At 33.7% G+C, this 72,089-nt stretch overlaps 6 protein-coding genes and 1 pseudogene across 7 annotated transcripts; 1 reads left to right on the top strand and 6 right to left on the bottom strand.

Annotated features, from left to right (window-relative positions):
• Window positions 1-18,921: 18,921 nt before the first annotated feature.
• LOC146907442 (ATP binding microtubule motor family protein) lies at window positions 18,922-24,129 on the top strand. Of its 2 annotated transcripts, XM_085727288.1 has the most exons (13): window positions 18,922-19,292; window positions 19,409-19,577; window positions 20,488-20,881; window positions 20,963-21,168; window positions 21,579-21,898; window positions 21,992-22,055; window positions 22,249-22,339; window positions 22,680-22,888; window positions 22,973-23,019; window positions 23,118-23,139; window positions 23,554-23,616; window positions 23,707-23,745; window positions 23,849-24,129. In XM_085727288.1, the coding sequence occupies exons 1-13, from the start codon at window positions 19,072-19,074 to the stop codon at window positions 23,918-23,920; spliced, it is 1,917 nt and encodes a 638-aa protein (XP_085583414.1). In that variant the 5' UTR covers window positions 18,922-19,071; the 3' UTR covers window positions 23,921-24,129. The 2 variants fall into 2 exon arrangements, with proteins under 2 accessions (XP_085583414.1, XP_085583413.1); XM_085727287.1 differs by having other exon boundaries at window positions 18,927-19,292; window positions 20,488-21,168.
• Window positions 24,130-27,292: 3,163 nt separating this feature from the next.
• On the bottom strand, window positions 27,293-28,669 carry LOC146907441 (metallothionein-like protein type 2). Its single transcript, XM_085727286.1, has 2 exons — window positions 28,524-28,669; window positions 27,293-27,636 (listed from the first exon to the last, which is right to left on the bottom strand). Exons 1-2 carry the CDS (start codon window positions 28,586-28,588, stop codon window positions 27,465-27,467), a joined length of 237 nt encoding a protein of 78 aa, XP_085583412.1. The 5' UTR covers window positions 28,589-28,669; the 3' UTR covers window positions 27,293-27,464.
• A 9,115-nt stretch (window positions 28,670-37,784) lies between these two features.
• On the bottom strand, window positions 37,785-38,987 carry LOC146907440 (F-box/kelch-repeat protein At3g23880-like; annotated as a pseudogene).
• Window positions 38,988-40,390: 1,403 nt separating this feature from the next.
• LOC146907439 (uncharacterized) lies at window positions 40,391-51,999 on the bottom strand. The gene is made up of 9 exons (XM_085729108.1): window positions 51,951-51,999; window positions 51,747-51,844; window positions 47,676-47,859; window positions 45,869-46,021; window positions 45,656-45,727; window positions 45,108-45,561; window positions 44,078-45,003; window positions 42,505-43,710; window positions 40,391-42,101 (listed from the first exon to the last, which is right to left on the bottom strand). Exons 1-9 carry the CDS (start codon window positions 51,997-51,999, stop codon window positions 40,441-40,443), a joined length of 4,803 nt encoding a protein of 1,600 aa, XP_085585234.1. The 3' UTR covers window positions 40,391-40,440.
• Window positions 52,000-55,139: 3,140 nt separating this feature from the next.
• LOC146907438 (uncharacterized) lies at window positions 55,140-55,670 on the bottom strand. The gene has a single exon (XM_085729106.1). It carries the CDS (start codon window positions 55,668-55,670, stop codon window positions 55,140-55,142), a length of 531 nt encoding a protein of 176 aa, XP_085585232.1.
• A 3,166-nt stretch (window positions 55,671-58,836) lies between these two features.
• LOC146907437 (F-box/kelch-repeat protein At3g23880-like) lies at window positions 58,837-60,063 on the bottom strand. Its single transcript, XM_085727032.1, has one exon. The coding sequence runs from the start codon at window positions 60,028-60,030 to the stop codon at window positions 58,837-58,839; it is 1,194 nt and encodes a 397-aa protein (XP_085583158.1). The 5' UTR covers window positions 60,031-60,063.
• An 8,761-nt stretch (window positions 60,064-68,824) lies between these two features.
• Window positions 68,825-70,863, bottom strand: LOC146907436 (F-box/kelch-repeat protein At3g23880-like). The gene is made up of 2 exons (XM_085729105.1): window positions 70,849-70,863; window positions 68,825-70,024 (listed from the first exon to the last, which is right to left on the bottom strand). Exons 1-2 carry the CDS (start codon window positions 70,861-70,863, stop codon window positions 68,825-68,827), a joined length of 1,215 nt encoding a protein of 404 aa, XP_085585231.1.
• Window positions 70,864-72,089: the final 1,226 nt, after the last annotated feature.

Raw genomic sequence — 72,089 nt, 5'->3', positions numbered from 1 at the left:
TTACAACATAAATACTTCGAATGAATTTATATACAACATAACACGTTCGTATACTATCAATACATCATAACTTGGCTAAATTAACATAAATACATCCTTGAGATCCATAATCTTCATACTTCGGGTACGAACGAGCTCTCGTTGCAAAAATCCATCCGGCTACTACCTTGAAGTCCAACCTGATATCTGAAACAAATAAGGATTGGGATGAGACATAATGTCTCAGTGAGTTCCCCTAAATTCTAGGCTATAGGTAACCTCAAGGGAAACCTACGGTCACCACGTGTCTACATTACAACATGCCGGTTGATTATACGTGTGTGGGGACTTGCTTTCTTAGACGGTGGTGCATACTAGGGCCGTCATAATATTCTTAACTTGTTATAGGCCTCTCATCTCACACGTGTCATGGCGGTTAAGAGGAAACTAAAACCGCAATGCCAAGATACTATCTACGCGTCAAGGCCTTCACTTGCTAAAGTCATGACACAACTCTAAACCGGACGATTAGGGAAAATCTAAGATCGTCGTCGGTATAACTCTATTCACTTGCTTACTTGCTTACTTGAATAAATTGTATCTAACTTAATCTTGCCACAAAAGTGACTCTTTCTAGCTTGCTAGTCCTCGACTATCTTCTTCTTTATTCTTTCTAATTCTTGACAGTCTATGCCAAGGCTCTATGACATGACATATAAATGTATAATAAATATGCAAAGTCAGCTTCATTGATTATGTTAGCGTGTAACAAACAACTTATCTGAGTTCATTTTACGGATTAGTTCCGAGTGGAGTAACCCCGGAAGTTAATCCCTTACTACCGGTGAAAAAGCTTTGCAATAGCGCACCGGACTCCCTTAGTGAACGTGCGGGTCCCTTACGGCTTACCCCATTCCCCTTGGAGAACCTTTTATATCCAACCTTGGAAGGAATATAAAAGACACGACACTTTAACTTAGTGAGATGCGGCTCCCTTTCGGCTTAACCATTACCCTTTGGGAACCCCTTGAACCCAACCTTGGAAGGAATTCAAGAGACATAACACTCTTATTAAAATCTTAGTCTTATGCATGTATGAAGGTTTTACCTAAACATACTAACTCTTTTACCTCGGATCCCTAGACGATCCCACTAGAGGTAACTATATGCTTGCTTAACTTACTTCGTGAATGGATATGAAATCGATTCACGTCTTGCCATACTCGTATGGCTCTTGCTTCTTAATAAGATAATACTTTATCACCTTACATCTAATCAAGCATAATACTAATGTATAGCATTCTAATCTTACTAACTATTCTAGTTCTCGATAACTATACCGAGGCTCTAGTTCTTCCCTTTCTTAAGGATAACTTGCTACCCGATTCATAATATGATCTCTCGTATGCCATGTCTTACTAACTTGCATAATAATTGCCTTTTTATCATAAAAATCTTACTTTCTTTGATCATCATTTAGGACCTTGGTTTGAGGGGTTTAACTTATAAAAAGACTGCTCAAAAGATCCGGAATGGAAAACACCGAACCTGCCAGAACGAGCAAGCAGTACCAGAAAGTACCACTTGCTCGCCATTGCGAGATCCTTTACTCGCCGTTGCAAGTTCACTTACTCGCCGTGGCGAGTTGGTGGCGAGCAGCACTCCAGGTGGAGTGTTTTGCTTGCCATGGCGAGCTGTTTACTCGCCGTGGCGAGTTATGACAGTTCAGACCTGCATAAAATGGTGTTTTTGACCCAAAAACCTCAACCAAGTGTCTCTAATCATGTTATGACCCTTGGAGGTCATAGGAAACATTGTAAAACACTTTCAAGGCAATTATCAGCAATTATAGCAAGCATAGCAAAAAGGGCAACTAAACTTTTACTTGAAAACCCTAGAATTCTCATGTGGTTTATATTAATTTATCATGGCATAAACATACTCCCAAAGGGTGGGAAAACTATCTATGGAACTCACCTAGTCAAGTTCTTGAAGCATCACAAAGTTCCAAGCCCAAAACCCTAACTTTGTTCCATTTGCTTCCTTTGCTTAAACCAATCAACTTGTCATCCTTTCCTTGCAAACCAAGACACCTTACCAAGCTCAAACCATGCTCCAAACATCACCCTCAAACACACAATCAAACCTTAAAATCAAGAGGAATTCTTTGTGAGGAAGGATAAAGATATCAATCCATTTAAGCTTAATATTATTACCTTGATCATGTAGAGACCATTCCTTGTACCAATTTGGAATCCATCTTCACCATACACCAAACCCTAGTCTTTTCCAACACTTCTTCAAGAGAAGAAAATAGAAGAATCAAACATAAAACATACTTCCTTAATCTTGAGTGACCATAAAGGAATAAGTGTGGAAGCTTACCATATGGAGGTGTCATGAAAGATTGGTGAAGAGAGAAAGAGAGAGAGAGTGGCATGAAAGATGAGAGCAAAGGAAAGATTCAACAAACTCCACTTCCATGATCTTGAAGAACCATAAATTAAAGCCTTGCCTTGAGGGAAGAAGATTTGCAAAGGATTGATGGAGGAAAAGAGAGGAAGAGGGCGATGGGTTAGAGAGAAGGGAGAGCAAAATCTTTCTCTCAACCCTAGAGAGAGAAAGTAAATGAGAAATGAATAATTTTGGGACCAAAATCAAATAAATATCTCTTAATCGTGAAATTACCAATTTGCCCTTGCCACATGCGTAATTAAAACGACTTCGATACTTACTCCGTAATAAGCTGATATTACATAATAAATATTCTCCATTAACTTTCTTTCAAAATAAGTTCTCTGGGACGATCGACTGATACAGTTCAGACGCTGACAAGCGGGATGTTACATTCTACCCCCCTTAAAAAATTTTGTCCTCGAAATTTAGAAACCATTTATCCTTCTCTGAAACTGAACTTATCTTCTTCGGGTTTCCAGTTAAACAAAGTCTATTCATACTCACTCCAAGGAGTTCCAAGCATACTTTCCTTATCAAAACGTGTAATTCATTCTTCTTTCTTAATCCACATAAACGAATATGATCTCTTCATTCTTAATATCTTTATCTGCTTAGCATAGCCATTCACGTAAGTAACCTTTCACTAACTAAATCACTCAGGATTTGCCTTTATACTGGGGTCCTACCGAAATCCAGGTTTGCCCTGCAGTGCTTCCTTGTATCTGACACATCTTATCTTGCATACATCTTACTATGCATACATGATCTTTCTTACCGCACTTTGCGAATTATGCCTCTTACATACATTACTCATATAGACGATTCCACGAATCTCTTATCTCTTTTCAGAGCCTTAAGAAGTCTTCCGATTCCATTGCAATCTCATTGCATCTTATCACACCCGAACTAAAGGGTAACTCATATAGCTTAACATAGAAGAGGGAGATCAACTTGCTACTTCGTCTGACAATCTAACGATCACCGCCGTGATCCACATGTTCTTGAAACTTTCTACTAAATCCACTTGCACATACTCTCGAGTGCTATTTCTTATTAAGTGGTAACGATACGTGTTCTAATATCTAACTCAATATAATTTCTTAAACATTGGTATGCGGATTCTTGGAACGAATAAATACTTGACTAAAAAGAATTATCATTTCAAAACTGAATCAGTATTGGTACTACATGCCCACAAGACGAGTCTTTATATTTTTGAAAAGGTTTCAAAGCTCGTCTTATGTGAACTTAATTGCTTGTGACGTACCTCCTCAGTTTTGATAATGAAAAGCTTCTGGTTTAAAATATGCATCGTTCCCAAGTTCCTTGATACCGATCTTAACTTTAAAAGTTGTAAAATCATGATTTAACATGTCTTAACAAGTATCATTTTCACTTAACAAATTTTGCTTATGAGAGTATGCTTCTCCTTTCATGATAACATACTTAACTCCGAAAGTGGATTCTTACCTATTTTCCGCTATCATCTTTCGTGCATTCTAACCAATTCATATTTGGCAACTCTTGTCTTTTCCATCTTACTTAAGTGAATACACATACTTAAAACTTTTACCTTAACCATCAATACTTGAATAAGAATTCATCCTTACTTATCACATAGAGAACTCCTCGCTTGTCTTATGATGCCTTCTTGTTAAACTTGTGTTACCAACCGAACTTTCTTCACGTAGATCCATACATACTAAAATCCCACATTTCATGATTACCATTAACTTCCGTAGCACTACTCTGATTCCCACTGATTGACTTAAACTAATACTCTAATCCGTTAGAGCAATTGAGACTTCAATTCTGACTTATCACTTGATTACTTACTTCTTGAGATCCTCCATGTCGTAACCAACATTATAATCTTATACTCATAATACTTGACTTGGGGGTAAACCTTACGTTATTGCTGGTTGCATTTACCTGCGGAGGTATACATAACATACTTGAACTTGGTTCCGGTCAAACTCGAATTCCTTTAACAAACTCATCTAGCACTTGAACATATCTTTCTTGACATTTGACCTTGGCATTCTCGCATACTATATCTTGCTTAATCATACCAATGCTTGCTCATTAATTCTTCTTTTAAAGAAAACTTTGTAAACTAACGCACGGGTCATTGACGTTGATGATTTTTTTTCTATATAAATACTGAGTTTAATCCCCGGTCGCTAACCTAAAATCATAAAATGAGTTGATAACACATACGTGCCATCAACCTAGACTCCAATAAGTCTAGTCCGCTCTACGATTGTCGTAGCAAGCTGGTTCCTAGAAATCTTTTGAAATTTTCAAAATGTCAACTTCAATCACCCATACGCGCAAAACTTTCTGAAATCTTTTAAACTTGATGATTCAACTTCATGATGAGCCTTAGCAAGTCAATTAAGCAAAACATACGTTCGAGAGTTACGTCATAATTCCACATAATCTGTAAACCTTGTGATTTCCCATAACTTGGCACCGCTTTCGCTTCTTACTTTATACCTTATGCATAAACATCGGTGACTATCCTTCTAGATGCCGGAACTTCTATACTCTTGATCTTGGCCCGTTCTTGACTCTTGACACATTAACTTCAAAGCTACCTTAAACCATATCGATTTCGTTGATTGTTGCCCATGCCTTTTCCATTGGAAATCGTAGGATGTGATATACATTCGTTACTTGATGTCATAAAAGATTTTCGTCACATAAAAGATTATTGTGGAGACATCTCCCCAATAGTCATTGCAAACCATAGGAACGAATTGGTAGAAAATGAAAAGTTTCGTCCCAGGCTTGCTATTGGTGAGCTTCTCCGACTCTATTTTCCAGAAAACATTCTTGGTATAAACTTTTATTCTCAAGTAACCAATGCACATCATTCATTTCCATCATCATAAAATATTCTATAACACATGCATGGCAATCCTCAACCTTTTTCGATACAATTCTTGGCACGTCGGAAATCAATGCCTTAATCCTCATAACATAAAACCTCCTCTTGAATCCTTAACTTTCTCCACTACTAATAACTTACCTTGTTACATTGCTACTTACACAACTTTCCGAACATACATATCCTTAACTTCATTCATATAATACTATTCTTGAGAGCCTGCTGACTCCGCCAACGTACGTCCACTTCTCACTGTCTTGTAACCTTGTTCTGACAACAACTCTTACCGAGTTTTCGGTCCTGGTTAGATACATATATCCAACTTCTACATTTACAGGTTCATGAAGTATCATTAACATCTTACCCGACATTGTCGAAACATTCCTTCTTAACATGACCTTATGTTCCCGAAGGATTCACACTTCTACTTGATTAGTTCACCGGCCACCCTTGGGCACGATTGAACTACTTCATCACATACTTCGTTCCTCCTGGGTCCTATTCAGCTCTCAGGCATCCATTCTAATCGTTGAATGCTAAATTGAGTTGATCAGGCTCAACTAACATCAACAAATAGAATATTTACCCGGAACCCAATGGTCTCACTACCTTAGTTGTAATTTAATGACCCAAGGCACGGCCTGAATCGACCTGCTCTGATACCAAATGTAACACCCATACTAGACGTATCTAGAAAGTCTAGCACGTGCGTTAAGTTTAGTACTGGATACATTAAAATTTTACAACATAAATACTTCGAATGAATTTATATACAACATAACACGTTCGTATACTATCAATACATCATAACTTGGCTAAATTAACATAAATACATCCTTGAGATCCATAATCTTCATACTTCGGGTACGAACGAGCTCTCGTTGCAAAAATCCATCTGGCTACTACCTTGAAGTCCAACCTGATATCTGAAACAAATAAGGATTGGGATGAGACATAATGTCTCAGTGAGTTCCCCTAAATTCTAGGCTATAGGTAACCTCAAGGGAAACCTACGGTCACCACGTGTCTACATTACAACCTGCCGGTTGATTATACGTGTGTGGGGACTTGCTTTCTTAGACGGTGGTGCATACTAGGGCCGTCATAATATTCTTAACTTGTTATAGGCTTCTCATCTCACACGTGTCATGGCGGTTAAGGGGAAACTAAAACCGCAATGCCAAGATACTATCTACGCGTCAAGGCCTTCACTTGCTAAAGTCATGACACAACTCTAAACCGGACGATTAGGGAAAATCTAAGATCGTCGTCGGTATAACTCTATTCACTTGCTTACTTGCTTACTTGAATAAATTGTATCTAACTTAATCTTGCCACAAAAGTGACTCTTTCTAGCTTGCTAGTCCTCGACTATCTTCTTCTTTATTCTTTCTAATTCTTGACAGTCTATGCCAAGGCTCTATGACATGACATATAAATGTATAATAAATATGCAAAGTCAGCTTCATTGATTATGTTAGCGTGTAACAAACAACTTATCTGAGTTCATTTTACGGATTAGTTCCGAGTGGAGTAACCCCGGAAGTTAATCCCTTACTACCGGTGAAAAAGCTTTGCAATAGCGCACCGGACTCCCTTAGTGAACGTGCGGGTCCCTTACGGCTTACCCCATTCCCCTTGGAGAACCTTTTATATCCAACCTTGGAAGGAATATAAAAGACACGACACTTTAACTTAGTGAGATGCGGCTCCCTTTCGGCTTAACCATTCCTCTTTGGGAACCCCTTGAACCCAACCTTGGAAGGAATTCAAGAGACATAACACTCTTATTAAAATCTTAGTCTTATGCATGTATGAAGGTTTTACCTAAACATACTAACTCTTTTACCTCGGATCCCTAGACGATCCCACTAGAGGTAACTATATGCTTGCTTAACTTACTTCGTGAATGGATATGAAATCGATTCACGTCTTGCCATACTCGTATGGCTCTTGCTTCTTAATAAGATAATACTTTATCACCTTACATCTAATCAAGCATAATACTAATGTATAGCATTCTAATCTTACTAACTATTCTAGTTCTCGATAACTATACCGAGGCTCTAGTTCTTCCCTTTCTTAAGGATAACTTGCTACCCGATTCATAATATGATCTCTCGTATGCCATGTCTTACTAACTTGCATAATAATTGCCTTTTTATCATAAAAATCTTACTTTCTTTGATCATCATTTAGGACCTTGGTTTGAGGGGTTTAACTTATAAAAAGACTGCTCAAAAGATCCAGAATGGAAAACACCGAACCTGCCAGAACGAGCAAGCAGTACCAGAAAGTACCACTTGCTCGCCATTGCGAGATCCTTTACTCGCCGTTGCGAGTTCACTTACTCGCCGTGGCGAGTTGGTGGCGAGCAGCACTCCAGGTGGAGTGTTTTGCTTGCCATGGCGAGCTGTTTACTCGCCGTGGCAAGTTATGACAGTTCAGACCTGCATAAAATGGTGTTTTTGACCCAAAAACCTCAACCAAGTGTCTCTAATCATGTTATGACCCTTGGAGGTCATAGGAAACATTGTAAAACACTTTCAAGGCAATTATCAGCAATTATAGCAAGCATAGCAAAAAGGGCAACTAAACTTTTACTTGAAAACCCTAGAATTCTCATGTGGTTTATATTAATTTATCATGGCATAAACATACTCCCAAAGGGTGGGAAAACTATCTATGGAACTCACCTAGTCAAGTTCTTGAAGCATCACAAAGTTCCAAGCCCAAAACCCTAACTTTGTTCCATTTGCTTCCTTTGCTTAAACCAATCAACTTGTCATCCTTTCCTTGCAAACCAAGACACCTTACCAAGCTCAAACCATGCTCCAAACATCACCCTCAAACACACAATCAAACCTTAAAATCAAGAGGAATTCTTTGTGAGGAAGGATAAAGATATCAATCCATTTAAGCTTAATATTATTACCTTGATCATGTAGAGACCATTCCTTGTACCAATTTGGAATCCATCTTCACCATACACCAAACCCTAGTCTTTTCCAACACTTCTTCAAGAGAAGAAAATAGAAGAATCAAACATAAAACATACTTCCTTAATCTTGAGTGACCATAAAGGAATAAGTGTGGAAGCTTACCATATGGAGGTGTCATGAAAGATTGGTGAAGAGAGAAAGAGAGAGAGAGTGGCATGAAAGATGAGAGCAAAGGAAAGATTCAACAAACTCCACTTCCATGATCTTGAAGAACCATAAATTAAAGCCTTGCCTTGAGGGAAGAAGATTTGCAAAGGATTGATGGAGGAAAAGAGAGGAAGAGGGCGATGGGTTAGAGAGAAGGGAGAGCAAAATCTTTCTCTCAACCCTAGAGAGAGAAAGTAAATGAGAAATGAATAATTTTGGGACCAAAATCAAATAAATATCTCTTAATCGTGAAATTACCAATTTGCCCTTGCCACATGCGTAACTAAAACGACTTCGATACTTACTCCGTAATAAGCTGATATTACATAATAAATATTCTCCATTAACTTTCTTTCAAAATAAGTTCTCTGGGACGATCGACTGATACAGTTCAGACGCTGACAAGCGGGATGTTAAACCGTAGGTTTCCCCCGAGGTTACCTGTAGCCTAGGGTTAGGTGGAACTCACTGAGACATTATGTCTCATCCCAATCTTTATTTGTTTCAGATAAAAAGGTTGGATTAGCAAGCTAGTAGCCGAATGGATGTTTCAGCAAGTGTTCGTTCATACCCACTGCAGGATGTTATGGATATGCAAGGACGCAATTGCTATATTTTAGAAAAGTTGAGTTGTATTTTATTGTACGAACGCACATTGTTGTATAAGATATTCATTCAAAGTTTTATTGTTGTAAATTTTAATGTATCCAGTACTAAACTAATGCACAAGCTAAACTTTCTAGATACGTTTAGTGTGGGTATTACATTTGGTATCAGAGCAGGTTAATTCAGATCGTGCCTTGGGTCATTAAGTTACAACTAAGGTAGTGGGACCATTGGGTTCCGGGTAAATGTTCTAGTTGTTGTTGTTAATTGAGCCTGATCAACTCAATTTAGCATTCGACGATTAGAACGGATGCCTGAGAGCTGAATATGAAGTTTCTGATGAAGATGCACTGAAAGGTGTGAACTCAGAAGTAAGAACTCAGAATGAGTATTAGTAAGAGTTTGATCGTGCCAGTAGGTGGCCGGTGAACTAAGTAAGAAGAAGTGTGAATCCTTCGAAAATGTAAGGCAATGTATAGAAAGGAATATCGTTATGTGATTGAAGCTAAGGACTTGTATGTTCAAAGTGGACCAAGTTCTAGTGTGCGGGAAGTTGCGTTAAGCAACAGCGAAATGAGGTAAGCTACTCGTAGTGGAAGAAGTTAAGGAATTAAGTGAAAGTTTTATGTTATCAGGACTACGACGTTAATTTCCGACGTTCCAAGAATTGAATCGAAATAGGTTGATGTTTGCCATGCATATATTACAGAGTATTTTAAGATATTAGGAATAATTGATGTGCATTAGGTTACTTGAGAAATGAGATTTTTACGCAAAGAATGTTTTCCGGAAAATTGAGCTGAAGAAACTCGCCAATAGCGAACCTGGGACGAAATTTTCAGTTTTCTGAAAACTGTCAGTTCGTCTCAAGGGTTTGCATTGACTATTGGGGGGGTTGTCTTCACAATCTTTTATGCGACGAAAACCTTTATAACATCAAGTGACGAATGCATATCACATCCTTAAGTTTCCCAAGGAAAATACATGAGCAACCATTAACGAAATCGATTTGGTTTAAAGTAACTTTGGAAGTTAATGTGTCAAGAGTCAAGATGAGTTTAGACCAAGATTTTAGAGGTTCCGGTTTTCAGAATGGATGTCAGGAATGTGAAGGCATGAAGTAAGAAGTTAAAGCGGTGAAGAATTATGTGAAATCACAAGGTTCTTGGATTTAACGAAGTTATGAGTACCCCCCCGAACCTATGTTTTGCTTGATTGACTTGCTAAGGCTCGTTAGGATGTTGAATCATAAAGTTTACCTGAGTTTAGAAAGATATAGCATATGGGTGATTGAAGTTGACATTTTTGAAACTTAAATGAAATTTTGTAGGTACCGGTCTGTTACGTCTCACATAGAGTGGACTAAACTCACTAGAGCCAAGATTTGATGGCACATATGTGTTGTCGACTCGTTCTATGATTTTAGAATAACGACTAGGGCCTAGGTTCAGTATATTATATATATAGTGGAAAATCATCAACGTCAATGACCTCGTGTGCTAATTTATGAAGTTTACTTTAAAAGAAAAACCAACGAGCAAGCATTAGTATGATTAAGCAAAATATAGTATGCGAGAATGCGAAGGTACAAGGTCAGATGTTTAAGGAAGGTATGTTCAAGTGCAAGATGAGTCTGCCATGGGAATTTAAGATTGCTCGGAAATAAGTTTACGTGTGATATGTATATATCAGGAGGTAAACCCAACCAGCAAGAACGGAAGGTCTATCCCCAAGTAAAGTATTATGAGTATACGATAAGTTTATCATGAATTTTAATCTTGCAAGCATTGGTAAGTGTAAGGTTGCGACGTGGTTGCAACATGGAAGATCTTGAGAATAGTTCAAGAAGATAATAATGTAATGATAGAAGAAGGTTGTAGTTCACTCATCTCATGGAGCATAGAATTAGTTAAGTTATGAACAGTAACCATGGAGCATAGAATTTGGTAGTAAGAATCTTCGTGAAAGATGGTCGAGATAGTAATACAGATTTAGTGAGAAGTACTATGGGGCGAGTGAGGAGTTCTCGATATGATAAGTAAATATTGATGCTTATACAGTCAGTGATGTATAAGGTAAAAGTATAAAGGATGTATCTTCACTTAAGTAAGACGAGAAAGACTAGAGGGACCACATATGAAGTAATCGGGTTGCCTAATTGGTGATGTCGAATGTGTAGAGGAGCTGTTGGTTAGTCAGGAAGAGTATGTGCTATGATAAGGGAATACTGCTCATGAGATATGCACAATGAAGTACATACTCTCTTATACCATACTTGTTAAGTGATAACGATACTTGTTAGAATAATGTTAAACTTTGGGTTTATAACTTTTAAAGTTAAGATCGATGTTAAGGAACTTGGGAACGATGTTGTAAAAAAAACACATGATCTTTTACATTGTTAAAGCTAATGAGGCACATCGTAAGCGAGTAAACTCACTTAAGACGTGCATACTTCAGGACCAGCTTGTTGTAGGCAAGTTCGGGGCGAGTTGTAAAACCTTTTTCAAAATATAGAGACTCGTCCCGTGGTTCTGCGGTACTATTGCAGACTCGGTTTCAAAATGAGATTTTCTTTTTAATCAAGTAATTGTTTGTTCCAAGAACCTATATACCAATGTTTAGAAATTTTTAGAAGCAAAAATGCTAGAAAGAGTATCGTTATTAACTAACAAGAAGCGGTGGACTTAGTAGAAAGTTTTAAGAGCAAGTGAATCATAAAGCTGGTTAACAGATCGTCAGGTGAATCAGCGTAATTGGTTTCGCTTCTCCAAGTCAAGATATGTGAGTTACCCATGATTTCGGGTGCAAGAAGATTATGAAGAGATAGAAAGGCTTCTTAAGACTATGATAAGAGATAAGAGATGTGTAGAATCATCAAGATAAGTAACAAAAGTAAGAAGCATAAGTCGCAAGGTCCAGTAAGAAAGATTATGTATGCATGATAAGATGTATGCATGATAAGATGTTTATACTGCAAGTGAGCACTGCAGGGCAAACCTGGATTCCAGTAGGACCCCAGTTTAAAGGCAAATTCTGAGTGTTTTAGATAATGAAAGGTTACTTATATGAATGGTTCTTGCTAAGCAAAGAAGGAATGGATCCAAGACAATCAATCCATAGGTAGCAAAGGTAAGTTTCAATCACTATGTTCTAAGACAGTTCTGTAATCTTGAGGAAGATATTAAGATTGAAGAGACTATATTCGTTATGCGGATAAAGAAAGAGGATGAGTTATATGTTTTGATAAGGAAATTATGCTTCGAACTCTTTGGAGTGAGTATCATCAGACTTTATTTAACTGAAATCGAAGAAGGAAAGTTTTAGTTGCAGTGATTGGTAGATGATTTCTAAATTTCGAGGACGAAATTTCTTTAAGGGGGGTAGAATGTAATATCCCGCCTGACAGTATCAGAATATTACCAGTCGATCGTGCCAGAGGAGTAAAATTCAAGGAAAGTAAGTATGGAGAATATTTATTACGTAATGTCAGCTTAATACGAGTTAAGTATCAGAGTCGTATTAAACACGCTTGAGGCAAGGGCATTTTGGTAATTGCACGTTTAAAGGATATTTATTTGGGTTTGGACCAAAATATCTCATTTTTCCTTATCTTTTCTCTCACAAGGTTTCGGCAAAAAAATTTCCTTTCCCTTCTCTCTTCTCTCACGCCACTCTCCCTTTTCTTCTCCACCAAATCCTTCCTAAATCTTCATCTTCTCTTGGTAAGTTTTTAGATTATCTTCTCTCATGATCTCTTAAGCATATGGAAGTTTGGTTCCTCTATTTCTCCTCTCAAGAATGGATTCAAGAAGTTAGGGTTTGATTGGTGTTGAGTGAAGGTGATGTTTGAAGGTTGAGGTTGTACATGTTATGGTTTCATCTTGATCAAAGAAGTAACATGAAGTTTGGAATGGATTGATTTCACTAATTTTCCTTGCAAGAGATTTTCTTGAGATTAGGGTTTTGGGTAAGGAAACTTTGAGTTGGAATGGAGATGAGCAAGCAAGGATCAAGGTGTCTTAGTTTGCAAGATAACAAGATTGAATGTTATGATCAAAGAAAGCAAGTGATCAAGAGCTAGGGTTTGGTTTACTTGAGCTAGGAACTTGGAGCTGTCACAAGAATCTTGTTTAGGTGAGTTTCTTAGATAGTTTTCCACCCTTGGGATTATGTGTTTTACTCTTGTAAGATAATATAATTATAGGGTTTTTAAGTATAAGTTTATTTGCCCTTTTCTTGCCATGCTTGCTATGCTTGTGAATACTTGTCTTGAGACTGTTTTACAGGTTTTCCATGACCACTAGAGTCATAATATGCATAGAGACACTTGGTTTTGAGGTTTTTGGGTCAAAAACACCATTTTTACAAGTGCTGGACTGTCACAACTCGCCACAGCGAGCAGATAGCTCCCTTGGCGAGCTAGGCAATAGAACATGGGGTCCTACTCGCCCCCAACTCGCCACAGCGAGCTAGTCTACTCGCCCAGGGAGTGAACAGTGCACAACGCACTGTTTTGCTCACCTCAGGCACCTTTTTGTCATTCTTCGAGCCGGTTTTCTTTAAACAATCTTTTTACACAAGTAACCCCTCAAGACAAGACTCTTAGGCATAAGCTTTTAAATGTTTTCTTGAAAGTAAAGAAAGTATTCATCTTGTATAGTGAAGCATGACATGCGAGACTTATAGCAATTGTTGATCGGGTAGAAGTAATACCTAATGAAAGGGAATGAACTAGAGCCTTGACATAGTTACTCGAGAATTAGAAAGTTAATCATGAATACATATCTATGTTAAGATGCGAAGAACATTTTATACGTTTATGAACAAGAATGAATAAGTTTGTAGTTTACCACTAATCGGATCGATCAAGGATCCGAGGTAAATGAGTTATCTTGTATGGATTAACCTTTCATGAATGCATAAGAACAAGATTATAACAAGGTGTAGGTGTTCGTGTTTCTTGTTATCCACGCCAGGGGGATACGAGCAGTTCTCCAAGGGGAACAATTCAAGTTGTAAGGGACCATGTACCCTAATTAGGTCTCATCGGTCATGTATGGGATTGCACTCGGGGTTACTCCACCCGAGACTAATCTGTAAAACGAACTCAGATAATGTTTGTTTGTTACACGCTAACCTAATAATGAATCTGACTATGCATATTTATTAGACATTTATATGTTATGTCATAGAGCCTTGACGTAGATCGTTAAGAACTAGTAAGATAGAAAGAATCACTATTTGTGATAAGTTATGATATGTTGTTAGATACAACGTATTCATGCAAGTAGAAGCAAGTAAAGAAAGTTATGCCGATGACGACCTTAGGTTTCCCCTAATCGTCCGGTTTAGAATCGTGTCATGATTATGTTATGTTTAGGCCTCGATACGTAGAGCGTATCTTGGCATTGCGGTTTTAGATTCCCCTTGACCGCCATGACACGTATAAGAAGAGAAGCCTATAACAAGGTAAGAAGTACCTATGACGGGTCTAGTATGCACGACCGTCTAGGAAAGCAAGTCCCCACACACGTATAATCAACCGGCAGGTTGTATTGTAGACACGTGGTGACCGTAGGTTTTCCCCGAGGTTACCTATAGCCTAGGATTAGGTGGAAATCACTGAGACATTATGTCTCATCCCAATCCATATTTGTTTCAGATAAACAGGTTGGATTAGCAAGCTAGTAGCCGAATGGATGTTTCAGCAAGTGTTCGTTCGTACCCGCTGCAGGATGTTATGGATATGCAAGGACGCAATTGCTATATTTTAGAAAAGTTGAGTTGTATTTTATTGTACGAACGCACATTGTTGTATAAGATATTCATTCGAAGTTTTATTGTTGTAAATTTTAATGTATCCAGTACTAAACTAATACACACGCTAAACTTTCTAGATACATTTAGTGTGGGTATTACAGTTTTCTATTATATTCTTTTGAGAACGCCATAGTTTTAAACTAGGTTAATTTGTAGCACGTGTTTCTGTAAGATTTAATGGAGTTTAGAAATTAGTTTCTCAAATCAAAGTAGACACCACATAACTGTTGATTTACCGAGTTACTAATGATTTGAATTATACCAGCTTTTCATATGTTCAGTCGTTTTAATCTTTTGCAAACAAGGTTAAAGTTCATAAACTAATTCTTGTGCTTTAACCGAATAGTTATCTATGACTTTTGCTCATGTTTCTTTAATTCATTAGAACCCCCTTGGGTATTAGTGTTAGATATCTCATGAAGTGCAATTCCTTTAGATGACAATTTAGGAGTCACACGAGATGTTGCAGTCGAAGGATATGATCATGGCTTTCATAATTGAGTTATGGAGGTTATGGAGAATCCAACATAATATTCTTTCTATAGTAAACCATTATTTATGTAATTTTTAGTTCTTAATTAATAAGGACTTTGAATTGATCCAACAAAGAATGAAGAGGGGATTCAAGGATTCCCTAATCACCGTTGCACATCTGATAATCATACAAACCTAATCTCGCATTAGGCTGGACAATTAAACCCTGCAAATCTCTTTTACATCTCTTTTCCTTCTAATAAGTTTTGCTAATTAACGAGTTAAACGACAGCCCATGTAGAGAACGATAAATTTACTACTTTACTACTTATTGCGATTTGGTGCACTTGCCAATTTGGTGCACTTGCCAGTAGTTGTGCAAAACTATAGCTTTCTACATTTTTCCTCTGAAAGATGTGAAGCTATACCTTCGATCTCAGAGTTGTAGCTTTCTAATTCTTGCAAACCTCTATCTTTACCGAGTTAATTCCTTAACCAAACATTTTCACTTGAATCTCTAAATATTTTTTACATGCTTTATTTACTTTTGCATTTTACTTTAGTGTATTAGAATCTTAATATATTATCTTTGTTGTTCGTCATTTTGGATTTTAAATTACTAAACTTAGTATTTTGGAAATACTTAGAACCTAACCACTCCAATCATCGTTGAATCAATATTTTACTTACTTTTTATTACTTATTGCGACGGTGTATACTTACACTTAGCATATATTAGAGAATAGACAACAATTTTCTAAACATCATGCCCATAGAACATATTTAAGCAATTCCCTTTTATCTCTTTTTTAATTTTTTTTCTCTTCTAGTAACCTTAATTTTGGATCCTCTCCTTCTCTCTCCTTTTTCATTTAGTGTCTTTCTCTCTCTCTCTCTCTCTCTCTCTAAATTTTAGAGATAAGATCGAGAGAGAGAGAGAGAGAGAGAGAGAGAGAGAGAGAGAGAGAGAGAGAGAGAGAGAGAGAGAGAGAGAGAGAGATAGAGAAATAAGATTAAGAGTGAGAGAATATCAAGAAAGAGAAAACACAAAATGGTGAAGGAGAGAATGAGAAAAGGAGAGGATCCAAGTCATGTGAGAAAGAATCCAAACGTATATAAAACTATCAACTATAGTTGTTTCATGGTACATCTTTTTTTTGAGGGATAAAAAATTCACCCTATGATTTCATCATTTAATTTTAGTATTCTCTCCGTTCCGTTTAAAATGTCTTTTTTGTAGAAAAGTTTTGTTTTTATTTAACTGTGACTTTTTTTTTTGAAAGAAATTTAACTGTGACTTTTAAAATTCGATGTAATATTAAATGTTGTTTTTATCAATATTACTCTTAGTTATTTATTACAGATATAGAAATATAGTATGAAACAAGATATTAAATGAATAAGACAATTATTGGAAAATGATAAATTATTGTATCAAAAATAATACTCTCTCCGTCCCTATATCTAAGCATTAATTTGACTTTATTTTTATCCCTAAATGTAAACCTTTTTTCAAATTACTAGATGTATTTATTATTATTATTCCTAAACATACCCCTAATTAATACTAGGCTAAAGTGCAACTTTGGCCCCCTATCCTTCAAAAAGTTGCGATTTTGGCCCCTTAAGTTTGAAAACTACAATTTTGGTCCTCTATGTTTTAGCCCCTTTGCATATTTGGTCCTTTTTTTCAATTTTGACTGGTCAAAGCCCATGTGGCATGCCACATGGGTAATTATTAAATTAAAAATAAATAAAAAATCATTTTTTAATTAAATAAATGAAAAATATAATTAAAATCATTTAAAAAATCAGGAAAATTAAAAAATTAATAAAAAAATGAAAAAAATTCTGAAAATATTAAAAAAATCTGGAAAAATGAAAAACTAATAAAAAAATTCGGGAAAATTGAAAAATTAATAAAAATGAATAAAATTGAAAAAATACAGGAAAAATTTAAAAATTCTGGAAAAATTAATAAAAATAAAAAATGATTAAAAAAATAAAATAATATAATAAAATGAAAAATTCTAAAAAAATAAAAAAGATTAAAAAATTCTGAAAAAATAAAATTTCGAAATTTTAATTAAAATTTTAATGAAAAAATAAAAATTCTGGAAAATATTTAAAAAAAATTCGAAATTTTCATTAGTATTTTTCGAAATTTTCATTAGTATATATGTCGACCTTAGGTTTTTTCAGTGTATAAATACACAAAAATTCCCGGTTTATAAATACACAAAATTTCCCGGAAAAAATACTAATGAAAATTTTGAAATTTCGAAAAATAAACAAAAAACCTAAGCTCGGTTTATTAGTACACATATTTTTTCCCTTATTCTCGGTTTATAAATACACAAAAATACACTGAAATTTTTTTGGAAATAAATACACAAAAAACCTAAGCTCGGTTTATAAATACACATATTTTTTCCCTTATTCTCGGTTTATAAATACACAAAAATACACTGAAATTTTTTTGGAAATAAATACACTGAAAAAACCTAAGCTCGGTTTATAAATACACATGATTAATCTTTTTAATTTTTTCGAAAATTTTGAAATTTTTTAATATTTTTTTCAATTTTTTTATTAATTTTTCATTTTTCCAGAATTTTTTAATCTTTTTTATTTTTTTCAGAATTTTTCATTATTTTCATTTTATTAGATTATTTTATTTTTTAATCATTTTTTATTTTTATTAATTTTTCGAGAATTTTTAAATTTTTTCCGTATTTTTTCAGATTTTTTTTTATTTTTCTAGAATTTTTAAATTTTTTCCGTATTTTTTCATTTTTACTAATTTTTCAATTTTCCAGAATTTTTTAATATTTTTTTTCAATTTTTTTATTAATTTTTCATTTTTCCAGATTTTTTTAATATTTTCAGAATTTTTTTAATTTTTTTATTAATTTTTCAATTTTCCTAATTTTTTAAATGATTTTAATTATATTTTTCATTTATTTAACTAAAACATAGGGGACCAAAATTGTAGTTTTCAAACTTAAGGGGCGAAAATCGCAACTTTTTGAAAGATAGGGGGCCAAAGTTGCACTTTAGCCTTAATACTACTAACTTGTTTTGAAATATGAAAATTCAAATTCAATACACATACAAACAAATGACAATTTGGTAATATTAACACACAAAATAAACACGTTAATTGCACTAACAACTTTTCTTAAGAAATGTGAAAAATGCAAAAGGTGCTTAAATATAAGAACGAGGGAAGTAACATTTAATGATTGTCTTGATTTGTGTAAAATGTCAATAAATAACGGTTAAAATGGAACATATGAAGTAAAATATAAAGGAAAACAAAAAATTGTTGACCAAATTTATCCAAAAACATAGTTGACCAATGTACTCCCTGCGGTCACTAATATAAGCAAAAATGAACTTTTTAAGTTCATTCATTAAATAATGTATTTAGTTTATATTATTGACCAAATACATTATTTAATGGATGAATCTCAAAAGTTCATTTTTTCGACTAGAGGGAGTATAATTTTATATTGCAAAATATCTTACTTCACATAGACAAATTCAAACCAAAAGTGCGTCAAAATCCAAACCAAAACAAACGGTCACTACTTTCAAAAACCTCTCCCACTCTCACTCCTCAATTTCAACATCAATCTTCAACAATTCTCATCAACCTCTCTCAAAAATCAAATCTTTCTCACATCAATGGCTACTACTCTTAATTACTCATGCACCCCACCAAAAACCTCTAACAATAACAACCCCATTTCAGTTTCCAAGGTAAGGGTCATAGTTAGGGTTAGACCCTTCCTCTCTCACGAAACCACAAGAAATTGTGATGACCCAGTTTCTTGTATCTCACTTTTAGATCAAGATTTTCAATCCCAAAATGATGTAGCAGTTTATCTCAAAGACCCACTTACCAGGTTTCAAAAAAATTCAATTTTTTTTTTAGAAAAAGTTCACTTTTTTATTATTATTGTTACTGTGAATTATGATTAGTTAAGTTATTGAATTTTGGTTTTTGATTTTGGTTTTTTAGTCGGAATGAGTGTTACAAGTTGGATTCTTTCTTTGATCAAGAGGATAACAATGTGGGTCAGATATTTGAGAGAGAAGTTAGTCCGATGATACCGGCTATTTTCGGTGGATGTAATGCTACTGTGTTTGCTTATGGTGCTACTGGTAGTGGAAAGACATATACTATGCAGGTGAGAGTGTGATCTATATGTGTGAATTAGTTTAATTTTGTTGTGAAATGTCAATTTTGTTAATTTGTTTTTGGTATATGCAGGTGAGAGAGTGTGATCTATGTATGTTAATTAGTTTAATTTTGTTGTGAAATGTCAATTTTTTATGTTGACAGTAACAATTATGTGATTATGTGAGGGATCAGAAAGTGAACGAACCCACCTTTGGTAGATTTATTGAATTTTTAGTATTTGGTTGTAAATGTAAGTTTGAGTTCAGAGGGTGGTGAGGAGTAGTACTCTTTTTCTTGTTTAACCATGACATAGGTTATGGTTATACTTTTCTGAATATGGTAAAACGGTCAATTTTTGTAGTTAGTATATGTTATATGTTAGTGAATTATGTCATCATTCATAAATTGAGCCTTATCTAGTGCAATAATGTATGGATCCTTTGGCTATGCACAATTTGGCTCAGCTCAGATGGTTATAGCCATAGGTTGTACAAACTCTAATGGTATTAATGCCGGTGGTAAATGAAGAGAGCATTTCTAGCAATTTTGGTGGAAGGAGGAGTAATTTATCTAGTATATTTCTTATTTTCTATTGCAATGATTTTATCTCAAGGTGCTGGAACAGCTTCATAAGATGTAGCTTTTGGAGTTTGGACTGAACCCTAATCGTATATTAGGGATGTAGTAGCTGTGGTGTAATTGGTGTTTCGTCTTCTCCCTAGAGTTTTTCTCACTTCTACTGAGACTTTGTATTCTTTTTCCTATACTACCAAAAATGAGGATTGAAAATAACTGATCCACTTTTGAATTCTTGATATTGGTAGTGCCTGGTTGTTTTTATGTGCCTGTTTAATTTTTTAGCAGTTTCTTACTTTTTTGTGTTGTGTAGTTGAAATAAACGATGCTTGGTGTTTCAGGGAACTGAAGAACAACCTGGCTTGATGCCGTTGGCAATGTCCACTATCCTGTCTATTTGTCAAAACACTGGTAGCACAGCTCAAATTTCATACTATGAGGTCTACATGGACCGATGTTACGACCTCTTAGAGTTAAAAGCAAGTGAGATTTCAGTTTTGGATGACAAAGATGGCCATATTCACCTCAGGGGACTATCTCAAGTTCCTGTAAATACAATGTCCGAATTTCAAGAGGTCTTCTCCAGTGGTATTCAGAGGCGCAAAACTGCACACACAGGCCTCAATGACGTATCCAGCAGGAGTCATGGAGTGCTTGTGATATCTGTACTATCGACTCCTCCTGATGGGAATGGAAGTCTTGTATGTGGAAAACTGAACCTCATAGACTTGGCAGGTTACCGTCCACTCAATTGGGGTAATGGGTTTGATGTATTCCAAGCAACGGAAGGACATAATGCGTTTAAAGTTGATGCAGGTAATGAAGACAATAGAAGGAGCTGCAATGAAGGGATTCGTCTTCAAGAGAGTGCTAAGATAAATCAGTCCTTGTTTGCACTGTCAAATGTGATATATGCGTTGAACAACAACAAACCAAGAACACCCTATAGGGACAGCAAATTGACCCGTATATTGCAGGACTCTCTAGGGGGATCTAGTCGTGCCCTCATGGTTGCCTGCCTGGTAAAGCTATAAGTTTTATAGTTTTTTTCCTCTCATTTAATATTGGTTCATTGGATTTGATATGCATGACAAGAAAGAGCTTGAGGGGGTGATATATAAGTTGTAGGTTACTTGTTCAACCATTAGAATGACCAAGAGAATTGCATCTTAGCTTAATTCCCCTATTAATTCTGATTAGTTTCGAGATTTCTGTTATTCCACCCGCATTAGACTAGACATTGGAAACGTCAACAACTGTGGATAGAAAAACAAATATCTAGGTTTGATACCAGATCTAATATATACTCTGATTTTTTAAAAGGCAAGAACTGCTTAAACTATATAACCATTACTCGTGTCATAACTAGTCGGTATGCAACTCTAAATTAGATATTCAGTGTTTAATTATAGCCCTTTATGTGTGATTTCAGAATCCAGGAGAATATCAGGAATCTGTTCATACTGTTAGTTTGGCTGCTCGATCAAGGCACGTCTCTAATTTTGTACCTTCAGCTCATAAACTAGAGACACCAAAAGGTAACGTTGACATGGAAGCCAAATTGAAAGCTTGGCTAGAATCAAGAGGTAAGATAAAGAGCTCACAACAAAGACTTGGAGCATTTAATTCTCCAGTTGTGCAAAAAACTCCTGGTTCCACCATTACCTCTGCTAGGAGATCAGTTACTTTCAATAGCTCAGTGAAGGGTGGCAGAACTTTCGTCAACCAAAAAGCTCAACATACTACTGAGAGGTAACTATGGTCTGATCATTGAAAATAAAATTATGGAGTATGATTTTCTCATTGATTTTCTGTTAGTGATATTTTCTCTTACTGTGTAAGCAGGGCCTTTGGTGTCTCTTTTAGAAATTTACTAGATGGTGAAGTTGCTTTTGATTCTTGCAAAAAGGTGAGTGAGTGTCACAAGTGAAGGACACGTACTAAAAAGTTCACTAATTACAAGTACTATGCCACTAATACTGAAAAAGACAGGCATTATCAAAAAGTACAAGGAACTGTTTTTGTCTTGATGAATATTAAATTTTCATGCATTGGAAATATTTGCATTTTTCTTGACTATAATAATATTTAATGCTATGTAGAACATGCATTCTGGTGTTGAGGACAATGATAAGAGAGAGACTGAGCATGAGGCCAATAAGGCAGCATTGGAATCATATAATGATGTACCTGGTATGTCATTACTTGTGTGATCCCTGCACTTTGCATTTATTCGATATTATAAAGAAAATGGACTCTGTACTTGAAATGTCGTAATTGCATTCACCGTAGTTGGCCAACCAGAACAGTTGGATAAATATGAAACGGTTCATATTTCTGGTTTCTTTTAAAACTCGATGTACTGAGCTTAAAATATGAATTGTTTGATCTTCATCCAACAGTTTCGATTTACTGATTGCGATGAATGTGTGGTACTATGATCCGAACTATGGTCACATACATTGATTAATACATGGTAGAGTCTAATATAACTTTGCTTTCTAAAGCTTGAAGCACATGCTTTTGTATGCAGATGAACCCTTAAGCAAAGATGTACCAGCAGTACTACAAAGTCCATTAAGAAAAGCTCTCTCTCCCGTCAACATCAATGGTATTCAAAACCATCTTCAGACTATGTCTTTGACACGGACACCTTTTTCTGCAACCTGCTCCACTAAGAAAGGGTTTCAGGAAAATGGCACTCCACTGGACAAATTCAGTGCAAGAAGTTCTGCTTTGAAGGTACACCTAGTTGTTTTAACTTCACTAACAAAATGGAATTTGTGAATCTCCTTTCTCACATAATCTATTTTTTTTAATGTGTAGAACTGTCTAGTTCAAGAATACGTTGATTTGTTAAATAATGCAAGCAGGTAAATAACATTCTCCCTTGTATTTTGCATAACTTCTAAATTATACTCGGTGAGCCTTCTTTCAAGGTGCCTTAACACTGTTTAATTTTTAAATGCAGAGAGGAGTTACTAGAGTTAAAGGTACATGCACGGTTGCTTGCCACATGAATGTCCAGTTTGAATAGTCTCTTTATCTGACAGTTTTTCATTATTGCACTATTCTTTAGGGTCCATTTTGGTCTGAGAAATCATTCTGTTTTAACTTTTTTGTTTTTTTACTTTTGATTACAAAACAACCATGTGCATGTTTGGATTGACGATGAGATTGGAAGAATCACGGCGATCCACTTTAATTTTGTCAAAAATTACACTTTAAAGCTTCAACGAAATCACAATGTTGCCAAACTCACTGCTCATCCAAACATCCATCACATTATTTTCACTTTGTTTCTTGTTTTCAGATATCTCGTGTACAATATTTGAAAATAAGAAACAAAGTGACATGATTTTTCTTCATTTTCTAATACTTGGGATTCAATCATTGTATTCCTTCAGGGCATAGGAGACAAAATGGCAGATTACATTATAGACCTCAGAGAAGAAAGTCCACTAAAATCGGTTAGTATAAATATAATTCATAACTTACAACACAGATACAATTAATTCATCAAGATGCTTTTAGTGATACATTTTTTTGGCATGTTGCAGTTAAGTGACCTGGAGAAAATTGGTCTGTCTTTGAAGCAGGTATATCACTACATATATATAAGCATAATGAAATTTTAGTTGAAAATCTAGTTTAGTTATAAAAATGTGAACAAAATTCTAACTTGTACTACTTGTTTGGCAGGCTCATAACCTGTTCACTAAAGCTGCAAAAAAACTCTTTGATGATAAAGCAGAAGATTCAATACTCAATTGATTTTTATTCTCAAATAACATTGTGTGTAACTTTCTTAGTCTTTTGGTAAAATGCAAGTGTAGTAGTTCTTTACTCTTTTCAATTAATTTGTAGTATTGTTGCAGCTAGCAGCATATTTCAATTTGTTGTGTATGTGTATTGTAAATTTGTAACAAGACAAAAGCACAGATTATTTTACTTGCATTAACAAAAAGGTGTGATTCTTTTAATGTATGGTGTCAAAACTGTCATTATTTCCACCAGGCAATTTTGTCTCTTGTTAGCATTATTCATGAATCTTGACAAATTCACAATGACTAGTCCAGTAGTAAAGTTAAATGACATGAATATTGAATGCTACATCTCTTAGCCTTCTACATGATTGAAATGAAAACATGGAGTGATGTACTAAGAAAATACATTTCCTGTGATAAATGTCTCTTTAAAATAATCAAACAATTGAACTCAAATGGTTCATGAACTCCACAAAAATTACGATTTGTTCAGAAGAATTTGAGTTTGATCCTTGAATGGAGCAATTTTTTACCAAACTTTACTTATATTTCAGTCGAACTTTAGATTATTAGTGTCCTTCTTTCCTAGAAACTAGAGGGTTAACACAAAAGCATACACAAGTTTTAAGACAATCTTTGAAAAATATAATGAAGGCTCTGTTTACTTTGTAAAGACATTTTTTATTTTAATTTTTTAAAATGTGTTCATTTTAACTTGTTAATATGAAGATAGATTTTTGAACTGAAGTATTATATTGGAGAGGAGATGAAACACTAGTTAGAGATAATATATCTTAAACATAATCAAAACAATTTTTAACATACTCGATGTTTCACAAAACAATTTGATTAAACGATCACTAATATTCCGACTGCGTGACTGTTAAGAATTTCTTATTGTATAGAACCTCTCATTGTTAATTGGATTACTCATCAATCTAAGATAAGAACAAGGCCTATACGATATAATAATCACTATGTATTGATTGTCATGCCAACCAAGTGCATTCAATTCCACCCGTGGAATAAGGGTCAAAGATGTTTCAAGCAAACAATTTTGGTGAATTGAATTTTAAAGATTCAAAAGCACAATTGTCAAGATTAAAGTGTACTTCTTTAAAAAAAAATAAAAAAGATTAAAGTGTACTATCCCTCAAAAAAATAAAAAAGATTAAAGTGTACTAACATAAGTACTAACATAATTCTACCCAAAAAAAAGTGTACTAACATAATTCTACCCAAAAAAGTGTACTAACATAGTTCATTCCCTAAAAAAAAAAAATAATTCATTGCCTATTGACCGCTTACAAGGTTCTAACTTTTAGAACTAAAAGTGAACTTATATATTTGTGAAATATGAATCAACTTCTTATTGATTAGACCAATCTACGTTTTCAAAAAGGTTAATTTCTTTACTCATATACATAAATATTATTTTTCTGTCAAAAAAAAAAAACATAAATATTACTCCCTCCGTTTCAAAATGAGTGTCGCTTTAGCCAAAAAATTTGTTTCAAAATGAATGTCACTTTCAGTTTCCAATGCAATAATAACTTTTTCTTTTCAATTGTACACTCCAATTAATACTTTGCACACTACTTCCAAAGTATTACTTTTAAAACTAATCAATAGTTAATAAGGATAATTTGGTAAAATAATCATTCTCTTTCTTTTTAATCATTGCATTTCTTAATATGTGTGTAAACACTTAAAACGACACTCATTTTAAAACGGAGGGAGTATTTATAATTTTCAAATATTTTTAATGATATTAAGAAATTAAAAAATTCTCTCCAAGCCAATAATTATAAGCCAATAAATCTCATTCGTACAAAGTGGAAGGTAAATGATTCTCCACGTACTTGTTTGTCAACACCTATAGACCATCAAATTGTCATCCGTTTCTTCCTTTTCAAAAGAAGGATGAACCATTGCACCATTCCAATGGGCATTTATTTTCCCTCTTTTTCTGTTGTAGTTGACAAAGAAGTGTCCACTTTTTCATGAAAAAAAGGTAGAAATAATTTGCAAATTGTCATTGTTAAATGTTAAATTTCAACAACCGTAACATTATCCCTTGCTAGTTGCTCCCAATTACTACCATATAATAATGCTCACTTTTTCCACATAAAAAATACTCCATCCGTCCTTATATATAAGTACTCTTTTATTAGATGCAAAGGGTGTTTGCACATAGGAACGGAGGGAGTATTTAATGCTATAGTTTATTATAAAAGCTTATTACTAGTTTTACTACTAATAAAATAAATTTCTTCAAGTCGTTGTTTTTGGGGTTGTGCTGTTTTCTGTTTGTGAGTAGCAGCAGTGCTGTTCGGTTAGGCCAGCAGATGTGCGGTCTGCGTGTTAGCAGGTTCGGCTGGCATAGGTGTTGACGTGGGGGTATGCTTGTGGTTTGTCATTTGTACATGTCGGCGTCATTACTCTTTTGGTTGTTCCTTTGTTAGGGGTGGTTTTTAAGGGGTTTTTGTTTGAGCCGGTGTTTGTAAGGCAACCGATTTCCCCTTGTTTGTTTTTTTCCACCCAAGCTTATTAGTGCTTCTTGCACGGGCTTGTTGGTTAATAATATTTTACCGATTCAAAAAAAAAAAAGTAAATTTCTTCAAGCGAAAACCAATGATTCAAGAAGCATCTACATTTTTTTTCAAGGAAAAATGAGGGTGATGTGTTACATAATAATAACAATATATGATAACGACGTTGAATCAGAAGCCAATATCTTGTTTTCTTTAATGGGAAAAATCCATTATGCATGTGTTTGTACTTCATCTTTATCCATCACAAACTAATATGTCATTGTCAGTTTTATAACACTCACATGGAAGAGTTAGTGTGCTTTCCTAATACCAGAAATATCTCAGTTATAGATAATTTTTCTTTTGTCATATTGTGTAAGATCATTTTCTCCATGTTTTTAAATATTTTAAATTTAAATGAATTTATTAAATTAACATAATCACCATAGTGTGTGTTTGCATACGCGTTTGTCAATCCAATACCTTGTCCCAATGCATGGTTGTCGTGAAAATTTTGAAGCTAATACTCCCTTCGTCCCTATATGTAAGCACCCTTTTATTAGAGGTAAAGAGTGCTTACATATAGATATAGGGACGGAGGAAGTATATCAAGCTTCTGCGTTGCTGTGGTTTTTAACACGATTTTGTCCAAAATCAAACGCCATTCCAAACATACTTATAGTTTTGTTAGAAATTAACTTTCAAAAATTCACAAAATTATATGTAATATTTTGTCTAACCAAATTTTTTCACTATCATTTTGGATTGCTGAATAAAAGCACTTTTGTGTCCTTATTTTTACAACCATAGTTAAAGCACACTTATCACAAAAATTGCTCAAAGGGTTTAAACACACAGAAGCTTTATTATATTACACTCTAAAATAGTGTTTGGAGTTTAAACCAAACACTAGAGTTCACATAAAACATACATAATATTAAACTAGTTATTATCATTAAGTTATTATCACCACTAAGGGGTAAGACCCATCTCTGCTTCAAACTCTCATTTTCAGGTTCATTTGCAAGTGCATGGGTTGCAGTTGCAGTTTGGACCACACTTGCAGCCATCATTCTCAGCACCCATTTCAGCAGCACCCTCAAATTGGGGTTTGGCAGATGCAACTCCCATCACAAGGGTCTCAGTGGTTGTTGATTCTGTGTAGCTCAAATCAGGGTACATCTTGCAGCTGCATCAAATTCAAAAAAATAAATCAAATGTTTTAGTAAAATTGACAAAACATAAGAGTTTGTGATTTCATGATTCCTAGAAATATTTTGTTAAAAATTTAGAAATTGAAACATAACAATCTTTGAATAATTATAGTCAACTGTTGATTAAGAAGGGTAGCCATAAAAATAAAAGCAAATGAAAAATACATGCAGAAAGCAATGTATTGTAATTTGTAACAAAAACAAAAAAAACTCTTATAAATTAACTAAACTAAAGGGGTACCCTTGAAATCAATCAAAATCAGATTTTTTTCTTCTTGAAATTAAACAAAAAGGGTGCTAAAAAATGAATCAAAAATTAAAAAAATTCTTCAAATTATACTAGAGGCTACCTCAAAAAATAATCAAAAGTCCATGAAACAAAATAAAAAATACAAAAACCTCACAAAACAGAAAATAGGTGATCAGATCACAATTTTCCCAACATAAGAGGAAGGGTTAAAACACAATTTTGTTTCCATGCAATTCATCAAAAAAGGTACCAAAAAAATCAAATCAAGAGAAACAAAAAACTTTCAATGAAAATAAAAAATGAAACTTTCTCTAAAAAGCAAAAAACAAAGGATCAAACACGATCACAACACGAGTGTGATCCTCTGATCCATTGATGTCAATTTATATGAACTAGGTCATTCAAAGCTTTAAATGAGAGCCCAGTTGGTGGACGGTGAAATTGATCTCCTCAGTATTTGATCAGATATCGAGTTTTAAAAAAAAAAAATATATGAGATAACAATCTCCCTCTCACCAACACAAAAAAAAATCAAACACATAAGTTCTACATAAAATTCATCCAAAAGGGTACTAAAAAAACCAAAAAAAGAGACATGAATGAAAATCTTACCCTCCACAGCCAGTGCCGCATTTGCAGGCACTTCCACAGCCACAGTTTCCACCACAGCAAGACATTGTCAGATGATGATACCAAACACGACAAAAGATGAAAGATTTAAGATAACAAACACAACAAAACAAACGCTTCTGAATGATGTAGAAGCATGGGTTGAACCAGCATTTATAGGAAAACTTAGGAGAGAGAATGTGAAATATCTAAGGCCACGTGTCAAGATCTTACGGTGATTTTAATCTTTTTGCGGATCTAACACCACGTCCACGTCGTTTTCGTAAACACGTCTCTCAGTTATTTGTGAATGGGTTTTTGTGTTGTGTTTTATAGGGTGTACTTACGTTTTCATCTTAACTGCCGTTAGATTAGAAGCTATATTAATTAGATTAGATAATGATAGAAATTACCTAGTACCTCCGTCCCTAAATATCTATTTACAGGAATTAAGAAAGTTGGAAATAGTATTAAACATAATATTTTTAACATAATATTTATTGTTGATTGAAGAAAAAGATGCAAAATAAATATGGATATGATGGTAAAGAAATAATTAATGTAATGAGAAATAGCAAAGAGGTCTTATAAAAAAGGACAAAAAAAATTTTCAAAAGGGTCTCATAATTAAGGACGGAGGTTGTATTATATTGTTATTTTATTTTATTAATGATCAATCACCCGATCATTACCCCTCCTCCTAACTTTTTACAAAAATTCTTCTTAAATTTGCATATCACTAGGCAAAAAATTAAGAATTCTGCTCTTCTCCCAACACATTTTGCTCGTGCCCAACTTAAATATTTAAAATACCTTTGAGTAAATTACGTAACGCAAGTGTTAAAATTTGCGCAACATAAATGATGCAGCGTGAGTTAAGTCACGCAGAGTGACTTAAGTCACTTTATTCTAATTTATTTACTTTATTCTAATTTATTTACTTTCTAATTTATTTGTTCACTTTATTCTAATTTATTTACTTTATTCTAATTTATTTATTTTCTAGTTTATTTGTTCACTTTATTCTAATTTATTTACTTTTTTCTAATTTATTTATTTTCTTTATTCTAATTTATTTGTTTACGTTATTCTAATTTATTTATTTTCTAATTTATTTGTTCACTTTATTCTAATTTATTTACTTTATTATAATTTATTTATTTACGTTATTCTAATTTATTTATTCATATAAAATAAATATTTATTCAAATTTATTCATTAAATAAATGCAAATATAAATAAAAAGGAATGAACAAAATTAATATTTATTCGAATTTATTCATTAAATACAAAATCATAAAATAAAAGCAAATATACATAAAAAGAAAAGAACAAAAATAATACATATAACATCTCATTTTATTAATAGAATTCATACAATAATTGATACATTTGATTCAAATTCACTAAATCTACTTATTTTCATTTTACCCTCTTGGGGTAAAAAGTTTTTTTTACCCTATTGGGGTAAAAAGTGGTCAACCTTGGGGTAAGTAGTGAGCAGCCTTCTTGGGGGAAAATACATCATCAACCCTTGGGCTAAATCTAAATCTGGTTCTTTTAATACCCCAAGAAGATTCTTTTTACCCACAGTAAAAAGTTTTTGGGGTAAAAAGAAGCAAATTTAATTTTATCCCAAGGGTTGATCATTTTACCAAGTCGGTTACTCACTACTTATCTCAAAACTAACCACTTTATACCTCAAAAGGGTAAAGAGAGACTAGAGAGAGACTAGAGACTATTGAAAAGAAAAAAAAATAAGGGGAGATAGTGAAGAGGAGAGTGAGATGGTGTGAGGAAATGGAAAAGTTTAAAGGTGTATTTATAGGGGGAGATTGTAACATAGGTTATATCTACCATAAATATAGTAAAAAAGGTGAAAAAACTTAAAAAAATAACGTGTAAAAACCATTAAAATGCATTGACCAAAGTCCAAAAAACGTGTGTTCTTGAGCTCTGACCAACCGGCCAACTTGCGTGAGTTAACTCGCGCACAGACCAAAGGAGCTTGACTTAAGTCACAGAAAGGTGCAAGGTGCGTGAGTTAAGTCACGTTGCGTGACTTAACTCACGCAGGGGTATAATTCGCAAATCAGCTGGGCGCGAGCAAAATGTGTTGGGAGTAGAGCAGAATTCAAAAATCAATGTGAGATGTCTCTTATATTTATCTTTTTATTAAGTGGTTCCGTTAAAACTAACGATATGTCTGTTTAGTGTTGCTTTGTCAATGTTTGTTGGGATATCACTAATGCCACATCATTGAGGGGATAAAAGACCGAATAAAAAGAGTTAATGATTATTATTAACAAAAACACGAAAACACGAAACATGAAACAATGATGAAATCAAACAAACTAATTGACATTCATCATAGATTCATTGGGGACTAGACAAGGCTAGAATGACCACATGAAATCAATTGGGTATAGTGTAATGGTTGAGAATTGAATTTTTGTTGTAAGGAGGAGAAAAATAAAAACGAGTGTCAAATGCAGTCCATAAAGATAGTTAAGACTTCAACAAATTCTACAATAGCTAATGAAGCTCTCAATTTTGTAAGATGATATATTCAACGGAAATTGTAGACCATATTGTAGGAAAATAATGATCAAAGGTAATTAACTCTTTAAGGAGCTGCAACTGAATCTTGCAAGGCCAAAAGTATATAAACATGTTAATTAAAGAAAATAATTGAAGCGTAAAAACAGTGTTGACATTTTTCCTACCTCAGTGCCTCAAACCCTTTCCCTTTCAAAACTCTAAACAAAGTAATAACCATCACACCAAACACCAAATTAGATTTGATTAAACAAAACAACCTAATGCAAAGAAGCATACAACAAACATGACATGTTGCCAAGCCACACAAACACCACTAAAACACAATTGTTAAAGCGCATGGAAGAAGATAGAAGAACATGAATCACACCACACATGAACTCTTAAGAACTATGAACCACACCACACATGAATCAAAAGAGTTTTGCCAATAGAAGAGACCACAACAACCTAAAGAAATATTAAGACCACATACTTATCTCTCTATTCGTGAAACAATAATGCCACTATCAATTTGATATCAAATCAACTCATGCACAACCTATATATGAGGGACCAAAAGAAAACCTATCAATATATATATATATGAAGCAAAGCATGCCAACACAATTAATGACATGATAGGACAATGAAACACAACTTCATTTTCAATAGGAAACAAAACCACAATCAACTACATCCACAAAGTTTTACTCCCTCTGAAGCAATTGACGACAAATATAAAACACAATGTAAACAAGTAGAACACGACAACCTAAACAAAAGTAACAACAATAATAATCATGTTAATATATTACAAAAATATATGAGCATCATCGAACAGAGTAGAAAATAAACTAAATAATAAAAGGCTATTATTCTTGACGGTTGACAACATATTTATCATCCTTGAATACAAAATAATGATTACTCATGTGGCAAACCGATAGAAGGCATCCTTTAATACAACATCATCCAATAATAATGAATGAATGTCGATTATTATTATGTATGTCTACCCAAAAAATAATCAAGTATATAGAATGCATCTCCAGTTTTACAGTTTTGATGTTTCAATCGTTTGAGATTAACATAATGATTATTCTTTTGAGTCAATCCTATGAAAAGAAAGCATTTGCATCAGGAAAGCATTCTCGATTTAATAAACCTCAGCGATTTGACCAACTTCGGAAACCAAATTTCAAAACACAAAAAATCCTAATGAAAACCCCCAAACAAAGAAATTGAACAACTAATTTGTGATAGATCTCACATTCAACCGAGAATTAGAAATAAATACATTCCAACGAATGAGAGAGTGAGTTTTTGATGAGAGTGAGACAACGCGACGAAGACTTCGAGCGTGAACTACCGAGAAAACAGAGAGAATGAGGAGATCGACCATGAGACTGGAGACAGATCGAGCGGTTGCCGCCAACGATTGTGGGTTTTCGTTGTCAAGGTTGAAGGAAAGAGAGGAAACACGAGTTAGCTAAAAAATGAAAGGATAGTGAGGGAAGATATTTTTTTTAGTTGGCATAAATTAATTAATTTTAAATTTTAATGGTGGGGTGTACATCAACGGGTTGCCACATATGATGTATTGGTTTTGAAACTGAAAAAGAACAAAAAAACAAAAGCTTGTACTTATCTTCATTAGCACCTGGATTCTTTGGAATCTATGAAAATCTAGACGGGTGGATAAAAGCTCAGCTAAACATATTTTTTTTTTTATCAAATGGAAATAAAATAAACAAACTAAACAACCACGCAACAACACTTCTTACATCATCCATCAAACTTTCATTAAGAGAAGAGCAAAATTTTTTCCTTAAAAAAAACAAAAAAATTCTAAGAAAATTATTGTAAAAGTTTGAAAATATAATTTAAGAGATGAAATTCAAATCTCAACTGAGACTGTTGTAAAATGTCCTTCACAAAAAATGGAAGACACTATCAGTGGAGCCAAAATGAATTAGTAGATAGTTGAGTTGAACATATATATATTCGCAACGTTTTTTATGACTCAAATTACATATTCATATGTTCCTAAAAAAAGAAAAAGATACATATTCATACACAATACTGGACTAGATATCCAATTATTTCCCAACTCCTTTTTATTTATAACTCTATATAGTTATATCCTTTAAAAAAACTCTATATAGTTATATAAAAAATATATTTTAAAATAAGAATTTCATCAAAATTAGAACAAAAAATGTATAATATAACTGTTTTTGAAATAAATTTATAATTTTATCTATAACGATCAATCAAAAGACAAAAGGCCCTCGTGAGCTTAGCTCAGATAGTTGGGACAATGCATAAAATATGCAAGGTCCGGGGTTCAAACTCCGGCCACTACCAAAAAAATCAAAAGACAAAAAAGACAAAAGGGAAAGAAAAATTATTAATTAATAACTATGTCATTAATAAAAGGGTTAATTATGTTTTTGGTCCCTACAAAATGACGACCTTGTAAGTTTAGTCCTTACTTAATTTTAATAGCATTTTTAATCCCTACAAAAAATTTCTGCACTCAATATTAGTCCTTACTCAATCCAAATTTATTTAATTTATGCTTAAACTCTTAAGTTTTTCAACAATTTTTTACAGGCGTGTTAAGAACGTTATTAAAAGGTCCTCCAAAAAAAATATCGCAAAAATTTGATTTCTACGTCCATATTTTTGTTACTTATATCTTAAACTTTTGTCGTTTTAAAAAATTCATATTTAATTTATTTCATGTTAAAAAATTATAGTTTTTAGTAAATGAACCGTTCATAGTGTTCTAAACTTGTATAAAAAGAATCGTTAAAAAATTTAAGAGTTTAAGGATAATTAAACAAAATTTATTTTAGCAGGGACTAAAATTATAAGTAAATTTTTTTTGTAGGGATTAAAAATGCTATTAAAATTAAGTAAGGACTAAACTTACAAGGTTGCAATTTTGTAGGGACAAGAAACATAATTAACCCTTAATAAAACATTTTATCGAATGAGATTTGTATCATGTCCTTAAAGTTGCAAAATCAAACACCTATCATTGAAATGGGGATTTTTTGACTCATTAAAAAACTATAAAATCTAAGTTCCCTATAAAATATACATGCATTTTTCAATATTAGGCTAGAGAACACTTATAGAAGCATACTCTCAAACCAATACTACCAAACCAACCCAAAGTGGATAGCTATTCTTTATTTTTTCGACCCATTTAATAGGGTTTGCGTTATTCAGTAGTGGAAGAACATTATGTAAAAAAAAAAAAGTGGTGGAACAACATCCTACAATTTTCTACCTTTCTTTCACAAGCCAAAATTAGTTTTTTTTTATTTTTTTTTTTGACATTCTCCAAAATTAGTTCATATATACACACATATTTATATTATTAAATAATTTATTCTGAAATAACAAATATGCCTAAGTTGGATAAAAGACGATCAAGCTATTGCATTGTCATAATGGTGGGCCCTGCATGAAATGTGACCGTCCTATATGGGCATGGAATTTATCCATATTGATTGTGGACCAATAAATCTTTTTTTATCAATGTTTCTTGTTTCTTTCAATCCTATCTGAAGATAAAGTCGGACCTTATATCATTGCCAAATTCTCTTTTCTATCAACAAAATAAATAAAATAGTTACCTAAAGACGAAACTTGATGCCACAGTATCTATGGCATGAAGAAAAGTTGCTACATGCTTGCTTGCTTTAATTTTATTCATTTGGTAAACTAGTTCACATGCTGAGGAGTTAAAGGAAATGACAAAGACAATGATTATGATGTGTTAATTAAGTTCTTAGTCGATTAATATAAGTGAGTATGGGTGGGGAATGGGGATAGATGTGAGAATAGACTAGCTCAAAGCAGTCAGAGCAGTTGCAGAAAAAAGTGAGGGAATATGCCAGGGGTTAAGACAGGGAAAAAGCCAGGACATATGTTAGGGGTTTAGCCCCTCGTTTTTTTTCCAAGGGTGTAACCCCTCACAAATGTTAGTGACGAGCTGTTTTTCCAGGGTTTCCGCCTCTGGAAAATTCCCTCACAAACGTCCATTTTCCTAGGAATATTGTCCTTTTCTCAAGGATTTTGCCCCTGACAAAATGCAATATTTCTTGTAGTGTAGCTCGAACTATTTATATGTCTATGTATTTCTTAAGTGGAGCCACATCAACTAAAGAGAGAATTTCTTAGTCAATCTACTTATTTCGTTTCCACCATTAGTGATGATGATTTTGTCAATCAGTTAATCCTTAGTGGTACTAGGAAGACTCTTGATTGCATCTATTTGAGTTTTTTTTAATACGTGTAATATTGTAAGTGTTAAAGAAATTAAATGTAGCAATTTTCTATTAAAAACAACAAATTATTAAAAATTTATATATTTAACATGCAATACGTAAATTCTAATACGAATTTATTATTTTGAACTTCTTAAGACGTCCAAATTTGTACATGATAGAAAAATCTATTTAATACGGTAGAAAAATGCTAAATCATTGTGGAAAAAGCTCGAGCAGCTGCATGAGAATAGTATATTAACTAAAAAAATGTGCTTGATGAAGATGTTAACCTTGATACATCAAGAAGGAACTTCGTTGGCAAATCATTTGATTATTTTCTAAGGAATTATAAATCAACTCTCTGCTATGGCTATAAAATGTTCAACTCTTTCTTTTCTTTTATTTGATAAAAAACTGCTCTACCTTTATGTGACACAAAGAAAAATAATTAACCATGAATTTACAACAATTTGAAAAGTGTTTTGTCAAAAGGTGTAGGAGAGATAGAAATCAAAGGAATGCAGCAAGGATAGATGTAAATCAAGGCAAACACAATGAACACAAAGCCACTTGTCTTATCCGAAACACTACCAAATTAGTCAAACTATGAAAAGGATTCTTCTGTAATGAAAACCATGCTCAATACTTCTTAAAACACATGTGAAAAGGATATCAAACTATATGATATAAGTGTATAGTACATGAAATAAAAGATTTTGAAATAGATTCATAAATGTAACTATGAGATAACTGTATAATATAAAAGCTGTAGCTGAAATTGTATCATGATCCATAGGGTTTCGAAAAATACACCTAAATCCCTTAAATTTCCTCATATATTTAAGGCATATTGTTATTTGCTCACTATTAATATTATTGTAAGAATAACATAACCTAATATATAACACAGACACATAGTAAATACTTGTTATTTTGAACTGACATTCTATTGTGAAAAATTGGAAGGTGAACAGTTGCATTGTAGATGGTTAAAAATGTTACATTTATTTGTCAGGAAAACCAAATAAAAGGTAAAAAAAGGATAAATGAACATCCACCACGGATTATTGTTTATTATTACTAAGTGGTTGTTGTTTAACTACAACAAAATTCTTATCATACCTGAATGGTCCTATAAAAATGCACTTAAATTGCATATAAAACAGTAGACTTGAAACTAAAAGGAACCAAAAAGATAAACATAATTTGAAGTAAAATGCCTCTTTCTTCTTTTCTTTTTTCCTATCATTTCTTCATCCAGCCATGTACCATCAATAATGTTGCATGATGCTCAAAAGAACTCAAAAAGGGCTCTTGTTAGATTGGAGAGTGAAATAGTAAAACACAAATAATTCAATAGCAAAGAAGTTGCATGATGCTCAAAAGAGCATAATGTGCCATGAATAAGAGTCTCGACCACATTTGACAAGAACTAGAGTCTATAGCAGCATTATTATCAAGAACAAGAAAATAAAATGGTTCTTGCTCTGCAAATCAGCGTGGATGTGCACCGACCATTTAAACAAGGGTTAATTATGTTTTGGTCCCTACAAAATTGCGACCTTGTAAGTTTAGTCCTTACTTAATTTTAATAGCATTTTTAATCCCTACAAAAAAAAATTTACTTATAATTTTAGTCACTGCTAAAATAAATTTTGTTTAATTATCCTTAAACTCTTAAATTTTTTAACGATTCTTTTTATACAAGTTTAGAACACTATGAAAGTTTCATTTACTAAAATCTATAATTTTTTAACATAAAATAAATTAAATATGAATTTTTTAAAACGACAAAAGTTTAAGATATAAGTAACAAAAATATGGACGTAGAAATCAAATTTTTGCGATATTTTTTTCGGAGGACCTTTTAATAACATTCTTAACACGCCTGTAAAAAATTGTTGAAAAACTTAAGAGTTTAAGCATAAATTAAACAAATTTGGATTGAGTAAGGACTAATATTGAGTGCAGAAATTTTTTGTAGGGATTAAAAATGCTATTAAAATTAAGTAAGGACTAAACTTACAAGGTCGCAATTTTGTAGGGACCAAAAACATAATTAACCCTTTAAACAAAATAGAAGAATATACAATAATTGTGGATTTGCAAAAACATCGGCATGTTCTAAATATCTTAAGAGGATCTCTCAGTTCATTCAATGAAGTATCTATGCCAAAGTTTTCTCAGTTCATTCAACGAAGACCATTTCATTATTTAGCTTAGTTCTAAAAGCGACTCGTTCATGAATATTCAACAGAGAAGGAATTTCTCTTGTGTGAATTACCTTAAATATAAAAGCAAAAGAAATTCATGATTCAATGGAGAGATTGTCAAACTGTTACCAATAGTCAAAATAATCAAATAAAAGCCATCATATAAAATAATCACAGAACAAGAATTAACAGAAACTCAAATAAATTTGAAGAGGGACTTACTTTCAATGACTCAAAACCAAGCTTTCAACATAATCATTGATATAGATCCCCGAGCATTCACCATTGGTAATTCTAATTCTCTCTACGCTACCATCTCTCAAATTATAGACAACTGGTGTGTCTTCAAGATTGTTTTCCAATAACAGTGTATGTGTATCATAATTTTTAGAAAGGTGCAATGGAACCCATGGCACGAACTCAGGAGGAAATTTTTTCATAATTTGAAAATTAATCTTAATTAATTGAGTCCAAGACTCTTCAACTCCACAATCTGTCATCTTCCATAATACAAAATGGGTTTGCTCGACAACATGAGAAAAACAAAGGCATTCCATCAACATACATAGAGATGGCTCAATATGTGGCACTTGAACAAAACCTCGAGGGGGAAGCAACTTTTTGTATGTCTCCTTACCAAGATCAAGTGAAACAATCTAAAATTGCTCAATGGTAGTAATATAATCACAATCATAATAATCATCTTGATCGTTATATTCAAAGATGTAATTGTCAATCGCCAACCAATTAACAGTACTTCTAAAATGCACACCAGCCTTTACGTAATAATTGACAGGAAAACTTTGAATATTTCTCCAAGCATTATCGCCCAAACTAAAAACTCTCGCCCCTCGATGTAAGTTCACTACCTTATAAGTATCCGTCGAATTATCATAGCCAAATGACATGTTGCAGTAACGTGTGGCAGCATCAGGATAGTGTCCTAATTTATCAGATATTGTCCTTGTAGCTGGGTTCCAGAAACGGAACCACATCTCTCTAGACTTGTCAGAATAACAGTACAAACATAGCAATCCATTGCAAGAACCAACAACTGAACTACTATCCTCATTCAAACAATAGTAAGGATTGTTGGTAAGGGTTATCGGCTTTGACGGATTCTCCAGAAAATTACTCAAGGAGATTGGTGAAACAAAGGAATTCAAGGTACGTTTGGTATAATTATATACCACCCGTGTAACTGCAAGTTGAGGGTTTCGTGTAGATCGCTGAAGTTGCAATTTGGTGAAGGAAGAATCGGAGATTAGGGTTTCTTCATGACTTGCAAACGCAATTCATTGGCATCAGAGATTTGACAGGAAGGAAAGAAAGCAGTTCTGTGATAAGCTCGTCAGGGAGGATAATTGGCAATGACGCCGCGTTGGACAGAAGCTGCTGCGATTTCGGTGGTGATAGATTCATGAGAGCAATTTGTTGTGATCAATGAATGTAATTGAGAGAGGAGATTAGGTTTCTTTGGGAGAGTGACGATTATATTTGGAAATTATTTCTTAAGGTGAAATTAATAAAACAACTAGATTTTTGACCCGTGCTCCGCTCGGGTTTTGTTGTCAAAAAATTGACATACGAATAATAAAATGCAATATATAATTTTTTTGAAGGGAAATGCAATATATAATTGGTAACGGTGAAAAAAATAACACGTGATAATCTATAGTAGTCAAAATAAAACACTTCATAAAATGTATGAAATCTGAAAATATTATAAAAGAAAATTAGGTTAAGTTGTTGCAGACTTAACAAAATTAATAAATAAGGATTAGGGTAGAAAATATTTGCTTCAAAAAGAAAAGGCAAAAGAGGATAGGAATAAAATTGGTGCGATGCATTTTTTTAGATGGAATTTGTTAGGTTAAATAATTGCAAACCTAATTTGCAAATAAGCGGGAAAAAATTAGGTTAAGTTGCTGCAGACTTAACAAAATTAATAAATAAGGATTTGCAAATGAGCGGGAAAAAATTAGTTTAAGTTGCTGCAGACGTAACAAAATTAATAAATAAGGATAAATAAGGATGTCAAAAAAACAGGCATGAAATTAAAAAAAATCCAAAAAAAAAGTGTAAAATTCTTGACAAAAAAAAGTATAAAATAGAAGGACCATACGTGATCATTGATATGGTAGAAAATATTTTCTTCAAAAAAAAAGGCAAGCGGATAGGAATGAAATTGGTGTGCAATTCATTTTTTTAGATGGAATTTGTTACGTTAAATAATTGCAAACCTAATAAAGCAAATGAGCGGGAAAAAATTAGGTTAAGTTGCTGCGTAACAAAATTAATAAATAAGGATGTCAAAAAAACAGGCATGAAATTAAAAAAAATCCAAAAAAAAAAAAGGTGTAAAATTCTTGACAAAAAAAAATATAAAATAGAAGGATCATACGTGATCATTGATATGGTAGAAAATATTTTCTTCAAAAAAAAAGGCAAGCGGATAGGAATGAAATTGGTGTGCAATGCATTTTTTTAGATGGAATTTGTTAGGTTAAATAATTGCAAACCTAATAAAGCAAATGAGCGGGAAAAAATTAGGCTAAGTTGCTGCAGACGTAACAAAATTAATAAATACTAGACCATTGACCCGTGCTTCCGCACGGGTCATACAAAAAAAAATTATAGCGCAAATGTGAAAGGGATCATTTTACTTGAAACCAAAAAACAGTATAATTTAATTTATAAAATAAATTGTCAGAAACCTTTGTAACCCACCATATTAAACAATCTCCACGACATCAACCCTGTTACAGTAACATGACATATAAATTTAATGACATAGTTTATTGAAAAAAGAAAATCCAACGTCTGTCAACATAAAAATAGTACCCAAATGCAATAAAAACATTACTACAAAACCAAGTGCTACACATTACGGAAAACTTCTTTGTAGACCACATTTGATGTCACATCAGTATCCTGACCGTCCTCGTCATTGATCAACATCTTTAAACCATCCCTCGAAGTAACCCTCGATACTGCGACGTACAATTGTCCATGTGAAAAAACAGGAGACGGTAGATAGACACCAACATTTTTCAAAGACTGGCCCTGACTCTTGTTAATAGTCATTACAAATGAGACGGACAACGGAAATTGCCTTCGTTTAAACTTGAATGGAATTCTAGTATCAGACGGTTGTAACGATAACCTTGGAATAAACACCTTTTCACCTATATTAGACCCAGATATTATTTCTGCCTCGAGCACAAATTTACCCATTTTTGTAATAATCAATCTTGTACCGTTACATAAACCCAAATTTTGATCTATGGTCCTCAATAACATCACAGGTACTCCTACTTTCAATCGAATCCTATGGTTTGGCAATCCGGAGGCAACAATGGTGTTGAGAAATTCAGGTGTGTGGATGTCGTCCAGTGCGTCACCGCCTAGGTTTTTATGATAAGGTGTATCATAACTCAAATAAATTTTCTCCTCACCAGGAATCAAGTCTAACACATAATCATTAACCTGATCAACAATTGTATTCTTTGGTGCCAATATTGCTCTACTTTGAAAATATTCTGCTTTACCAATGTTTTCTAACAAATTTGGGTAAGTGTTTTCAACAATAGATGCAATAGGATTACCTGAACTTGGAATAAGCAAGTCGGACGGGATTTTGACGGATATGTCGACATCATTGATTAGCCCAGTTGTACCATCCCCAATGCTTAAAACCCAGTCAGAAAACAACTTCCTCTCTTCAATGTCTGCTTCAGATGCTCCGCTTAGAACCCTCATATTTTTTGTAAGCGTAAGAACTTCACAGTACCTCCATAAATTAGATGAGTTAACTGTACCATAGACAATCTCTGGCCTGGTAGCTTTGGGCATGACCGGTAATATCTGCCTGAAATCTCCACCTAAGACAACAACCTTACCACCAAACGGTAAGTCCTTGTTTCTCTCATCTACGGTCTTTAGAACATCTCTCAAGGATCGATCAAGTGCTTCGAAACAATGCCTGTGCATCATTGGCGCTTCATCCCATATGATAAGTTTAGCCTTAATAACCAGCGATGCCAACGGTGTATTTGGGGTAACTCCACACATTGAAGTCTCGTCTATTATAAAAGGGAGACCGAATCTTGAATGTGCAGTTCTTCCACCGGGTATAAGCAAGGCAGCAATCCCACTGGATGCACATGCCAAAACAATCTCACCCTCAGACCTCAATGCAGCTGACAATGCCCTCCAAATAAATGTCTTTCCCGTACCACCATAACCATACAGGAAAAAAAACCCAGGCTTGTCTTCCCTGACTCTTGTAATGATTGTATCATATACATTACGTTGTTCCGAAGTCATGGTCGACATCAACTGGCCATGTTCAGCAGCTAGTAAAGACTTATTATAATTCATTTCATCATAAATCAATCTATTTCCGACATCAGTTACCAACGATGCATCTGCTGTCGGCATTGGAGGAAAATCAGACAAACTCTTCCCAAAACTCTGCAACAACGTTTCTAGTTCAGCCAACGCATACGCCTCCAACTGCTCATCAGTCAACCGTAAATCTGGGAGACAAATCAAGGTTGTTAAAAATCAGCAGGACTTGTATGTCGAAAATATATACGTGAAAAAAACAACCATGTTCATGTAATTTTGATAAAAAACAGACGTGTGAATGCAGTTAATAGAGATTATTTTTTTCAACTTCAGACAGTAAACACTTATGATATAAATAATTATTCATTCATAATTAATGTAAATTGTCATTAGAATAATTATTTGGCAGAAACGCAAAATCACTATTAGATTTACTAATATCACTGCATGTAATTTGAGTAAACAACGGTAGTTACTTTCGTATAAAGACAAAGGAATGTACTTTCAGAGATGGAAAATTATTTGAGGAGAAAGAATGAATAAACATAATTATTAGGTAATTAAAAATAATAAATTAGCAATGAAATAAACCTGGAGCTCCAAGCACCCGCCTCTGTTTGTGGAGAATGTCATCAATTAAACTTGCGGATGTAGAATTCCAGACAACATTTGGTCTGGCAAATTGATCAGATACCATGAGTTCTACAAAGAGTCTGCGTAAATAAGTGCCAGTGCCCCAAAGACTTGCTTCCATTATCGCGTCTATAAACTCCTTGTCATCATCCAGTAACCCCATAGCGTAGCAGGCCTCCTTGAAAGTATTGTATTTTACACTGTCGACCGTTTTGATGTCATCAAAAGATGTTGGACCTTTGATGTAGTTTAAGAGAGTTCTTAGGTAAAACCTTTCGCCGGAACCTGGTGGAGCAAAATGGACTCTTCCTATCGAAAAACCAACTTGCCTAGGAGTCCATTCATGATCCGTTGCCTTCCACACGAATTTTGTCGGGAATTCATTGTAAGTCATATTTCTTGCTTCTGGATACTTTTGATTTGCTTTCATCCAGGCCAAAAACTTTGTAGTTTTTCTACGTGATCGCTCTACGACTTCTTCAATATCCTCGTTCTCTTCGTACATAATTGAATGCTCATTTTCTAAATGATAATTTAACCGTTCAACTGAAGGTTCTCTGTAATGTATGTCAAAAGCGAATATTCTCCAGGCAGCTTCACACGCGGACAAATACCGACAATCATAATACATTTTTATCTCATCCAAACCACTTTCACCTCCACCACTGTAAAAGTTTGCGGTGACGCGATCATGTCCCTTGTTCACATATTTGAAAAGGTATTTGATAGAACGAATTTGGTTGCACCACTCGACATTGATATGAGCATTGTACTTCAAGAGCAGTGTTCTATTATACGGCACAACAAACCTGTTGTCTGCAAAACACTCTCCTTTTTTTACATAAACTCCATTGTCCCTTCTTCTGTATACTGGATATCCATCGTTATCGATCACGGTTTGGTCCACAAATTTCTTTGGAAAGCGCTTGGTACATTTATTTTTTAGCATGCAAGGTGAACCTGTGTTCTGGTCACCACATGGGCCGTGAATCATTAGCGTAGTCACTATATTAAACAACTCCACATCTGTATCTTTGTTTGGAATCTCTGCTGATATAATCTTGTCAAGATCCTCAGGCTTCTTACAACGATAACTTGGCTTCAAAAACACCAGTATGTGTGCATGAGGTAGCCCACGCTTTTGAAATTCAATAGTATATATAACTGCAGACACAACAGAGAAGCTCGAAATAAGTTAACTTCATGGTAAATTAATGTAAAAAATAAAGTATTGCACAAATGTCATATAATCAGGGAGTCGTGGATTACTATTGAATATTGACTACAAAATACCTCTAATAAACATTATATTTACATGGTAGATGCATAATATACGACATGGATCGACATACTATTTCATCAATGTGCCGTATGGAATTAATTGAAATTCATTTTAGTATTTGCATCGTGTATTATAATATAGAAATGAAGTAGCAATAGAAAATAAATTCAAATTCCTTACAACGGAACATAACATATATAAATAAAATGCTACAGTTGGGACCAAAACTTTAGTGTATAGATTACTCACCTGCCCGGACTTCTCCAAATATTTGGCCCTTCTTGATCTCCTTTATGAGATGATCGAGTTTTAACTTGAAAATTCTGCAAGACAAATCTGGTCTATCTGCTGGTTTTAGATTATGCAATTTGAGAAAATCAACAACCTCCGGCCATTTATGATTGCAAGTAAACGTGATGAACAGATCGGGATATCCAATCCATCCACAGATAGCCATTGCATCCTGATAGTTTTGGATCATGTAGCGTGGACCACCAACAAAAGTCGCGGGCAAAATAACTCTTTTTCCAGTAGTAGCCGGATTTGTCTCTCCTCTTAGAAGTGCTTCGGTTAATCCTTTATACATATGCGCCCTTAACTCTTTTTGATGATCTCTTGCATACCTTAATCTTGCATACTCTATCATACTGAACGCGTCGACTAAAAATTGGTGGAGCAACCTCCTTGAAAAAACAATAGTTGAATAAATTCTTTCTCGATGCTGGATCATATATGCCATCCATTCTAATAGAGTGACATATAGCCTTTTTATCTGTGACTTCTTGGATGTTTCATTGTACCTGATATATTTTCGATAACCATCCTCACCTCTTGGAAACAAAAGCGGATATTGCAACGGTAAGTAAGATGGCTCAAGAATTGAAATTCTCTTCAAAGGACCAGATCTTTCTTCGACAACAACATCTCTTTCAAAATCAGAAGAATCAAAGTCTCCGACTATCAAAGCTGCAACCTCTGACGCTGTAGGCAAATTATACCTCCGGCCATCCCGATTCCTCTTGCCTAATATTCTTAGCTTGACAGTAGGGGCATTCCTCGCCTTCAAAGTATCTCTTGCAGTTCTATACTGTTTGACGTAGGAATTGACATCATCAAGAATGTCCCTTAGGTCAGTAACAATTGACGATTTCATCGAATCGTTGTCGTCATCCATCCTACAAACAAAAGCCAAATATCAATATGAATGGTATGAAAGCTTTACTTAATAGAGTGCAATGAAAAATAAACACCGGAACCAGCAAAGTTTAAAACATTTTACCCCACAGCTGCCATTCTATTCTTGATTTCGTTGTCAGTGTCATAAACGTACAATTGAGCAAACTTTGGTTCATCTCCTTCCATTGGCAGCAAACTACCAATCCGATGATAGTTTTCGCCATTCAGAACAAACGTCGGAGGAGCGTTCCCACTATTCATAGAGCTGTCAATGTTGCCACCCATGGATGTGAAGGCAAACATACTGTTAAAAGATCGAATATTTTCCATAAAGTACTTGCTTCTTCTATTGTCAGAGTAATACAAATCAGCGAGAGATTCAGGCAACGGTGGGTACGCAATTTTGATCCTCCCTTCCCTGCAACACATAGAGAATTCTGGCACCATTGGCTTGCACTCCTTGCGAGTCCTCTCTCCATACCACATGTGTGATCCACAGTCCTTGCATATACAATCTGGTTGCCCAAAATCCTCGTAACTTACACTTTCAACAGAATCTGAAAACAACGCGAGTATCATCATTTGTATGTACTGTAACAATGTCTCGGATGAAAGCAAACATATTTATATTTAAATTACAAATAATGGTACCTGATCGAAGAGACGAAAATATTTCCGATAACACATCGTTGCAATTCTGATGCACAATGTCAGTACCGATGTCTGTTCAAATACAATAGCTATATACGTTAAGAAATCATTGTTCGATCAATATAAGTTTATGATACTAAATTCATATTCATCCAATACGATATTAGCTACACAGTATAAATATAAAATTGCATGGACAAAAAGCAACATTACCTGAATTTGGTGGGATATCTTCGTCTTCCTGATTTTGAAGGCAGTTTCCAACTATTGATTCTTCATTAGTAGATGTGACAGACGACAAAATTGTGTATGTGGCTTGAAAAAGATGGGTCTGGTTTGCACTTACATCATCATCCAAATGAATCACTGAATCAAATGAAATAAACAAATTTGAGATGGTCGTAATGTTCTTTTCAGATTAATTGTTTTTTTATAACTTTCAGTTTTTGTAAAGAAACAAAGTGTTCTAAAAACTGAGATATAAGAAATCCAAACAAAGTACTTAACTTTCTGCGAGGCCATACAGGAAAGAAACGACATGGAAGTCGAAGAAGTGGCACGCAGATTAAATTGTTCATGGGAATAGAGGAAAAAAAACAAATTCTTAGAGATGCTGGCAATCACAAAGTGAAAAATTTGCATAGTAATTTTTTTTATCTGTTTAGGTTTAGAGAGATTTTAATAAGTAACCTTATGAAGAAAACTTTTCTTAATAAGAGAACATGACAACTAAAATCTCGCAACGAACATCAATGTTCGAGCATATGTATATCAACTAAGACATAAAATAAAATTGAAGAAAGCAAGATTGATGCGAAAATGCACAATGGGTAGGAGGTGGGAGAAGACGTCATTTTTTGAAGAATATGAGGTTTGTTTTAGAGTTTTCAAAGAGTACATCTTAATTTTAGGGTCTGAGTTAGGGGATGGGAATAATTTTAACTAAAAGTGCACATCATATGCAATGTGTATATCCTGTTAAGGCGTACATAAGAGAAATGAAAATCAATAGTTGTACATAAAATATAAATTGATCAGTAGTGAAGGACATTCCATGTATAGTAGAATGAATGCATAATTTTTCAGATAGTAATACTCATAAGTACAAATCACCTACTCATTACAAAACCAAAAGAAACAAAACAGAAGCAAACATAACAAATGAAACACCAATGCTAGAAGGCAACTACATATATGAAATTAGAAAGGCAATAATAATAAAAAATCTTACCAAATTTTTCAGAGTTATACATCATAAGTTGAACCAGCATATTAATTGTTGTTAATAATAAAGTGTATTCTAAAGTAGTGTTCAATTGAAACCCTCAGTTTTTTATATTTAAAATGAAAATAACAGTAGCAGCTGCATTTATCATACAACCAGTGATACTTTAGAAAATATGTTGGCTAGGCGTATTTGTTAACAATAATTAATATGCTGGTTATATTTAGGTGTAAAAATAATAGTTATATATGGTGTAATGTGTTATAAAAAGCATTAAGCATTGATGGCTTTTATTTGGAGGGCTTCTAACGTTAACTAAAGAATTGATCATATTTGGTCAATACATTATTACACACTTGGATTTACTATTTAGGTTCTCAATGCTTATTATCAATAGAAGCACCTGACAATCACTTCTTTAGTTATTATAGTAAGAAACTTATAAAAAGGGAAGCTAAACATAAAGAAATGACGAAGCAAAAGTAAAGGATTTCATACTTGAGATGGTACAGAACCTAAATGGTGATATTGTAACAATAGAGTATAACAATGAATGATATATTATAGGGTGATAAGTCTTATATAGAGAAATTTGTAATAGAAAAACTTGGAGAAAGATGAACTTGCTTTCAGGGGGCATTTGATGATTTTAAAGTAATATGACAATATCTATATTTAATAGCACACTTAGTTATGAAATAGTGTGCGTGTGCTTTTGGTCAAATAGGTTGGTGTTCTTATATTCTAATCTAAATAGAATAGCATAAAAACCAAGTGTGTTCATTGATAGTTTACCTTCGTTGTCTGGTATATCAAAATCCTTGCGGTTTTCACCGCATATGCCATCGAAAGATCCAACAGAATGGTCGTGAGACACATGTGTCGCATTTGTTAAAACATGTCCACTGGTTCCAAGGATTTCGTTGGTCTGGCTATTAGAACGGCGCCTATTCGGTACTTCTGCAAAGAAACATCCATGTTTTAGGAAAAATAGGTGAAACAATTACTAATAGTGTTGCGGTGCTTGTGCTTGACTAACCATTTGTGATGTCGGACAAAGGATTTCTGTTAGAGACGTTGAAACTTGTATGAGATGAAGGTTGATGTGAAACAATTTCTGAATTATCATATATTTGCACTATTTTTCGCCTCTTGCTATTCTCCATGAAGCGAATAGGAACATGAATTGAAAGCAGGGAGGAAGAAGCAGTCGTTCCTTTAATATAGAATGAACTTATAGTTGAAATTATTTAGGAAGGAAGCATAAGAATAGGAGCAGATATAAGAAATAGATTCACAGGCGTGCCATATTTCATATAATGCTGTTTTTATTAAAGAGATTTTTTTTATCATTATGAAAAGAGAATTTTTTTTATTAAAGAAAAGTTGGTTTCTATTTTTTTGGGCGACCACATCCTTTTTCTTTGGTAAATCCTTTTTTTTCTTTGGTTAAAACCACAGCTGAGTGGTTACATCCTTTTCCATTGAAACATCATTATCTAATCTTTTTCTTTTGTTACGTCCTTTTTTTTTTTTTTAAGAATCTACTTTTTTTAAAAAAAAAACCACTCAGCTATGGTACCTCTTTAGTTTTCAGTTTCGTACTCCTATTATAATTCTATAATAACAAATCATAAGAGATGAAATAATAAGGAAATAGCAGGAGTAAATTATTAAGAGCTTGGAGCTATGAGGGTACACGTGAAATAAGAAAACAACCAATGTTAACACATGCCAGGAAGAAGATAGGAGTGTCTGCTAAAGTGCACTTTTATTGTTGATCAAGTTAAATCACAATTTTCATTCTTTAATTACACCGAGTGAGATTAAAGTTTAAAGTCACAAATTTTATATGTTCTGCGAGATGTACCTGCTATTTATTCGCCATGTTCAAATCTGAACCTTACTTTAACATTTGTGAATTACGACAGACTCAATGTTCATTGCAGAAATTTTTGGTGCTATATTAGCTATTGAAATAGCTCATGAGAGAGGATGGCTCAACCTTTGGGTGGAGATAGACTCAATGTTACTCTTGCAGGCCTTCAACAACTATAGCATGTTTATTTGGGAAGTAAGGAATAGGTGGCTTAATTGCATGAAACTCTCCAAAGGAATGCATTTTGTAGTGACTCATATCCTTAGTGAAGGAAATGTCTGTGCAGATGGATTGGATAAAATAGGATTATACAATACTGGTTTTAGATGGTGGTATGATGCCCCAAATAGCATTAGACATGATGTTATTAGGAAAATATGATTGGTTTGACCAATTACAGGTAACTACCTTTTGAAAAGGTTTGGCTAAAACAGAAATCACACTTAGTAACAACATCTCATTGTTTCGAGTATAGACTGGTTTGGGATCTAACTTTGATTTTTCATTTTGAATAGCTTTGTCGCATTTAGCAGCTCATATACTGGCATCTTGTGCATCAGCTACTGAAGTTTGAAGTATAGGTGTACTGAGAGCATTCCTTCTTGACGACAAAAGTAAAAAAAAGGATTATTACAGATTGAAAGTGAACAAAGAGAATAGTGGGAATCTCAAACTGGAGGCAAAAAACAAATAAACTGAAATTTTTAACCTCTATAGGAAGCCTTTAATTTCGAAGGTTCAGACGACAAATTGGTTTGCATAATACATTGAAAAGGCTGAAAAAATGAATGATAAATAAACATCATACAAAACCCATAAGCATTATGAAATAAATAATAGAGGATATAAATGACCATTTAAGATCATGCATCTAAGATAGATGACAGAAGCAAATAAGGGCGTGGAGCTGAAGAAGATATGTGGGAATCTGATTTATTTAAAATGTATAAGCCACCACAACAAATCTGATCCAGAATCTTAATCTTTTAAAATGTATAAGCAATCACAACAGAGCGATTTTAACACAAAGTTATGATGGAGGAATAACGTGGGATGCTGATTGTTGGACCAACATTTTAATTGCCTGTGCAGTGTCCACAAAAAATATCACAAATGTATGCTAAAGAATATTCTGAAGAATTAAGAGTTGAAGGCTGCATTAAAATAGCGAGTTTCTATGCCAGCAATATGAATTGAGCCCTCTATTTTTGAGTTTTTTCTGTGTACCAAGTTTTTTAGGCATGACTTGTGTATTGGTCATGTTTATAGCTGAATGGTCTCATATATTTCAGTTATTATTATGAAGTGGTCGATCCAAACTTGGACTAAAAACACTACCTTTCTGTTTATATTTAAGGCTGTATGAAATACACAAAAAGGATTCTAAAATACTGCAGAATATAAGGAAATCAAAAAAGAACTAATAGCCTATTTCAAGAACAAAAAACCAGAAACATATTGCAATAAATAAAATTAACCAAGCAGTACTATTTGACTGTTTTATTTCACAACCGTTTGATAATAAAACAATGCATGAACTTACAAAAGCAACAATAGTTGTTACCATTTATGAATTACGACAATTCTATATTTTGGTTTCTTTAACAACCGTTTGATAATATATCTCAAGATAGCGAGGTCCGATATACTAAATTTCTGTTTACAGGCGTATAAAGTTCTTAAACGCCATTCATTTATGCATCGTGTCAAAGAAACCTAAATCAAATATATATATATATATATATATATATATATATATATATATATATATAATAAATAGCACGTTAATCCCGCATTGGAACAGGTTCTCAATCACATAAAAGAAGAGTTGTTAACAGATAATCCGAAACTAAATTGTGGATTGAATTAAGAGTGTTTCGCACTCAACAAATTTGAAGGCCGGACACATTAGATTTAAAGCACTTAATGCTTAAACCAAAACTTTATTTAGGTGTACTGCTGAAAGTTTGCAGAGCTAAGCAAGTACAACCAACACAATAATACGATGAAAATTATTGTCCAAATTGTATAAACAGAAAGGAAAAACACGGAATCTTAAACGTCTGATTCATGAACATTGAAGACAGTAAATAACAAAGCAGGTAGTTCCAACATTCGAGCAAATACAACAACTATTTGTGTATTGGTGCGTATTTTTCTAAGTTGATATTGTTTAAAACAGGTACTGTTATAATCTGTTAAAATTCAGAATCAATGGATGTTAAATCTGCCTTGGACACTTGGCATTGAAGTCACTAAAATCTGTTCTAATAATGTCAAAAATTGAAATGGAGAACCGGTCCCTATACGAATTTATGATATACATGTAGCACAAATTGAAATGGATCATAGGTTGTAGGGATTTAAGTGACAGAACCATAGACCCTCAATAAACATTTCACATAGCATATCATACATTTTTCTGTATATAATAGAATTCTAAAACATTTGCATAGAAATTATTTGTTCAGGTGTCTAGCAAGTGGGAAATCTTCTACTTTGAATTTATGGCAAAATATAGGATAAGAAAGTGAAATAATGAGCAAACATAATAAGTGGAGAACACTATGAATTCGGTCATGATGAACTCAAGAACAACAGCTGCCAAAATAGACACCACAGAAATATTGAAAGATTAATTTTAAGAGGGTCAAGTCTTGCATGAAACAAAACCTAAAATGAAAGTTTAAAAGCAAAATGGTATATATTAGCCTATACAAAAAAAAAACGTTTTTATATAGGTATCAATTAAAGCAAAAACAACAAATAGTGTATTTGAGGTGACTAAAATTACAGTTACATATACTTATATGTATATTATAATGAAACATGGAAAGAGTCGCATTGTTATATATGTAATAGAGATAGCGCACACAAAAATTAAATAAGAGACCAAAAACACAGAAGTACAACAGTTTAATTATAAGCAAAGAACATTATACAATTCAAGGAAAATGATAGTTGAACGAATAGGAAAGTATACTCACAGTTTCGAGGTCATAGTCGACGATGTATGTTCTGTATTTGAGTTGTAGCTTGTTGATTGCCTTGTCATAATCTGAAATTGGGTTTGTCAATAGAGGACCTGTCAATGAAGGAGAGTGAAATATTGGTTATGCATAAATTGCAAGGAAACAAAAATAATATAAACATCAGCAAAAAATAGTTACATAAAATAGCAAAAATAATACCAGTTAGGCAGTGATAGGAGAGGAGAGTTTCCATGTTTCTTCCAGCCATAGGTCAAGAAAAAGGAGAACGTTTTTTTGTTAGGGTTGGAAACAATATAGGAAGTAAGTATTTTGTTTGATTTGCGGCTTTATGTGTGATAGGAAACAACTTTGAGCCAAAACAACAATTTGAAAACAACAATTTGAGATATTTCGGTGGTTTATTTCTCATGTTTATCTGTTTATTTGTTTGCTATTTGCGTGGTTAATCTGTTTGCCGTATTTTCGGGGAAACAGATGTGCGGCATATTGGTAGGGGAAAACAGATGTGCGGCAAATTTTTCTTTTTATTTTTCATAATTAAAGTTGGAATAGGGTAAAACAGTCAATTATAAACATTAGGGCTTCTGAAAAATTAGGGCAACAAAGTCTGCTTGGGGCAACTTTTATATATAGTATGATGGATTTGAGTAAAGAAAATTACAAGTTTAAAATTAAATTAATTAATAAATTAAAAGGTTAAATATGATTTTGATCCCTATAAATATTCAGAATTTTGTTTTTAGTGCTATAAAAAAAAGTCTGATATTTTAGCCCTTATTCAATTTTCAGTAAGCTATTTTAGTCCTTGTACATTTTTTCTCAGCATTTTTGGGTCATAGAAATGCTAAAGGAAAATGTTACTGGGATAAAAAATTGTTACTTTATTTTACAGTGATTAAAAACAAAATTCTGAATATTTATTGGAGTCAAAGACATATATAAAGCAAATTTAAATTAAATTAATTATTATTAAGAGCATTTCAGTGATAATTTTGTATGCAACTCTAACTTTATTTTAGGCTTAATTGCATGTTTGATCCCATATGTTTATTTTAGTTTTCAAGTTGGTCCCTTATGTTTTAAATGTTTCAAGTTGGTCCCTTACGTTTTAAAAGTTTCAAGTTGGTCCAAAACGTTACTCAAATTGGAATAAATTAGTCCCTTCAGCGACATGATATTGAGTTTAATAAAACAAAAAAATTAAAAAATTGTTTTAAAACTGGTTTTCTAAATAAGTTAAGTTCCATCACCCATATTGTCAACTCGAATCTTTAAACGTTAAGTGATTGAAGGGAAAAACTTATTCCAATGTGAGTAATGTTTTGGACCAACTTGAAACTTTTAAAACGATGATTAACAGAGAGATAGGTTATAAGAAATGTGTTCGATGATTTGTATTGATATGACTGAATCCAATATATACAAGAATTGGTAAGCTAAATAAATAGTAACTAATCATGGCTCATGAAGGCTAACCATTGACTAGTGCTACCCAATAAACAGTAATGATATCTACATCAATAATAATAAAGACTAATGATATTTACATTAATTAACAGATATTCTGTTGATATTCTATCAGAAACTTTTAAAACATAAGAGACCAACTTGAAAACTAAAATAAACATAAGGGATTAAACATGCAATTAAGCCCTTTATTTTATAACCAATTTGAATTTGAAGTAACTTCCACAATTCCATATCACATTATACAACTCAAGTATATTTTTCTCTAGTTATATAAAAAAATGCTAAGCAACTTTTACGAAACTCACACTTTTAATGATATTATTTTGTAATTTGCACACAACCTTTATTTAATTCACTTTTAATTATTTTTCTTAAGAAATTTTGATGATATCGTAACTTATTTAAGCTATTTCAACTATTTCTTTGCTACCTATACTACCACATTATTTGTTCCTCCAATGACTAGAAAAAAATTAGAAATGGTTCATCATTGTATTAAACTCGTTTAGATATCTCAATTGAATTCTCTAAAAAACAAGATATTGCTTCATGAAAATGATAACAAGAAGAATTAGATTATTTAGACTACTAGTCACTTAGTTAGTTAATGTAGTTGGTAGTAATCATATGGGATACCTTGCATTGTAAGCTAGTATAGTCTAGTACTTGTGTATATATAGTAATTGTACTCTCAATAATCAATCAATGAAGTTTTTATTCATTCACTCATAATATGATAACAAAGCTCTTTCTTCCTTTGAGAGAGAGAGAGAGAGTTTGATACAATTCGATCCTAACCGTTTTTGCGTTGCATTTTCTCCTTTGTTCTTCATCCTCTATTGATGCAGAACCTTGTTCTTCTTCATTTCTCGATTGCAACGAGTTTTTCATTCTCAATTTACTTTGTTTCTTCATGATTCAACATTGTGAATATCCTTTCTTTTTTTTCTCTCACACAAGATCACTAATTTCTGATCTTCATTTCATGAAGTTTTCTAAACCAATTCATGGCCGTTCTTCTTCGCTTTTTGATTTGATCCTTGGATCCTTGTCAATCACAAGCTCAACAAGACACTAATTTGATCTTCTATGTTCATCGAACCGAAAATCCTAATTCTCTCATGGTTTCTCAAAAAATTAATGCTTACATGGAATCACACTATCCAGCAGGTTCTTAGTGCAAAGAACAAGCTTGCATTTATCATTGGTAATGTTCCAATTCATGGTCTTGATGATTTGAACAATAGTGCTTGCAAACAATGCAATCGCCTTATTCAATTCATGGCTGCTTAATTCCGTTTTTAAATAAATCTCTCAAACATTTACCTTATTCATCGAGTATTTCCCATGTTTCCTCAAACTTTGAACCTTTACACTTTGATATTTGGGGACTTCAGTGTCTTCTATGCATGGCCGTAAGTTATTTCTCATTATTCTAGATGACCGTAGCATATATGTGTGGATTGTTCTTCGTAAATCCAAAGCTAAAGTTTCTAATCATCATCATAAATTCATTACTAGAATTCAAACACAACATCATATTATTACTCCTAAGATTGTTAGATCTGATATTGGCCTTGAATTTCTTTTAACCAGCTTCTATGATTCTCTTAGCACCATCCATCATCCTATGTTGTAACGCCCAAAAAAACTGGGAGAGTTGAGAGAAAACACCAACATCTCCTTGAAGTAGGTAGAGCTCTCCCTTTTCAATACAAACTTCCAAACACTTTTTGGTCATTGCTTTATCTCATGTTTTTAAAGTCTACGGTTGTCTTGCACATGCATCCACTTTACAATCTAACACAACCAAATTACAGTATACACTAGAAAAACATTTTTCCTGGGTTACAAGTCAAGCTAAAAGGCCATGTTCTTTTTTATCTTTCCACTAAAGGCTATGTTGGAAAAATCTCTCTAGTCATTCTCCATTGTTACTGAATAACCTTTCTCTATGAGTTGACCTACACTCATGATAGTACACTTCATTCCAGGAACATAAAGCACCTTCTCAATCACTGCTTTCTTTCCATCTTTGCCTTGTATGGTTACATTCCCCATACCTTGTGCTTTCGTACTTCTGCTATCATCCAATCTCACACCGGTTTTCTTGCTATCATCAAATTCACGTAGCCATTCATTCTTACCAGTCATATGATTTGAGCATTCAGTATCAAGATACCAAGTATCTGATATTGCTTCCGATTCTTTATCACTTGTAGTAGCCATTAACATGATTGCATCATCATTAGAATGTGAATCTTCCTGAGCATCATTTGCTTCTTGCTGTTTTCCCTTTCCCTTTCTATCTTTATTGGACCAGCATTCAGAAGCATAATGTCCATACTTGTCACAATTAAAGCATTGTACATTCTTATTGTAAAATTTTTTCCCTTGATTTCTTAGAAGATTCAGCTCCACTCTTGGAAGATTCAGGCTTGTCACCATGATTTTGATGATTCTTTCCCTTCTTCTTCTTCTTCTTCCAGAACTCTTTCTTGGAGTCTTCTTGCTTGAATCTTGCAAGGAGTTATTGTTCTTCATCTTTCTCCTCTTTCCTACCAGTTAGCTTCATCTCATGAGTTTCTAATGCTCCTTGAAGTTCTTCAATCTTTACTTCATTCAGATCCTTGGTTTCTTCAATGGTTATCACCAAGTGATCAAACTGAGATGGAAGGGTTCTCAAGATCTTCCCCATAACTGATTTATTAGAAAGAGTCTCACCACAAATCTTTATCTGGTTTGTGATTGCTAGAACAGATGAGAAATAATCTTCTATCTTCTCCTCTTTCTTCATCCGAAGTAATTCATATTGTCTTCTCAATGACTATAGCCTAATCTTCTTTACTTTGTCATCTCCACTAAAATACTTCACAAAAGTATCCCATGCTTGCTTGGAACTATATGAATCAACAATCTTCTCAAATACCTTGTTGTCCACAGACTAATGAATGTAGAAGAGAGCCTTACAATCTTTCTTCTCGGCTTCTTTGCGTGCGTTTCTCTGAACATCAATGGGGTTTTCTAGTAGTGCTTCAATTCCATTTCTAACAATTTCAAGAACAACTTGAAATCCAAAGATGACTTTCATCTATTTCACCCACCTGTCCCAATTCTTCTTTCCATCAATGGTTGGTAAGTGTGCAACAATATTCCCATTGGAATTCATGATTGATCTTCTTCTTGGATCAAACTAGTGTATGGTTCTGGATACCAATTGTTAGTACAACAATGGTGTTTTTCTATATAAAACCAGGTGGATAAGCCTATAGAACATGGTGGATTAGGGTTTATTTGTTTTTAACTTGTGAATGAGGAAAAAACTGTTATTAGAAAGAGATGTACTTGCAAAAAGTACGGTGAGGAATCTAGGGTTTAGAATCGTAAACTAGGGTTTAGACTGATGATCAGATGCCTTGAGAATGCTCTAAAGAGTGGTATTTATAGTCTGCTATGGGCTTGGGTTTTGGTTGCTTGGTTCCCAAGCAACAGGGGTATTCTTGTATTTTAGGCGGTTTCTAGATACTTTTAGAAGTTTGGAATGGCGGTGCCTTAAGGCGAGCGCGCCAAGGCCTCAGGAGCCCTTTCTGTGGGCGCCTGAGCCCTTTTAGAGGCCTTTGAGCCTTTCTGGAGGCCTTTGAGCCTTTCTGGGGGCCTTAGAGCCTCTTTGTAAAGCTTCTAAGCCTTCAGGAATATTATGATTGTCCACAGCCCCTCAAGCACGAGTCTTGTGACAAGGCGAAGTGATGATGACATGGGAATGGGCCTTCTGGAGGTCGTCTAGTCTTTCAGGAATGTTATGGCGGTCCAAGAGAGAATGAGGGATTAAGAGTTTAAGGGAAAATTGAATTGTTTAATTGCATTAGCTTTATTCATTGAGGAATCACTATATATATATATATATATATATATATATATATATATATATAGACACGCACAAAGGTGTTCCTCTAATACTTGCACACCAAGTAACAAACAAAGGTGTAACAAACTAGCTAGAAAATAGGAAAATCAGTTAGTTACTTAAGAAATAAGTAACTAACCCTAACTAACTAAACAAACATGATTAAGGTTTGAATTACAAACTAACAACACCTTTTTGAGTTTTCCTAACACGTGTATGTGTATGTTAAAGAAATTAAATGTAACATTTTTAAACTAAAAACAACAATTTATTAAAAATTTATATATTTAATATACAGTACATAAATTCTAATACAAATTTATTATTTGGAACTTCTTAACAAGTTCAAATTTGCACATGATAGAAAAATGTATTTAATATAGTAGAAAGATGCTAAATTATTGTGGAAAAAGCTCAAGCAGCTGCATGCGAATAATATATTAATTAACAAAATGTATTTGATAAAGATGTTAACCTTGATACATCAAGAGGGAACTTTGTTGGCAAATCATTTGATTATTTTCTAAGGAATTATAAAATGTTCAACTCTTTCTTTTCTTTTATTTGATAAAAAACCTCTCATTTGATACAAAACTGCTCTACCTTTATGTGATACAAACAAAAATAATTAACCATGAATTTACAACAATTTGGAAAGTGTTTTATGGAGCTATCAAAAGGTGTAGGGTAGATGAAACCAAAGAAATGCACCAAGGAAGATGGAAACCAAAGTAACATGATAATTATAAAACTCTATGCTTATAATTTATGTCTAAGTCAAGCATGCTCCTGTTAAATGAGCATATAATTACAAAGCCATCCTATACACAATGCAAAAACTTTCAGATTATTTTGCAATGAAAACCATGCTCAACACTTCTTACAACACAGTATTAAATGCATGTGAAAAGGATTTCAAACTATGATATAAGTGTATAGTACATGAAATAAAAGATTTTGAAATAGATTAATAAATATAACTATGAGATAAGTGTATAGTATAGAAGCTGTAGCTGAAATTGTATAACAGAACCTAATTTATAACACAGGCACAGAGTGTAAATACTTCTTATTTTTAAATGACATTCTATTGTGCAAACTTGGAAGGTGAACAACTGAATTGTGAAAGGGGAAATAAATAGGATAGAAGAACCCATATCTAATTTGAAACAGTCGTAGCTACAATAAGCCTCTATTTTCTTTTCATTCTTCTTATCATTTCCACATACAGCCTTGTATCATCAATAATGTTGATATCTTTAAAGTTAGGATTGCACATCTACAACTTAAAAAGGAATCTTGTTAGATCGGAGAGTGAAATAGTAAAACAAAAATAAATCAAAATTAAGAAGTTGCATGATGCTCAAGAGGGCTTGATGTGCCATCAGTAAGAGTCTATAGCTATAGCAGCATTATTATCAAGAACAAGAATATAAATAGACTAAAATGGATCTTGCTCTTCAAATCAGCGTGGATGTGCACCGACATAATAGAAGAATATACAATAATTGTGGATTTGCAAAAACATCGGCATCTCCTAAACATCTTAAGAGGAATTACCTTAAATATAAAAGCAAAAGAAAATCATTCAAATGAGAGATTTTCAAACTGTTACCAATAGCCAAAATAATCAAATAAAAGCCATCATATAAAATAATCACAGAACACGAATCAATAGAAATTCAAATAAATTTGAAGAGGGACTTACTTTCAATGACACAAAACCAAGCTTTCAACATAATCATTGATATAGAGCCTATAGCATTGGCCGTTGGGAATTCTAAATCTCTCTACGCTACCATCTCTCAAATTATATACAACTGGTGTGTCTTCAAGATTGTTTTCCAATAACAGTGTATCATAATTTTTAGAAAGGTGCGATGGAACCCATGGCACACCCTCACGACGAAATTTTTTCATAATTTGAAAATTAATCTTAAGTAATTGAGTCCAAGACGCTTCAACTCCATAATCTGTCATCTTCCATAAAACAAAATGGGTTTGCTCGTCAACATGAGAAAAACAAAGGCAATCCATTAACACACATAGAGATGGCTCGGTATATGGCACTTGAACGAAACCTCGAGGGGGAAGCAACTTTTTGTATGTCTCCGTACCTAGATCAAGTGAAACAATCTTAAATTGCTCAATGGTAGTAATATATTCGCAGTCATAATAATCTACTTCATCGTCATTATCAAATATGTAATTGTCAATTGCCAACCAATTAACACTACCTTTCAAATGCACACCATCATTTAGGTAATAACTGATAGGAAAGCTTTGAATATTTCTCCAAACATTATCGCGCAAATTAAAAACTCTCGCCCCTCGACGTAAGTACACTACCTTATAAGTATCTGTTGAATTATCATAACCAAATGACCTGTAGTAGTAACGTGTGGCAGCATCAGGATAGTGTCCTAATTTATCAGATATTGACCTTGTAGCAGGGTTCCAGAAACGGAGCCACATCTCTCTAGACTTATCAGAATAACCGTACAAACATATCAATCCATTGCAAGAACCAACAACTGAACAACAGTCCTTACCATTCAAAAGATAGTAAGGATCGTTGCTGAAGGTTATCGGCTTCGACGGATTCTCCAAAAAATTACTCAAGGAGATTGGTGAAACATAGGCATCCAATGTATGTTCGGTATAATTATATACCACCCGTGTGACTGCAAGTTGAGGGTTTCGTGTAGATCGCTGAAGTTGCAATTTGGTGAAGGAAGAATCGGAGATTAGGGTTCTCCATGACTTGCAAACGCAATTCATTCGCATCAGAGATTTGACAGGAAGTAAAGAAAGCAGTTCTGTGATAAGCTCGTCAGGAAGGATAATTGGCAATGACGCCGCGTTGGACAGACGCTGCTGCAGTTTCGGTGGTGATAGATTCATGAGAGCAATTTTTTGTGATCAACGAACGCAATTGATAGATTATATATATCGTATGAAAGGGAACCAGGAGATTAGGTTTCTTTGGGAGATTGACGATTAAAATTTGGAAATTATTTCTTTAAGGTGAAATTAATAAAACAATATTTGGAAATTATTTCTTTAAGGTGAAATTAATAAAACAATTTTAGTAAAGAAAATTACATGTTTAAAATTAAATTAATAAATCAGGGTTAAATATATTTTTTGTCCCTATAAATATTCAGAATTTTGTTTTTAGTCCTTATAAAATAAAGACTCATCTTTTACCCCTATTAAATTTTCAGTCAGCTAATTTAGTCGTTGAAAAATTTTCTCAACATTTTTGAGTCCTAGAAATGCAAAAAGAAAATTTTACTGCGACAAAAGAATGTGACTTTATTTTGTAGGGACTAAAAATAAAATTCGAAATATTTATAGATGTAAAAAACATATATGAAGTTAAATTAAATTAAATTCATTATTATTAACAGCATTTCGGTGATAATTTTGTAAGGAACTCCAACTTTATTTCATAACCAATTTTAATTTGAAGTGGCTTCCACAATTCCATTTCACACTATACAACTCAAGTAGTCGAGTATATTTTGCTCCAGTTATTGAAAAAAATATTAAGCAACTTTTACGAAACTCACACTTTAATGATATTTTTTTTATTTGCACACAACCTTTATGTATTTCACTTTTAATGATTTTTCTTAATATATTTTGATGCTACGGTAACTTATTTAAGCTATTTCAACTATTTCTTTGCTGCCTATACTACGACATCATTCTTCCTCCAATGACGAGAAAAAATAAGAAATGATTCATCATTGTATGAAACTCGTTTAGATATCTCAATTGAATGCTCTAAAAAACAAGATATTGCATCATGAAAATGATAACAAGAAGAATTAGATTATTTAGACTACAAGTAACTTAGTTAGTTAATATAGCTGGTAGTAATCATATGGGATACCTTACACTGTAAGCTAGTATAGCTTTGTACTGGTGTATATGTAGTAATTGTACTCTCCATAATCAATCGATGAAGCTTTTATTCTTCATTCATAATATGATAACAAAGCTCTTTCTTCCTTTGAGAGAGAAATAGATAGATTGAGAGAGAGAGAGAGAGAGAGAGAGAGAGAGAGAAAAGTTTGTTACAATTCGATCCATTACTGTTTTTGAGTTGTGTTTTCTCCTTAGTTCTTCATCCTCTATTGATGCAGAATCTTGTTCTTCTTCATTTCTCGATTGCAACATGTTGTTCGTTCTCAGTTTTCTTTGTTTCTTCGTGATTCAACATTTTGAATCGCTTTTCTTTGTTTTTCGCACAAGATCACCAATTTCAGATCTACATTTTCACGACGTTTTTTGCACCAATTCATGGTCTTTCTTCTTCGCTTCTTGATTTGATCCTTGGATCCTCGTCAAACACAAGCTCAACAAGACACTAATTCGATCTTCTATATGTTTGTCCAACCGAAGATCCCAATTCTCTTGTGGTTTCTCGAAAACTTAATGTTTCCAATTACCTTACATGGAATCACTCTATGCAGCGGGCACTTGGTGTAAAGAACAAGCTTGCATTTATCATTGGTATAACCCAATTCCTGGTCTTGATGATTTGAATCATAGTGCTTGGGAAAGATGCGATCAACTTATTCATTCTTGGCTGCTTAATTCTGTATTTAAATCAATCTCTCAAACATTTACCTTATTCATCGAGTATTTCTCATGTTTTCTCAAACTTTGAACCTTTACACTTTGATATTTGGGGACATATTTCAGTGTCTTCTGTGCTTGGCCATAACGATTTTCTCACTATTCTAGACGACTCATAGCATATATGTGTGGATTGTTCTTCTTAAATCCGAAGTTGAAGTTTCTAATCGTTATCATAAATTCATTACTAGAATTGAAAGTCAACATCATATTACTCTTAAGATTGTTATATCTGATACTGGCCTTGAGTTTCTTTTAACAGCTTCTATGATTCTCTTTGCATCATCCATCATAAATCATGTGTTGAAACTCCCCAAAAAAATGGGAGAGTTGAGAGAAAACACCAACATCTCCTTGAAGTAGGCAGAGGTCTCCCTTTTCAATGGAAACTTCCGAACACTTTTGGGTCATATACTTTATCTCATGTTTTTAAAGTCTATGGTTGTCTTGCACATGCATCCACTTTACAATCTAACCGAACCAAATTACAGTATACATTAGAAAGTCATTTTTCTTGGGTTACAAGTCAGGTTATAAATGCTACATTATTTTTTTTTTATCTTTCCACTAAAGAGTTCTTTGTCTCTAGGCATGTTGTTTTTCATGACCACATTTCAACAAGAAATTTTTATTAGACATTCCACTAGTATCATTCGAGCTTAATTTAGTGTTTAGAAATAATTTGAGCTTAATTTAGTGTTTAGAAATCATTTGAGTTTAATTTAGTTTAGTACTCTTTGAGTCAGTAGTGTAATCAACAAAATATTTATTGTAAACTCTAATTGTAGAAGTCATCAAGGAGAGGCAGAAATTCTTAGACATGTGTGTCTAAGTAAATTGTAATCTTGTGTGATTATCGTGGAAAAATCTCTTTGGTGAGAGGACTGGACTTAATCCCGAATTTTGGGCTGAACCAAGATAAATATTCGTGTCTTACTCTTCTATGATTATCTTTGGCATCCTCTTATTAGTTTTTAACTTATAAAAAGATTTTAAATGAAAGTCTAAACAATTCAACCTAACCTTTTTGTGTTTTTCGCACTTTCACTATTGTGAATTGCTCTCTTGTTATTTGGTTTCGACTATTATTGATGATGATTTTGTCAATGAGTTAATCCCTAGTGGTACTTGGAAAATTGGTTTCCAACATTATTGATGATTATTTTGTCAATCAGTTAATCCCTAGTAATACTAGGAAGGCTCTTGGTTAGAATTTTATTGTCGCTATAATTGTTGGTGATTTTTTTTTTTTTTTGCGTAGAATTTTATTATGGGTTAATTATGTTTCTAGTCCCTATAAAATAGCGACCTTGTAAGTTTAGTCCCTACTTAATTTTAATAGCATTTTTAGTCCCTAATTTTGTTTTTCTGCACTGAGTATTAGTCCCTACTCAATTCAAATTTGTTTAATTTATGCTTAAACTCTTAAATTTTTGAACAATTTTTTGCAGACATGTTTAGAACATTACTAAAAGTTCATCCGCAAAAAATTATTGCAAAATTTGATTTCTACATCCAGATTTTATTACTTTTTATCTTTAACTTTTGTCGTTTTAAAAAATTCATATTTAATTCATTTCATGTCAGAAAATTCTAAATTTTAGTAAACGAACCTTTCATAGTGTTCTAATCTTGTCTCAAAAAAATCGTTCAAAAATTTAAGAGTTTAAGGATAATTAATCAAACTTTGTTTTAGCAGGGACTAAAATTATAAGTAATTTTTTTTTTATAGGGACTAAAAATGCTATTAAAATTAAGTAGGGACTAAACTTACAAGGTCTCTATTTTATAGGGACTAGAAACATAATTAACCCTTTTATTATTGTTGTTAGTTGTGCTTGATACTTTTCCTTTTAGGTTATACAAGAAACGAAGAATTTAAGTAGCTCTACCTTTATGTGACACAAACAAAAGTAATTTACCATGAATTTACAACAATTTGGAAATTGTTTTATGGAGCTATCTGTTAGGAAACATGGCATCCATGGAAGGAAAGAGAGAAATATAGAAAAGCTCTTTGTATTGATGTAAAATGAATCTTACAATATGAGAAAAGTTGTCCCACTTATGGGGAGGTTACACCTATATATACTAATAGGATTAGTACTACTTGTAACTAAACTATGTATCTCTAATAGTCCCCCTCAAGTTGGAAGGTGTTCAAAAACACATCCAACTTGAAAAGAGAAGATACAAGAAAAGATGCCGGAAATACATCGGCTAAGAAAATATCAAACAAGTGCTCATCCAACAAGAAGCAACCACAACTCAAGGTTGAACCAATTGAAGGAAGGAGCATCAAAGCAACGCTTAACCACCATCCGGTAGAAGCCAATATCAACAAAGCCAATTAAGGCACAACGCTTAACCATCAAGAGTGTTCAATCACTCAAGATAGAAGCACAAGACAAGAAAAGAAGTGCAAGGAAGAGCCATAGTCTACAATGGAAGGAGGTCATATACAAGACCAAGGTTCCAAAGATAAAAAGTGATGCCCGCCAATGCCGAGCCGAGACAAGAAAAACCAAATGCAAGCCAATAGAGATGCATAGCCATGTGATGTGTCTTCAAACCATAGAAAACAAATCCATGTTGATGCATTCAAACCATAGGCCAAAACCAATGCTTCCAATAATGAAGCTAAAACCACTACAAGAAATATTGCATTTTGCCAGGGGCAGAATCCCTGGTAAAATGCAAAAAGCCTTGGCAAATGGACGTTTGCCAGGGGTTTTGCCAGGAGCAGAATCATCAGCAAATCCGCTCATCGCAAATTGTCCTGCCAGGGGTTTAGCTCCTGGCAAAATGCGCTCCTGGCACAAACCCTGGCATAACCCCTGGCAAAATGTGTCACATGCATGCAGGCTTTTCTGATGTACTCTGGCACATGCAGGCTTTTGCAGAGATCACATCAGTCATTTTCAGACCATGCCAGGGAAATTGCCAGGGGTTTACCCCTGGCAAAATGAGTACGAATTTTTAAAAAAAAAAATGTTTTTTTAGTTGTTTAAAAAATCAAAATATTAAAATTTAATAATTAAAATAACAGTTTAAATTACTTTAAAAACAGTTTTACAAATTAATTTAAATTTACAAACTAATAAAAAAGAATTTCTTATTTTTTATTTCTAATTACTATTTCCAAAGTTTTATATCAAGAGTAACCTTATTTCTCATTTCAACCATCAGCAGCAGCATACATGCATACACAACATAATATAAAATAAAAGATCTTATGAGGAACAAAAAAATCAAAATAAAAGATCTTATGAGGAATAAAAAAATCAAGACAGCATAACAAATCTATTTTTTGGAACAGATCATATAAGGAAAAATAATTTAACACATACAGCACCACATTTATTTATTTTTTCGGCCAGAAAAAAATCAACACAATAAAATCCTTTTATTTTGTACATAATCAACACAACACACTTATACTAACCTGTCAAAGAAGAACAACAAACAAATCCAAGAGCAAGCTTCACAGGAGGCAGTGGAAATTACTTTGGCAAATGAGATACAACACTGATGCAGCAAACAAGAAAAAAATAAGTAAATAAGTGAGTATAAAATTTATTGTAAAAATAATACAATTATAACAAAACAATTTTTTACCTCAAAATTAGAAAATAGAAGATGAATGTATTAGAGAGAAAGAAGAAATGAGAAGAGGAAAATTTTCTAAGTGAGACAGGGGTGTTTCAATGAATGAATGGAACGGTGTTGTTTTTGTAGAAATTATAGATTTGCAATTTGCCAGGAGCCCAGCCAGGAGCAACCCCTGGCAAGGCTCGGTCTCCAACACAATTGAGTAGCCGCAGGCCTAAAAAAAAAGGTGTCAGTAATTTGCCACAAAATTGTGCATTTTGCCAGGGGTTGAGCCCCTGGCATATCAGCTTTTCAGAATTTTGTCAAATCTTCTGCATAATGCAGAGATTCCCTTGACTTTAGGGGCTCAAATTTGAATTAAATTTTCCCGCCCAAAATTTGACAGGGGTTACTGCACTTTGCCAGGGGTTTGCTCCTGGCTTATGGTCCATTTTGTAATTGCAATTTGCCAGGGGTTTCCCTGGCATTACTCCTGGCAAATTTGCCAGGAGCTGATGCTCCTGGCATTATTCCCTGGCAAAACGCAAGATTTCTTGTAGTGAACAAATCCAAAAAAATAGTCTTCAATTGTCACAATAATGGGCAAACCAGAAGTAGATAATAGGCCAAATCACAAGCTTCAGAAAGCAAACCACTCCAAACTATGAAGACCAACAAAGTAGCAAATCATATCCACTAATCCATAACCAATTATCAAAGGTGCACTAGTAGGAAAAAGGATTGTACTGTGTTGGAATGACATTCAACACTAACTAAATTGAAGAAAAATTCAGCAACGCTCCAGGACCAAAACAACAATCAAAAGCTTTCAACAAAGAAGCCAACTTATTCCATCACTAGTCTCTTCATGCCAAATCTTCCAATGCATTATATCACAATACAACACCAGAGCCAACATTATATCAGAGAGAAAAATAAGTTGCTGGGACATGAAAAAGAGGCATACCAGAACCAGCAAGGTTACTCAATCAGTAGCAGTCAAGACACATGAACACTCTCATGTAAAATGAAGTAACTTCTAGGTATCCAAAGCAATGTTAACCAACAAATCTGGCTGCTCAAAACAGAACTAATGACAGTGATGATGAAACCGTACAATATACCACACATCAATCAACATCCAACTAACTACAAATCATATCCAAATATCTGGCAATGATAACAACATCCAAACAAAATCTCAAAATTGCATTCAATCATCATATGAGTACCATAGTAAGAGCTGCTCCTTACACAAAGATTGTTGAAAACCAATAGTTGGACAACGAACTAATCGATATCAAACAAGATGAGAAAAGGCTTCAACAACAACAAATCTCATAACCGAACACAATACCAATCTGGTTTCCAATGAGGACTTTCAACAAACACCTTGTGAGCACAATAGAGTAACAGACTTCAATTACAACACAACTCCTTTCTGAAACGACGACAAAGAGAATCAATGTAAAACGACGACACCGACTCGAATCGAAGACTGGAAATTGAAATTGTTAGAATTAAGAACAAGCAAGGAGAGCCGAACTAAAAATCAGAGTAAAAGGAATCAATCACAACAAGAAAATTGATTTGTAAACCCTAAGATTTGGGGATGAAGACATAAACGAAAAATTGTGATAAAGCGGAATCACAAGACGGATTCGAATCGAACATGAATTGCAATTGGAATTGCATGAATCGTATCCTAAAACAAGCATATTCGATCGAAGGCAAGAAACAAAGGCGATGAGAAGGAAAATCAGGACAAAGTGGAAAGCAAATTCAAGAAAGAGATGAGAAATGGAATCAGAAACAAAGGTATGGAATCAATAGATGAAACAACATTAACAATTTCACTAACGAAATAGTAGTTAGGTTTCTCAAGAAAGTGAAGGAAAATCACAGAAAATGGAATGACGAAGAAAATGGATTGAGAAAGAAATGAACCATGAGAAAAGAGGAACGAGATTGAAAGAGAAAAGTGAGAAAATTTTCTCGAGAAAATGAGAAAAGAAAAAAAATAGAATAAGAAAGAAAAGGAAAATGAAACTGATGTGAGAAAATTAAATTTTCTCAAGAAAATACAGCGGAAAATCCTTCAAGGAGGATACCAAATTTGCTCTGATACCATGTTAGGAAACATGGCATCCATGGAAGGAAAGAGAGAAATATAGAAAAGCTCTTTGTATTGATGTAAAATGAATCTTACAATATGAGAAAAGTTGTCCCACTTATGGGGAGGTTACACCTATATATACTAATAGGATTAGTACTACTTGTAACTAAACTATGTATCTCTAATACTATCAAATATCAAAAGGTGTATGATAGATGGAAACCAAAGGAATGCACCAAGGCTAGATGAAAACCAAAGTAACATGATAATTATAAAACTAGTAAATACTTCTTATTTTTCAATGACATTCTATTGAGCAAACATGGAAGGTGAACAGTTGCATTTTAGATGGTAAAAAATGTGACATTTATTTGACAGAAAAACCAAATAAAAGGTAAAAAAAAGGATAAATGAACATCTACCATAGACTATTGTTTATTATTACTAAGTGGTTTTTGTTTAATTACAACAAAATTCTTATCATACCCGAACGGTCCTATAAAAGTGCACTTAAATTGCATATAAAACAGTACACTTTGAAGTTCTACAAATAGTACCTTAAAGGAACCAAAAAGATAAACATGAAAAGGACTATAATTTGAAGCAATCGTATTTACAATAAGCCTCTTTCTTCTTTTCTTTCTTCCTAGCATCTTTAAAGTTAGGATTGCAGATCTACAACTCAAAAAGGGATCTTGTTAGATTGGAGAATGAAATAGTAAAACACAAATAGATCAAAAGCAAAGTTGCATGATGCAAAAGAGCATGAATATATATAAAGTAAAATGGTTCTCGCTCTGCAAATCAGCGTGGATGTGCTCAAACCGATTATACAAATATATTGATAACCATGTTCTAAATATTGTAAGAAGATCTCTCAGTTCATTCAACAAAGTATCTATACCAAAGTTTTGAGGTAAATCAAATTAATAGAGATTTGAAACAAAATGCTCTTGTTTTTCCCTTTCTCATGTATGTATACATCTATATTTATATATATAATAAATTCGTCCAAGCCAACTATTGATATGGTTCAGTTTCTTGTAAAAACATTTTTGCTTTCCCATCCAACTTGTTAGTATTATCCTCCCTCCAAACTCAAGGACTGTTTTAGTTAGCTTTGTTTAAAGTTGTATAGACCGACTCATTCAAGAATTATCAAGAGAAGGAATTCTTGTGCGAGTTACCTCAAATAAAAAAGCAAAAGATATTCATTCGATTGAGAGATTTTCAGACCGTTACCAATAGCCAAAATACTCAAATAAAAGCCATCATAGAAAATAATCACACAACACCCAAGAATTAACAAAAAATTCAAATAAATCTGATGAGGAACTACTTTTAATGACACGAAACCAAGCTTTCAACATAATTATTCGTATAGATCAGATAGCATTTACTGTTGGTAATTCTAGTTCTCTCTACGCTACCATCTCTCAAATTGTAGACAACCGGTAAGGCTTCAACACGGTTTTCCAATAACAGTGTATCATAATTTTTAGAAAGGTGCAATGGAACCCATGGAAAACAATCAGAAGCAAATTTTTCCATAATTTGAAAATTAATCTTAAGTATTTGAGTCCAAGAATCTTCAACTCCATAATCCGTCATCTTCCATAAAACAAAATGGGTTTCCTCGTAAACATGAGAGAAACAAAGGCAATCCATCAACACACATAGAGATGGCTCAATATGTGGTACTTGACCAAAACCTCGAGGGGGAAGCAACTCTTTGTATGTCTCCGTACCCAGGTCAAATGAAACAATCTTAAACTGCTCAATAGTAATATATTCGCAATCATAATATTCATCATCATCATCATTAGAATAGATGTAATCGTGAATTGCCAACCAATTAACACTACCTCTCAAATGCACACCATTATTTAGGTAATAACTGACAGGAAAACTTTGAATATTTCTCCAAACATTATCTCCCAAACTTAACACTCTCGCTCCTCGATGTAAGTACACTACCTTATAAGTATCCGTTGAATTATCATATCCAAACGCCATCTGGCAACCTTCAATATAAATAGGACGATGCCCTAATTGATCAGATATTATCCTGGTAGCAGGGTTCCAGAAACGGAGCCACATCTCTCCAGACCTAGAACAATAACCGTACAAACATAGCAATCCATTGCAAGAACCAACAACCGAACGACAATCCTCAATCGAACAATAGTAAGGATCATTGGTAAGGGTTATTGGCTTTAACGGACTCTCCAGCAAATGAGTAAAGGAAATTGTTGAAACAGTGACATCCATTGTTTCTAAACTACAACTATATACTCCCCATGTGACTGCAAGTCGAGGGTTTTGTATAGATCGCTGAAGGTGTAACTTGACGATGTAAGAATCGGAGATTAGGATTTTCCATGACTTGCAAACGCACCTGAATTGCAGCAGAGATTTGACCGGAAGGAAAGAAAGCAGTTCTGTGATAAGTTCGTCAGGGAGGATAATGGACAAAGACTCCGCGTTGGACTGCTGCGACTTCGGTGGAACCGTTGAGGACAGTTGTCTTGATGTCGAAAGCTACGGGGTTAGCTGGTTGAAAAGTATGGGTCAGTTGACCGCGATGAGTGGCTAACCCGTAGTCTCCTAGCTTAGGTCTTGGTGGTACAACTCCTTCTCCTTCCATAGTTGCAGATTTAGGAGAAGAGATCGTTTCAGATTCAGTTGAGAGTGGCTCCGGTATTTGTTCTCGAACACCCGGTGGAACGGACTGAGCTAACCTTTGCGACCGGACAGCTTTCCGAAGTGCTCTAGCAGTTCTTTCAATTTCCGGATCGTACTCTAAGTCGTCTGAGCTCTGTTTACCTCGCATAAACAGCAAAATACCTTAGTAGCACTGCACAACGCAAAGTAATCAAGTGAATATGAAAACAGAAAAATAAAAATTAAAAACAGAAAATTAAATTGCAAAAACCCTAAATTATAACGTAATTGCCTTGTTGAAATAAATCAACAGTCCCCGGCAACGGCGCCAAAAACTTGATAGATCTCTGACCTAATCTCTAAGAGATTTAGCTACTCATAATTGAGTTTACAAATAGCATAATCAATGAAAGAATTAAAACATACATAAACTGGGTTAGAGATGATGAAATCCTCTCCGCTGCAGCCTTCTGGGTGTTAAAATCGCACTTTAGCTCTCCAAAATCGTAATGATCTATGTTTGAGACTGACTTCAGCTTAAATAGGCAAATCTGGATTGCCCACAATCGTACCACGATGGCACAAATCGTACCACGATTGGTACTTTAAACCCTAATTTCCTTTAAAGCCCTTCTTGAAATCGTATCACGATTGTCTGGATCGTATTGCGATCCAGCACCTTCAAAAACATGCTCTCTGACTTCAAGAAATCGCATTGCGATTCCAAAATCGCAGTACGATGGCTTCATTCCAGTTCTTCCAAATTTGATGCTTTTAACTGCTCCTGGACACTTAATGTTGCTTAGAACTCTATTAAAATGTCAAAATAAGTCCTAAAAATTACGTAATGACAGCATGTCATCAGTAGGCAGAGGCTTTATTCCTTCCAAATCGACCAAATAAAAACAACAAAAAACTCCCACTTCTTCTCCCTCCATTCTTTCACTTCAACTTTAAACAACAAATTTTCGAATAAAAATAAAGTTAGAAAGAGGTTCTCACGGAGTACCGTGAACGACGCGGGTGCCTAACACCTTCCCGAATCGTAACCGACCCCCGGATCCAAAAAAGGGTTTTTCAATCTCATTTTTCCCTTCCCAAGAATAAAATCGAGCAAGTCCAACATTTGAAGGTTCAATTCCAATCAATGGATTGACACCCGAAAATCAATGGTCTACAAGTTTAATACTCTTTGAGTCAGTAGTGTAATCAACAAAATATTTATTGTAAACTCTAATTGTAGAAGTCATCAAGGAGAGGCAGAAATTCTTAGACATGTGTGTCTAAGTAAATTGTAATCTTGTGTGATTATCGTGGAAAAATCTCTTTGGTGAGAGGACTGGACTTAATCCCGAATTTTGGGCTGAACCAAGATAAATATCCGTGTCTTACTCTTCTATGATTATCTTTGGCATCCTCTTATTAGTTTTTAACTTATAAAAAGATTTTAAATAAAAGTCTAAACAATTCAACCTAACCTTTTTGTGTTTTTCGCACTTTCACTATTGTGAATTGCTCTCTTGTTATTTGGTTTCGACTATTATTGATGATGATTTTGTCAATGAGTTAATCCCTAGTGATACTTGGAAAATTGGTTTCCAACATTATTGATGATTATTTTGTCAATCAGTTAATCCCTAGTAATACTAGGAAGGCTCTTGGTTAGAATTTTATTGTCGCTATAATTGTTGGTGTTTTTTTTTTTGTTTTTTGCGTAGAATTTTATTATTGTTGTTAGTTGTGCTTGATACTTTTCCTTTTAGGTTATACAAGAAATGAAGAATTTAAGTAGCTCTACCTTTATGTGACACAAACAAAAATAATTTACCATGAATTTACAACAATTTGGAAATTGTTTTATGGAGCTATCAAATATCAAAAGGTGTATGATAGATGGAAACCAAAGGAATGCACCAAGGCTAGATGAAAACCAAAGTAACAT

This window comes from Medicago sativa, chromosome 7 (assembly GCF_051527215.1).
Source record: "Medicago sativa cultivar Bolivia chromosome 7, Bolivia_mono, whole genome shotgun sequence".
Classification (NCBI taxonomy): Eukaryota; Viridiplantae; Streptophyta; class Magnoliopsida; order Fabales; family Fabaceae; genus Medicago; species Medicago sativa.
The sequence above is the reverse complement of the archived record's forward strand: the minus strand, read 5'-3'. Positions and strand labels throughout refer to the sequence as shown.

What these genes read in the sequence shown, in the direction of transcription:
- LOC146907442 (XM_085727287.1), top strand. Translation starts at nt 19,072, where the DNA reads ATGGCTACTACTCTTAATTACTCATGCACCCCACCAAAAACCTCTAAC. An exon ending in CTCAAAGACCCACTTACCAG is followed by an intron (nt 19,293 to 19,408) that starts GTTTCAAAAAAA and finishes TTGGTTTTTTAG; the next exon opens with TCGGAATGAGTGTTACAAGT. An exon ending in TTGTTAAATAATGCAAGCAG is followed by an intron (nt 23,020 to 23,117) that starts GTAAATAACATT and finishes TTTTAAATGCAG; the next exon opens with AGAGGAGTTACTAGAGTTAA.
- LOC146907438 (XM_085729106.1), bottom strand. Translation starts at nt 55,670, where the DNA reads ATGGTGACAAGCCTGAATCTTCCAAGAGTGGAGCTGAATCTTCTAAGA.
- LOC146907441 (XM_085727286.1), bottom strand. Translation starts at nt 28,588, where the DNA reads ATGTCTTGCTGTGGTGGAAACTGTGGCTGTGGAAGTGCCTGCAAATGC. An exon ending in TGCGGCACTGGCTGTGGAGG is followed by an intron (nt 27,637 to 28,523) that starts GTAAGATTTTCA and finishes AATTTGATGCAG; the next exon opens with CTGCAAGATGTACCCTGATT.
- LOC146907437 (XM_085727032.1), bottom strand. Translation starts at nt 60,030, where the DNA reads ATGAATCTATCACCACCGAAACTGCAGCAGCGTCTGTCCAACGCGGCG.
- LOC146907439 (XM_085729108.1), bottom strand. Translation starts at nt 51,999, where the DNA reads ATGGCTGGAAGAAACATGGAAACTCTCCTCTCCTATCACTGCCTAACT. An exon ending in TGATATACCAGACAACGAAG is followed by an intron (nt 46,022 to 47,675) that starts GTAAACTATCAA and finishes CATTTGATTCAG; the next exon opens with TGATTCATTTGGATGATGAT. An exon ending in ATTTGGAGAAGTCCGGGCAG is followed by an intron (nt 43,711 to 44,077) that starts GTGAGTAATCTA and finishes TTGTGTCTGCAG; the next exon opens with TTATATATACTATTGAATTT.